Genomic DNA, 72,089 nt, shown 5'->3' with positions numbered 1-72,089 from the left:
GAGGAAAATCAAAAGAAGTAAAGAGTTGGATGATATTTAAGATGTACGCCTTTTACTTTGATCTAAGTATAAACTTAGAAAGAAACAGAAATAAGTCAAATCATGCCCTGCATATATGTATCTTGCTATAAAACATAGAAAAGAAATCAAAGTTGTAATCTGAATGCCCAGCGATACACGAAACGAAGACATTGGAGGTTAGTGTATGTTGAACAGGGAATGTAGGAAAAGGAAACATGGATATGAGTGAATAAGACGTATAGTGTAAAGATCGAAGTATGTTTGATTTTGGGTGCCAACTCAAACTCCCAGGTGAGTTTCACAAGTACTTTAATAATGACTTTTTTTTCTAGGATATACAGGTCGTCACTATGCTCATATCTATGTTGTGCCTGGCTTAGTAAATGTACAAACTTTCTGAAATTTTTCTATGTAGTGTTTGATTTAAAAAGCTAGAACACTTTTAGAAAGCATAAGAAAATCAAAAAAATAGTACGGCTTGTGGTGGTAGAAGTAGTTCATTCACGTTCACAGAATCTGTAAATTTGCATATAAGCCAGTTTAATACGCAGCATGACACAAACTGAACAGAATGGGAGTCAGTTCCTGACCATGGCAAAAACAGGGACATGGCAAAAACAGAAACATAAATGAGTACAGCATGCATGTGTCTACAAATAGAAAGCCAAACTGTAAGACATCTCACAATTCAGTTAAATGGACATGAAGCAAACATCTTTACTCCTAATCTAACAAAAAAAAAAATGGAAAGCTAATTTCCTTCAACTGACACTTTGTACCTCACTACCTCTTCTTCTGCAAACTTTTAGTCATCCCTACTAACCCTACTAGCCTAGTTACAAACACAAAAGTATGACTGGGGATTTTAACACATAGATGCAAGTACAATCTTAGAATACTGACTTTCTATGTTACAAGAATATCTGGTGTTAACTGGATACCACGATTTAGAATATCCAGATATTGAGTATCCAGTGGTATGTTATCTGTGTACATAGAGAAAACTAAAGCCAACCTTAATAAAAACAAATAAGTTATTCATGATTCATACGTTGAAGACGCAAGGTAATTACACTACAATTTAAATTCTTGCTTTTAGTTTACTTAATATGCCCAAATTGGGCAGTTAGTCCAGACTATTAGGAAAATTATTTGCTTTGTTGCCTTGTTTTTCACAAAGAAGATAAGTGTTAAAGTTATTTTCTATCTCTGACTTTACTTCTACTTTTGCAAGCATTTAAAATGATTCCTTTCTACGTGAGAAAGGAACTGCCTTGTTTTCCTACTATGCATATTGCATCCCATTCTTATTTCCTCACACAACACTACTTTTACTAAAAAGAATTGATAATAATAACAATAATATATAAAAGTAATAGCTACAACAGTAACAACACTACTTTCTCAAAGAAAAGTAATTATGATAATGACAATCACTCAAATGAGATTTGTTAGCAACTAGCAGCATAACTCTAGTATGCATAACACCCTCTAGTAACATTGCATTAATTATATCAAGGAATTATCTTTTAATTTTCTGTTCTTTTAACATGTTTTCCATAAAAAGATTGAAATCTTTTGAATAAACTTATAAAATTAAAAATTTTAATAAGATGCTCAAAGACACCCTACACTACTTAATACCGTAACATATAAACCTAATTTAAAAACTAAATTTCTTCACAAGGTTTATGTAACAGAAATAAACTGTTAAAAGGGAGAAAACAATACACCCACGACCTAATCAGAAAGTCAAAGATGTGATCAGGTTTGCACTTTGCACCAACCAGGGTGCCTTACTCAACTCAAACATCGACCTTTGAACACGCAACTAGAACATGAGATGGAAAATAATGTTTGGCCATTGATCAAATGTCTAAGATAACCCTTAATTAAAACAAAAGTAACAGATCTTTGTAGAATAAAAATACAAGTTAGTAATTTCATGTAGTTATTTTCAGTAGGAAAAAAAGTTGACAATATCTGAAAACGTACCAATAGGAAAACTTTACATTCCGCATAAAAAGAAAATGTTGCATATTTCCAAAATAGATCTAAGAGGTTTATAAGGTATCTAAATATACAATGCTCGAAGCACATACCTGTATGAAAGGAGCAGGTGTCTGATGATAGTCATAACTTTTTGGCAATCTGCGCTCTGCAACTTGTTTGAGAATGTTCACAAAGCTTGCAACTAAATCCTTGTATGGATTTACATCTATCGTTATGAGGTCATGTAGAGGGCAAAGTGTAGCACCCATCACACCAGGGTCATTATCAGAGAGTTTCTGCAAAATAGAAAATGCACACGTGATCAGAAAGTCATGTGATCATCATAACACAGGTTCTCAAGATTAAAAGGAAGATGAAAAATGTGCATAACAGTATAACACTTCACATAAATCATTTAAATGGATTGACAGACATCCGTCATACTCATTTCTATATGAAAATAAATCATCAACAAAGGTCACACATTTGATAACGTATGAGCTAAGATACGATGACCGTACTTCCTAAAATGCTCAACACTATTTTTACAGAAACAAAGTGACAGATATAACAGCCTGCATGGTATGCAGATACCTCCCAAAATTCTTACAATTTGGTTTCCTCAATTGATTTATTTAATGACCAAGGATGTGATATGGTAAAGCGGTTACAGTGTCCCGTTGATATTTTAAAGTTATTTAAATAGTTGTAGTTCGGTATTTGCAAAATCAAGACAATTCTCATTTTGTTTTTTACCTCCACAAATAATTTCAATTGTTAATGCTAACTGCATTCCCCTCTCCAAGCAAGCCTGCTTCATTTTTTGAAACAAACTGACCATAAAACGACAAACTAACTAATTAATGTGTGGCATATAATAAAGAGCCGTGTTTTTAAAAGTATTCCGCTTATAACGTTTATTATAGGGTGTTGCATACTTTCAAATCATTTTATAAGCATACTTAATTTTCAATTCATTGATACTGTATGTATCAGCTAATTTATATTTTTGCTAGCGTAACAGCCATATAAGTTCCCACGCCATCAAAACTGAAACCACATCCCTGACTCACATATACAAGTCGATATAAATTAATAGTTTGATACACAAAACATAACAAGTTCGCCGTATAAGATTACTCAATTATCAAAACATAACAAGTTGGATAAACTCGAAAACACTTCGCCCTATAACATTACTCAATTATCAAAAGATCTTCCCTAACACGAAAATCTTTAACATACATATCCTACTTTGAAAATTATGCACACAATACCAAATTAATTCAAAATCTCGAAACATACTAGAGATTTTCGCAACCTACTCTACAAACAACAATGCAGGTAAAATCATCATACAGCAAAAAAGGTAGCTGAAAAAAGCACAAACCTTGCGAAAATGCGACAAAAGATGATTAACGGACGACGGAGACTTGTGATAAAAGCTATGCAAAACCATAACAGCCTTTTTCCTAACACCCTCTTTAGGATGACCCAACAAGTCAACAACTTGATTAATAACAGCAGGAATAGTCTCTTCATTAATCAACTTACAACACGCATTCAAAGCGGCACAAACCACTAAATAATTATCCGATTTCAAATCTTTTTGAATGGTATTAACAATCAAGATAATCAAGTCATGATCTTCATTCAAGAAAAGAGTAACAGCCAAATACCCAGTTCGTTTAAGGAGCAAAGAATCATCATGGGTCATTTTAACAGCATGAATGTACCCGAAAGACGAGTCGTGGCCCAACATTTCGATGTAGACTAAACGAATGATGTATTCTTTGAGTTTGCGTTTTGGGATGTCGGGTTGGTTGATGTTTTTTTTTAAGGTTTGGATTTCGTGGGTTATGATCCGGTCTTCTTCGGATTTGGATCGGGCTTCGCCGATTGATTTGATAAGGTCGAGAAATTCTTTGGATTGATGGAATCCGCCTTGCGAACTCATTGCTAGCTCCCGCCCGATTGTTTTTAATTGCTCCATTTTTTATTTTTTTTTTGATATTTTGATGGATTTGAAATGTTTTAGGGGATTAGGGTTTTGATGATTTTTGGATCAAAGATAAAGAGTGAAAATTGGGTGAGATTTTTGGTGGATTGTGATTTGGGATGATGATTGTTGAAGAGGAAGATGGGTGTTGAAGTTCGAGAGACACGTGTGCGGCACGTGGATTGTGTGTGTAAAATACTAAAATTGTGTTTTGCTGTGATTTTGGGTTTTTTTTTTTTACTTTTACATCAACCACAGTAACATAAAAAGGTTCGATTTTTCTTATTATACTTTAGGTATTATTAACCAGTTTTAGGTAGAAGTAACGTTATTTACATTTTTAACTTTTTTCACAAACCATCTTCATTTTTGTTGAAGTATAGTATGCAAACTTGGTATCTGAAGTATGTTGTAAGAGTTTTGTAAAGTGTGTTGTGAAAGTTTTACACGTGTATAAATATATCAAGAAATCACTCATTACACTTGTCCTAAATTACAAATATACACTATAGTTAGTGAAATAAAGGAGGGGTGCTTTCTTGTCCATATAAGAAAGTCTAAGTCTTAGTTTAACGGTGTACAAATTGGGCATTGATTGATCGGTTGCGGTGAACCACGCAAGCCGGTTAAATGCGTGGGAGTGTTTGTTTGGGGCAGTAGGCTTAAAGATTAGTCTATGTGATTGTAACGATTTTTCATATAATGGAATTTTTTTTCTTTGTAATTCTGTGGTTTTTCTTCAACTTTGGAGTTTCCACGTCAAAATTTGTGTTCATATTTCTTTATTGTATTTATCTACTTTTGTCTTTTGGTACGTGATTATGGGGAACCTATGAGACCCGGATTTTTTTTCCCAACATATTATATAGATCTACAGTATATATTACGAGTATCTCTTTATACCAATTGTTTGATTAAATAAACCGACAACTCACATACAGGTTATTCGTTCCTTAATAACATGATTATGAATTGTTGATAAACTCTTGGCCCAATCCAACTGGCGCTATACAATAATTTAATATTCATTCGTCTTTAAATTCTCTCCCATTCTCCTTTGGCCCATGTATCCAATTATATTGAGAAAACCGGCCCAATCAAGTGAATGAAATGCTTATTGACTTTTCATGTAAATTGTAAAGCTGTAAAAACGAACTAGTAAGTATCACTATTTATTATAAGGCTCTTTTTCTATAAAAAATTTCATCCCTTCCTTCATCATTTTATCACATCAGGGTCATGTCATCAATTATAGACTCACTACTAGTTAACTGACATACTAGCTAATATACTTCTGCTAAAACATCTCATCACTGCCTTTATGAATGTTGTCACATTTACCACTATGTCAATGCTTATAATATAAAACACTAAGTGACAAACTCTTGCGAACAACATCTTAACTAGGGCACAGGGTAACACCACCAGACAAAAGTCAATCCCACTAGGGCATTAGCGGTGACGTCGCCTCTAATACTCTGACACTGACAGGGGGGCTGCTGATTTTTTTGCCAGATTTACCATTATAGACATGGGTGCCCGCAGTATTAGTGGCGATGTCGCCGCTAATACTCTTTCTAGTGGTGTTACCCTTTTTGACCTGGTGGTGTTACACTTTTCGAACTTTTATTTGGTTCCATCCATTTTTTCCAGCTAAGTTGTTAATAACACCAAAATACATTCATTTTATTCACTAGTTTAAACATCTTTACTTGAAATACCTATAATATTTCCTTAAAATAATTAATTTATAACATTTATTCTTAACTCCTAAAACAACTACACTACCATTTTTACATCGATTACCTACACTACTTACCGCCGCCACCTCCAACAATCGCCAACGCCAACGCCACCATGCATCAGTCACCACTATCACCGTCACCATCACTACACCGTCACGCCTTGCGGACATATGACCGGTTTATATATATATATAAAATAGACATTACAAAAAGTCATTATAATCATTGGGTTTGACATTTGGGACCCTAGCCCTCATTACTCGCATGTCACTTCACCTAAGCAACTTGAACTAATGCGCTAACTAATGAGGTTGTGTCAACTGTCAAGGGCATCAGTTTGACGAGCCAGCTAATTAAGGATATATCCACCCGATGCACGTCGTTGGCAACTGTCTAACCAGCTATAATCTCAACTTTAAACTTAGGAAAACGTTTAATACTGATTCGTTTTGCTCGTATCTCGAAAATAACTACATTGATTAATTTATAATCTTTGGAGACAGTGCCGGCTTGATAATAATGTTGGATAAGGCACGGGCCTTAGGCCCATCAACTACTAAGAGGCCTCCAAAACTTCGAACAGTTGCCCTATATCTATACGGATGTTTTTTTAGAAAGGTAATAAATTAATACTCCTAAGTTAATCTAAAAAAATTAGCCACCTTTGATATTTGTGAACATTTACCTCACTCTTTTGAAACTTAAAGTTCCATTACTCATCTAGAGTAATTCAAAATGTGGCTATCAGTTTATCATAATTGTAACATTCAATTTTATATCTCCTGCTTCTCTAAGGTTTTAGCTCCCTCATCTCTCAACTCTTCAAAATTTATAAAAAAGTATTGTGATTATACATTTTTATTCAAGCAACAACTACTTCCACACTATTTTTATACATTCGCGATGAGGCATGTAACTTTCTTTTTCGCTTTGTTTGTTTACGTTTATTTTTAGTTAGACCCCTAAAATTGATCTCGCTTAAGTCGGCACTGTTTGGAGAGGAACCTTTTAATGAACAATAATTGTTATTGTGAAATAATTTCTAATATTGCATAATATACAAATATTTAAAAACATCTACAAGTAGGAACTCAACTTCCTAAACCATATTCCACATTAAAAAAGTACCCAATTATAAAATGACAATTTGATTCTCAAACTTCATAACATTGCATGGAAACCCTTGAATCAATCCGCTAGAAATATTACGTACGTCGAAATCAAATCACTACTTGTCACTTTTCAAAAATAACTGAAATATGTAACACCAATAACTAGCTAGAATTTTTTTCTCATATTATTCCCAAACTATCCTCAAGGTTGAGTATTTGATAAAAACACATATATATTGATCTAGCAATGGTCAGGTGGGGTTTTATGGCCAACCCCGGGGCTTGGTCCCGGACATGTTGGCCTGAAAGCGTGTGGCAAGTATTTTTGGTAGCGGGCAGAGTTTTGCTCATTTGTGGAGGGAGGATTAGGATAGACCATAGATAGCACTGCTGGAGGAAACACTTTGTGTGTTCGCGAAGCTTCAATCGTGTAGAAGCCTTGGAAGAAAATCAAAATAAGCAAATAGTATAAAGATAGCATGGTCATGATATGATGATGGGGCTATATATAATACCTAGGTTCACACCTCTTATTTATACATAGAAGGATGAATCTAGCTAATGGTGTTACATGAACTTTGGTAAGTAAATTAAAGGATGATCCTAGCAATAAAATTAACATATAGGCTACCATTTATAAGCTTTGTGAAAGAGTGCCACTACATGGCTTCATAATATTTAAATTGTTCATATACTAAGCAAAGAATGTACGATTATAAAAAGATAATTTTAATAATTAATGGAGGAATGATCCTCAACTTGAAATGATATAATATTTATATACAAGTGATTAATATTTTATGGATCACACTTATGTTTGGTGCATGTTTACATCTTTAAGCCTGTATGAAGAACTATTTAAAGTTTCCTTAAGTAGTAAACTAGAAGGTGTGTGTAGTACTACTCTGCCTCACAAGGAGGATATAGAGAAAAAAAAAAAAAAAACTCATCCAAGCCGGAGCTAGAAGTATTAAAATTGTCGAGATGGTTCATTACTAGAATTAAAGGATTCATATATACACAAATTAATTTATATAAAATTATACAAGAATTGTGTAAAAAAATTTGTTCAATGGGTTCTAGTGTTCTGTGTTCTACAGGTTTATGTAACTGCTCCCACACCCATAGGATATCATGCATTATATATCGACGTCACGTAAATTAGTGGGAAAGCGTTATGGTCTATAAAGTATGATCATGACGACCATATCTGAGGTAAAAATGTGTTTGACTTATTATTTTCAAAACGTTATGATCAAGTATCATGAAGACACCATGTATATGTTAAAATGTGTTTGACTTTTTTCTTTTTTAATTTCAAAGTATTTACCGATGGTATATATGCTAGTGATTAGGGCAACTTTAAGATCGAATAACATTAATGAAATCTTTTTTTTTTTTGCACTTGAAAACTCCTTGAAGCTTCAATCGTCCCGACAAAATGTTTACACGTCAAAAAATCAAAATGTTATATTCAAAAAATTTATAGGAAATGATATGATTTACAAACTGATTTGTCATATATGAGCTTCGCAAACTGATTTGTTAAGTTTTCATCAATTAAATCCAACTCTTTTTTCTCTTTCATGTATCACATAATTTCGTATTACACATAAGTTTATAAACATCAGTAACCAATATGAAAACCGTCTACATACAAATGTTATGTTTTTGTAAGCATATATAGAAAACATTTATTTCAGATTTTATATTATTAATGGGACGAATAGTTTCTCACCATCCTAATGATGCTACTATTATGTTTTGTTTGCATCACTTTTGACCACAATATAAATATCTTTCTTGGCCAATGTTGGAACTAGCTTTATTAAGATGAACTATAATTTTGAAAGAGATACACTTTCAACACTAGATGTAATTGTGTTGTCCTTATTAAATCATGCTTTAGATGGAAGGATTGTTATGTAATTATTATGTACTTGTTTGTAAAATTAAAAAAATCATACTTGACAAATATCCCATGTCCATATCACACATCCAAATTTTTAGATTTTATTATAGCATTTTTGTTTTACATTGATATCAATAATCTACCAAACATGTTGTCTTCGTCAAGCTCGATCGAAAGTGACAGGCATTTCTTCCCATCTTTTAAAAATTCATGTATATATATATATATATATAAGACTATCAGAAAATATTCACGTGGCATTCTCTGAGCCCGCCACGTCAGCATTTTCTTACGTGGCGTCACCATATCGATCCTAGAGACATGTCAGCATCCACGTAGTAACCTATTTTGCTTAGTGAGCCGTTACACAAGTATTTTTGAGTTATAGTCATAATTTATGAAAAGTTGTTTAAAAATATTAGAGGTGGAAATAGAACCCATATATATATATATATATATATATATATATATATATATTATATATAAGGCTATCAGAAAATGTTCACGTGGCACTCTCTGAGCCTACCACGTCAACATTTTCTTACGTAGCGTCACAATATCGATCCTAGAGACATGTCAGCATCCACGTAGTAACCTATTTTGCTTAGTCAGCCGTCACACAAGTATTTTTGAGTTATAGTCATAATTTATGAAAATTTGTTTAAAAATATTAAAGGTGGAAATAGAACCCACAACCTCTAAGTTGGGAGGTAGGCTTATTTACCACTTGAACAACATGATGTTTTTGTATAATTTTTTAGATCCATAATTAATAAAAAACTTTATCTCCTGTAATGCATTATGAAATTAATAAATAGTGTTTGGATCCACACGTAAATAATTTTACTCTTATTTTATGAAAAATAACTCACAATAAATATAATCCGTAGGTTTCTTCTTTATTTAATATTTGTTAGCTTTTATTAAAATTAATAGTTGAGAATATTATTCCGTTAATACATATAAAAAATAAAATTGATAGTTTAATTATGATTTGTGTATCATAACTACTATAAAACTGTTCACACTTAATAACTACTATAAAACTATAAGATTGTTAGTTTTAAAAAAATTTAAGCCTTGGTTGCTTAATACACCATTCATCTTTATAGTTTTATCATTTCAAAACTCATTTGTATGTGATGAATTTATTCATAATTTTCTATTTACACGATTGTGCATATAATGAGATATATACATTCTTCGTTGATCATTGAATATTTAACTTTAATATTAATTCATCATATTCTTACCTTATAAGCGTTAACAGTAGCACTAAGTTTTCTTTTATTAGTATCTAATATTATTTTGTCAAAACAAAAACGAGGGGTATAACCTAGCATTAAACTTACTTCGTCGGATAGAAAAATACCTTTTTGGATTCAAAGAAACCAATTTCCGGATTTGTTTGTTTTGCAATGACTATCTACAAAAGTCAATGATAGAGTTTGCCCAAATTGGTTTTTACTTGAGAAATCTCATATTTAGTTATAGTCAGTTTTATATTATCGTTTCAAGAGTAAAAAAAAATGCAAGAATTGAATGTTTTGATTTTTGACAATAATGACAAAACTACAAATTCCCCAAAAATATGTTATTTTCAAAGATGTTTTTTTTTTTTAATCTATAATTTATTTTATATTTAATCTTTTTTTAATTTAAATTAACTAAGCAACACTTTCTTTGTAATAAATATTAAGTACCTTCCCTATATTGGTTACTCATCATGAGATCCGAATTTTATACTTTATGTTTTTTTAATTGCACATTTTATGAGTTTCACATGAAGACATATTTATAAATTCTACAAATTAGTTTTATAATATCAATTTAATGGCTTTTTCTAAAAGAAAGCCATATGAGATGAGACATATCTAAACCTGTTTTGTTGACTCACTTGTGAGATTTTTGGTTTTGGTTCAACTTTTCCATGAGAATTGTGACTAAATAGTAATAAGATCAAGGAGTTATCAGCGATCAAGTGTTTGAAGGGTGATTTTTATATCAACCAGTTGATCGCTTTAAACATCCTAACATAGTTGAGTGTTCATATAATGTGGTGGTATTTTTATAATGGGTGATTCACTATGTCTATTTGGAATAGGTTTTACTTAGTGTACATGTGTATGTGTCCAATATGTTCAAGCATGTAGGCATATAAATACGGTATGGAAAAGGTTAGGCATATTACGAGGTTGTGTTCATAAAATCATTAAAAAAAATAGATTTATTGTTTGTTTCAACTATAATTTGCTTTCAACAAAGGCCTATATGTGTTTAAACGAGGTAGTGTTTTGTGAAAAGGGACACTTATCTTAACATATACATTTAATTGTAATGCAATTTCATATTTTTCTATAAGTAAAAAAAAAACTTAATATTTTAATATCGTGTAGCTAGGTCACTCTAATTCATATTTGATGCAAATTATCTTTGCAATGAGTCAACGAATTAGTTATTGTCTTCATTTATCGTGTTACTTATGGATTAATGATATGTTAGTTATTGGAACCATATTAAATAATGATGTATACACATGGGAACTGAAATGCAAAATTTTTTTATGGATACACAACTACTTTGACAAGAAACTTTTAGCAAAACCTAAAGACATCATTTTTTCAATTTATTCTAAAACTAATAGTAAGTGGAAAAAGTTAGTCTAAGACGAACCTCATTAGATTTACTTCATTACTTGATATGGACCTGAATAACCGGATAACTATATATAGCCTTGAATAGCCTTGAAGCAAGTGTTGGTTAGTGTACGGGTGCTAAGTATTTATACGTGTCCAATATGTAGAGGCATGTAGGCATATAAATACGAGCTAAAAATGTTAGCCAAATGACGAGTTATGTTTATAAAATAATAATAAAAAAAAAGATTAAAAGATGTAGTGTTTTATAAAAAGGGGCAAACATCTTATCATATACAATGTAGTTTTGATTGTAGTTTAATTTATTATGTTTCTATATGTCAAGAAATATCAATATTTAAATATCTTGTAGCTTGTCACTCTGATTCATATTTGATTATCTTCGCGATGAGGCGACGATTTAGTTATTGTCTTCAATTATTTGTGTTACTTATGGATTATCGATATCTTAGTTATTAGATCCATGTCATATGATGTATATGCGTAAGAACTGAAGTGCAAAAAGTGTTCATGGATATACAACTATTTTGACAATACTTTTTGCAAAACCTAAAGACATCATTTTCTCCCTTTATTCTAAAAAGTTAGTATGGTGCAAAAACATCATTTAGTAATGAAAATCAAAGACTATTCAAGGCTATATGTTTATTCAGTAATTCATGTCAATATCAAGTAATGAAGATAGATCTAATGAGGATCGTTTTTTAATTCTTAACAGCAGAGACGGAGCCAGAAAATTTTTCGTGAGGGGACAACTTTAAAAGTTATTTGTCATACTTATAAGAGTCGTATTTGATAATGTAAAAAACCTTAATCCTCAAAAGAATTTCGTTCTCGCACCGGGTATAACACTCATATTTTAAAATGCAAGTTTATTTTGAAAAAAAAAGGCCGCACGCGTCGGACGAGGTCTTGTTGAATGAAATTAAACATATTCTATCATAATGCAAAAAGTCGAAAATATATCTAATATTTAATAATTAGCTTGTGTATACATCTTTCTTACATGACTATATATTATCATTGTTATAATTAGTTGTTCGTAATAAATATATATAATAATTAGAAAGAAAATATTTTTTTCACAAACGACGTACTACACATTTACGTAATCAAACAAAGAAAACTTTTTCTTTAACCTTTCTTCATTCTTTCGATTAAAAATCAAAACAATTCAAGTTTTTTATTCTGTCTATGGAGAGATTTATCTCAACATTAATGCTTCGATGACCTATGACTTTCAAATAATAAGCTTATAACAACGGATGTAACATTTGTATGTATATCCTACTATTTAATTTTTCTTATTTTTAGAAGAAAAAGTTATAAACATGTCATTTTAAATTTTAAAAAATTACATTTTACCAAAATTGGAGTGGGGACAGCTGCCCCCAAAGTAGCTCCGTCCATGCTTAACAGTCTCTTATCTAAAAATGCATTGAAATTTAACACCTTTAGTTTTGTTGATATTTTATTGTTGATTTCGTATAAATGTGTATTTTATTATGTGCATAACTTTTTACTTGAAGTTTATATTTCTTTATTGCATGTCATTTACGATAAATTATGTAGAAAATAAAATAACACGGTGCAACGCACGGGTTTCACATAGTAATATATATTAGTCCTTTGAAGCGACCGACGATGAAGCACAAAGCTTCAGTGCTCTATATATGAAGACAAAGTTCATATATAGACATGCATACGACTATATGCTAATTAATTGATAAACATGATAAAGTTCATGGTTTTCACATATACTCGACAACACTGATTATATAGAGTGGGGGTGGAAAAACTGATGTTTCGTGACAATTAAGGTCAATATTATAGTAGATGATCATAGTACTTCCACAATAATATATACTGGTAGCTAGAAGAGAAGTCATTGCATTATACGATCTCTAAATTTGACATGCATTTTTCGATATTGTAGGTGCTAATTGATTTTAATTCTATATTTAACAATGTCATTAAAATGATATACTGCGTTTTAAAGTATCCGTTTGAGGTTAATGGAGTAAACTACGTACTAAAAATAACACATTGTACAATATAAACGTCACTATAACAAAAGTGGCGCATGGGTTTAATGGGAATATTTCCATTTTGGGATAACACAAACATTTATCGAGTTATTCCAAATTGGTAATCCGTCTCAAGGCACCACTAATGGGATTTTGATTGGACATCACTTGGAACATTTTTGCTTTGCATTTTAGTTTAGTACTTTAAAAGATCTTGAGGTTTTCAACAAGATACATCGTACTATTTTATATGTTATCATGAAAATGCTTTCATCCACTAGACTAAACTAATGATTCGAGATGAAAATATGTGTAGCGTGGTTAGTGGTGGGGGTAGAGAAAGTGTGCTCATGTGGTCGGGTTCGCATACAAATACATCGAAAGCGAAATATTTCCTGGAAATTAAAGGTACAATAAGCAAAGGAAACATGGAGCATTTGCAATTTGGCATAATACAAATTGATACGAAAAAGAATGTAAATAATGTAGGATCAGGCCCCAATTCTTGCACTCACAAACAATATATATATGTGTATGGAAAATATGAATATGCAGAGAATAAGAGAGTATGGGAAAAAGACTTTCTTACTGATTAAAATGTTACACGACATACTACTACTACTATGCTATTTATAATAGCAAAAACCAAACTGCTTTTTAACACTAGACCCACGTTCAACACTCTGAAGTAACTGCCCATTACTCCATTTTACTCGATCAACACACTACTACATGGCCTTTTACCTCATGACTCACTAGACACATATATATACCTCTACTAATAACACTAATAAACATGCTAAAAAAACTGACAACGAACTTAATTAAACTCCGACTTGTTGACCCGAAATCAAAATTAACCCAACAAATAATGATGACAAATCGGTTTATTATATGGGAAATGATAAACATTTACTTAAAGATGTTATTACAAGTATTGAATGTTGTAATTCGAATTTCGATATCGAAATTCGATCTATAGAATGTAGATCGATCTATAGAATGTCTAAAAATTGTATGCTTTGATCAATTGTAGTGGTATGTGATGTTAATGACGTGGAAGTAGGACTTCAACCACACCATAATGTGGTAACCATTGCAACGTTGGTGTCCTTTTGGTGTGGAATGCTCAATTAAAGTTGAAGATTCAACCTTGACAAATTCTCGTGTTCTTCACTTTTTCTATTTCTTTTTATATATAATTGGTTTTGTTTCATATTGGTTGGTGGATATTACAAAGTTAATTTAATGCAAGTTCTATATATATATGTGTAGTAGTATTTAGTAGTATATCTGTATATATGTCGTAAATCAAATTTCTTTTAACTTTCAAAATATGTCTGATCAGTTACTATCAGCATGAGTGCGGACGAAAAAATAAATACACTTTGCGATGTTATTTTAAAATTCGTCGAACTAGTACCTGCTCTTACTGCGGGAGAAGAAAGAGGACGACAACGTGAAGACGAACCCGAAAGTTCAATGAAGTTTGTTCTATTTTCAAAGTGTTGTAATATTCATCACTATTTTAATGAAATTTTATTTTAGTTATCTAAATTTGTTATGTTTTTATTAATAAATGAAAAGTGTTATATTTTGATATAAAAATATGGTGTGGTATGGTTAGTTACGGAAGTGGTGTTGTTGTTGGGTGGTATTGTATGGTGTTGATGTGATGCTAATGTCACACCACCTGGTGTGATGCAATTGCTCTTAAATTAAAAAAGAAATGTAAAGGATTTCAAATTTTCAATTCTTTTAAGATAAACTGTTGATATAACGCATGGCTACGTCGATGTGTAAGGGACTGAGACAAGGCTACAAAACCAGGATTTCAAGTTAAAATTAAGAGATTATATATGAGAAATGATATACATTTAACAGATCGATTATATTTGGCCATGAAAACTTTTTTAAAAATAAGAAGGAAAATACTACATAAATAAATTAATTTTGTTGTTTAATCAACTCACAAAAAAACTTTCATGAAAACAAACAACAACAAGCTATATCATTTCGAGCGTTATTAAAAGTTTTTTCAGAACATATGCAATTTTAGTTTGAACAAAACTGGAAAAAAAGATTTTTTTAAAAATAAAATTATACTATTATTATTATATATATACCGAGGGATTAGGGATGAAAATTTGCGTCGGTAAAACTATATCCGTCGGAAATAATTAATATGCATTCCATCGGAAATCGATCGCAAGTTTGTCCGATCCGTCGGTAAAAAAACCGTTATTAATCCGTCGTTAAATGTTTCATCGTTAATCTGACGTTAAAATAATGGCCGTCCCAAAATCCGTCACTAAAATTTACCGAGGCCCTTTTTAGGGTCGGACGAAATCCGTCGCAAATCTGTCGGTAAACACGTTTAAGGACGGATTTTGGACAGATATTGGCTGTCGGTAATTTTGAATTTTCTAGTAGTGGTATGGTAATTATTTTTTTTTAATTAATTATCAATTCCTTAATTCCCCAAAATCTTTCTTCTTTCACATAATCATGTAAATACAACCTTTTTTTGCAACAATATATGAACGACCATATTTTTTTAAAATATCTTTTTATTGTTTTGATAGTCTGACAATAATTACCATAAACAAAATACACATTATTTTATGATGTAGCGTAATTAATTGTCCACGTCTACGTTTTTTGGTAATCGCGACATGAGAAGCCTGAACCATGGTATCCGCCGCAACGCGCGGGTATCATGCTAGTTAAAAACAAAATCATTTTTACAGATCAATTTAGTTCTAAACAAAATAAAATAAAGATACCCGAGTCAAATAGATATCAGCAAATTAACTTTATAGATGGATACGTGAAGATAATAAGTTGGATACCTTAAAAACCCCATCCTATTTGTGTTTTTTTTTTCTTTTTTTTTTTGAAGATAAGAAAAAACGAACTTCTTTTTAATCAAATCAAAGTAATTCAAAACCCTATACATAATTTAATTAACATGTTTTTAAAGGTTCATATAAAAAAAATAAGATGGATAAATTATAAACATCATTGATATTAAAATATAAAAACCATACCGAACAATAAATTTCAGTTAACTAACAAAATATAGATTAAAAAAATGCATAGACTAAAAGTAATTCGATCTAGCCAATTGGTGAGCTCTTATACTTTAAAGAAAATTCAATATGATTTGAATCTTATATGTTACATTTATAGAGATGCATTATTATGAGGGGGGTGTGTTTTCGAATGTTAATTATTAATTCTCTGTTAAAAAAAAACAACAACTTTATCTAAGTACTAATTTTTATTTCTTTTACAGCTTAATTACACTAGAACAAAATCTTTTGACCACGCATGTTTTCAGATACATAAATGAACTACTCATATATAACATGTGTTTTAGAACTATTACTAGTAGAAAAATTCTTATGATCAAGACAAATAAATTCTAATACTCCGTATGAAACAACATTGCGGCATTGCCTACACTTGATAATAGTCTCTGTAAAAATTTACAAGTAGGGATGTTATACGGTACCATCCTTAAGATTTATGCAATACACGTATTTTTATGAACCCAAGATATTAAATTTAAAATTGACAAATACGATATTAACTATGTACAAGATTAACCAAGTCCTTTTAGGTGGGTTCGCCTGGGGTGTTTTTTAAATCTACTATGTGGGTTCCGAAGATGAGTTTTTCCAAGATCTTGGGTTTGAGTCTTGATTTTCTCATCTTAAGGTATTTTTCATGAGAAGGGGGTTGGAGGTCTAAGAAATCGCTGGTTAAAATTGTTTCCAATACGTCTGAATCTAAACTAACTTTAAAAAAAAAACCTATGTACAAGATTAAACCACCAAAATTTTAATATTCCAAACATTAGTTTCATAAAAAAAAAAAAAAAAGGTTTGAATGGTTAATCATGAAATTAAAGGAACTTGAAGGGAAAAAAAAAACTAAAAGTAAAAACCTTATCATTAACCATTTTTTCTTTTAAAAAACCTTTCACGATTTCCTTCTAAACTATACATTCCCGGCGACAGTTTCCGGCCATCATAGTTTCCCTCCGATTATGCCACGTCATCAACCATGGCTCTGTAAGTTTTCACTTGAACTATCAGTCCCTGACTTTTAGGGTTTTATTAATTGCTTCTCATTTTACTGATCATACATATAATATAGTTGTATATATTCTTTATATATACATAATTATATATATATATATATATATAGCTTGGCTTTAGGGTTATAAAGATATGGAAACTGTAGAAAAATATGCTCAAAATCAACAAAAATTTGAGAAAAAACCCACAAAAAGATTTCCATCATATGTGGATGCAATCGATATATCGCCGAAAGCAAAAACCGTATGCGAAATGCTAGCTAGGGTTTATCCGGGTGACGTAGAAACCTCGTTAACTACGTTGGGAGTGAGTCTTGAGCCTGAGGTTGTAGAGGAAGTGCTTAAGTATTCGTATGGGTCGGCTAAATGTGCATTTGTGTTTTTTAAGTTTGTCGGTTTTAAACAAAAGCATTCGGCTTCTGGGTGGAATTTGTTAGTCGATATGCTTGGGAAGAATGAGATGTTTGACTCGATGTGGGATGTTATTAAGTCTATGAGGGAAGAGGGCGTGTTGTCGTTGACTACTTTTGTGTTGGTTTTTAGGAGTTATTGTGAAGCGAGGAGGTTGAATGACGCCGTGATGACTTTTGATATGATGGGTAAGTATGGGGTTGAACCGGATGTGGTGGCTGTTAATGAACTTTTGAGTGCTATGTGTCGTGAGGAGGGTCAGAGTGTGAAAGCGTTTGAGTTTTTTGAGAGGGTTAAGACTAAGATAGCGTTAGATGGAAACTCATATGCTATTTTGTTGGATGTATGTGAGAAAGAAGGTAATGTAGCTAAGGCGAAATTGATGTTTGGGGAGTTGGTGATTCGTGTTGGATGGCTTCCAACAAATATGGTGGCTTATGATGCTTTTTTGAGTACGTTGATTAAAAGTTCTGAAACTGATGAAGCGCTCAAGTTTCTTCAGGTTTTAAAGGGGAAGAACTGTTTTCCGGGTTTGAAATTCTTTTCAAATGCTCTTGATATTCTTATCAAGCAGAATGATTCTGCTTATGTTCTGTCGTTATGGGATACGATGGTTGTTGGCGGAGTGACCCCGAATGTGATAATGTATAATGCAATGATCGGTTTGCTATGTAAGAACAATGATATTGCTAGTGCTTTTCAACTGCTTGATGCTATGCCATATGCTGGAGAATTTGCTGACCCGTTGACCTATAACATAATCTTCCAATGTCTGATTAAGAACAAGAAGGTGAAGGAAGCAGGAAAATTTTTCTTGGAGATGATTAAGAATGAACAGCCTCCAACTCCTGCAAATTGTGCTGATGCCATTTCAATGTTCTTTGATTGTGAGGATCCTGAGATGGCATATGAAATTTGGTTCTATATGAAGAAGGTCAGTGTTACTCCTCTAGAAGATGGTGCAAATGCTTTGATCATTGGGCTTGCTAGTATGGGTAGGCTATCAGAGATGCGGAGAAACGCAGAAAGGTTTATGACAGGCAAAATTAAAATCTATGAGTCTACAATGTCAAAGTTAAAGCTTGAATGCTTCAGGGAGGGTAGGAAAGGTCGTGAAATATATGAAGATCTTCATAAGAAATGGAAATCTTCATAGATGTCATTCACTGTTATTACTAGTTTTTTTTGTCAATATGTATGTTTTTAGTACATGGATGGAAGAACATCAATCATAAGCAGAAACTTCTTTTGAGGTTAACTGCTTATCGATTTATGAAACGGCTTATGCAATCTCTGTTTTTTTCCATGGAATTAGTCATTCTTTCATTTATTACTTCTCATGATCTACTCCTGTCTTTTCGGTTAGTTGCTTTTCATCTCAACGTTGCCTCAACACTTGGGTCTTTGATCTCCCCCAGAAAGTCACCTGGTTGTTGCTTGTCGGCTCAGAGGATCAAAGTAGAATACTCCTCTCATTTGACTTGCTTAGGTTATCCGGATCAAAATATAGATGTCGATTTGTACTTGAAGCTATAACTAGACAAGTACTCTTTGTGTTTTCTTTTAACTTTTGCAAAATGTGGTTAGATTTCATAGTTTCCTAGTTTGAGGTTGGGTTAATGGTCTTTACTGCCTAGGTAATAAGTGACTAGCTTAGTTATGGTGTGAGGCTTAGGGTCCCATTTTTTTACTTTTGCCCATTTAGGAGAATGTCTTTCTGTTGAGAGAGACAGTGTATCATTTGTTAAGCGATCTTTCTAATGGTGATTCATATACATATGGGAATAGGATTATTATAGTTAAACATGATTGAGTTGAACTAGTAGATTTGAGGGATAAGCTGATATGCAGGATAAAACAAGAATATTGTAATGAACTTTTTATTGGCAAAGCATTGACTGACTTGTGCTCGTGATTCATCATTTAGATGCAATGGGAGTGCGTTGTCCATTGAACTTAACTGTTCATGTTGTATCTAAGAAAATGATTCAGGGATTAAGGATTTCTTGTAACCATATTTCGTGATGAGAGACAATGCCTAGACTTGTCATTGAGGTCAATCTTGGGTAATACTCGACTTACTTTATCTGTTGGGCAACTCTCTTATTGGTATTTTTTTTTTTTTTTTTTGAACAGCACTCTTATTGGTATGTGACTATGTGTAGCAATTTGTACGCATGTTTTTAACATTGTGAGTGCGACAAGTTTCTTAACAACCTATGTACTGCATTCTTCCTTTGTTTGGTGTCGTTAGCCATTATACTCTAAGCACTCATAAGTTAACATCATGAGATTGAGGAGTAAACATTCAAGTTATATGGTTTAGATTTGATAGTGTAGTACGGGTAAGAGCAATCTTTGACTAATCTGTTGACTTTACTCTAAAACTGTTGAGCTATTTGTCAACGCTGATATGTTCACGGAGCACCAAAGAGATGGTCTTCATGCATCTATCTGGCATGTTGTGGTGTCAGATGAATGATGGCTATAAGTTTGGGATTCATTATAGTTGGATGGAGCCTGATTTTCATTAACAGAAGTAAAAACTGGAATTAAATTCGTGGTGATTCGTTGATTTGTAATTCTGTATACATCTGGCGTACTTGATTAGTTGATTAATTGGATTGGCTCTGAACTTGTAAGCTCCGTATAGATTTTTTATGTATGGAAAATAGGTCTGTCAACAGATTTTACCATTTAGGCTAATCATTTTTTACCTTAAAAATGACACATCACTCAGAAGCAAGTTTTGAAAACAAGTTATTTGATTCAACCACTGTTTAAATCAAGAAACCGATGCTAGTTTTCGCCAACCTATATTGTGTGTGTGTATATATCGTCAGTTTGATGACAATCGGACAAGTTTATTGTAAACTTGTTACAAATGGAACTGCTGGTTCGATCAACACATGATCGAACAATGTTTGGTACATTTTTGGCTTTTCTTATGAATTGCGAAAAGAACTATCGTCTTCCATGGTTGCATAAAGCTAAAGAGAAACGATAATAAGTTTGTATACAACCGGACCATAAAACATGCGTTCCTTAGTTGCATACCACAACATCACTACTTTTTAGGTGCTTTTACGATTGTAGTAAGCAAACTACACTTTTTGAAAGAAAGAATAAAAGGTTATTGGATCTCCCAAAAATAATTAATTTACATTATTTCTCTATTTTCATTATTAATATTCATTCATTCAATAAATATCTACTTAGGTAAGTTATGAAATTTTTTTTAACTATAATGTCCGTTTAGATGTCATTGTTGGTACTTAGTCGTTAAAAACTAACCCGTCATTCCAAAAAAGCCAATATGGTCCAATCATTTTAAGGCTAAGAGCTTTCTGATTTACTTTCTTCTCAAAGAAAGTACCAAAGACCAACCCACGTACTGAAACGTATATAACAGGTTTGAAAGAAAAGCACGAGAGAAAACCAACCCCTGAGAGTATGTTCGAAGTAATCCCGTACATGGATTTTCTCAAACCCATTCCTTTGAAAATCGGCGTCACGATATTGTAGAAATACCCGATCTTAACATCATATACGTATAGTAGTTGATTTCAAATTAAGTTAGATTCTGACCAAATGTGATTTCAAATTAAGTTAGATTCTGACCAAATGTTACACATGTTCGATGTTTTCACACATACATAGTGTGTTAGACCACATTATATAGCTAGCAAGCAAATCATTCCCTTCCAAATTAATAAAAGATTGTTGTGTCAGTATGGAACAATGCCATAGAGTAACTTTACATATACCTTACCTTAACTTTTCCCTTCTCTGTCAAAATGGTATCTTCATATACCTTCCTTCCTTCTAAACCCATTCAAAAACCCTACCTACATCATAAACAATTCATCCCCTCCTCATATCCTCCCTAATGCAGGTCCCACTATTAAGTTCTTACAATGCTAAAACGATCTGCGCTAGACCGTCAACACAAAACCAATAGTCTCATCTGGTTATTGGCCTTCATTTGTGCCTTCATTGCAACCCTCATCATCGTTGCCGGTATCATTGTTTTTGTAGGATACCTTGCTATCCGTCCCAAAGTTCCTCGCCTCTACGTCCATTCAGCTCGTCTAGACAATTTTATCTACAGCCAAGCAGGCGTCCTTGCTGTTCGCTTAACTCTTATTGTAAAAGCGGAAAATCATAACATGAAAGCACATGTTAGTTTCTACGACACAAGACTAATACTTGGGTACCACGGGCTCAGCATTGCTGAGCTCGTGGCAGACCCTTTTGAAGTGAAGAAGAATTCGACCATGGAGTTGAGTTATGTTGTGGAATCGTCGCCTATACCGTTGGAGAAAGAGGAACAATACTTGACCGAGCAGTCGTTAGCAAGGAATAAAATGATGCCATTTTTCGTGAAAGGGACTTCGAGGGTCAGATGGAGAGTTGGCCCGTTGGGATCGGTTAAGTTCTGGGTTCATATCAAATGCTATTTATATCTGCCGATTAATGCTAGTGTTGTCTACCCACATTGTAGCACCAAATCACATTGACTGTTTATAGAAGGTGAGTTTGTTTATTATTACATGTACAAGTTATTGATAATAAGTTTTTTAGATTATATTTTTTGAGTTATAGATATATTTTGTGTAAGTTGCATAAACATACACTTGTTTATAAAAAATTATGCATCTGTTCAGCCAGTGCAAATAAATAATATAAGATGTATGTTTTGGCTCTAAGTGGTGTTTGTTTGTACGTAATAGATTTTTTCCTTTTTTTTTTTTTGTACTTACTATTTTTATTTCAGAGGTTATTCCATAGATTGTTGTGGATAAGTGGATTTGTGCTTGTTTAACCAATTTTTATTTTGTTTTTTAAACGATTAGTAATCGATGAGGACAAGAATTAAAAAGATTCATCAAGTTTTGGGACGCTGTTCCAAATCAAAAGGTTTTACTTTTTAATTTTTTAATTTCTTAGGTATAAGATTATGTTTTAATGTAGGTAGAGTTGTTAAAAAGATTCATCAAGTCGGAGGATTGAAAATTCTCAGATGTAACCCGGCCCATTAAAACTCTAAATAAAAAGTTTTGAGCTATTAAAAATTTCAAGTCAGATTTCTTAACCCTGACTCATGATTTGCTAACTTAAACCTGACCCACATGACTTGGGTAATGCATTGGTCAAGCGAGTTGGTTGTGTACTTTTGTGTAAAGTTATTTCAAAATATGAAACGAAAGTAGTGTAACAAATTTTTCTAAACAAAAAAGAATGGGATACGTAAGGAAGAAAAAGAATGTAGACAAGGTTGCTGTGGATGATATAATGAATAAACTTATATATTGATGGATTGAAATGTATTAAAAGAATTTATTAGATATTGATTTTTGAAATGGTTAGGTTGTCGGTTGACGGGTCGGTAGGTTGGCGAGTTGTATTGGGTTAGGTCGACTATTGTTAGCGTTAAGTTTAGGATATTTGCTGGAATTTTCCATAGTTCATTTTAATTAGGATATTTAAGGGATTAGTTTAGAGAAAGTTTTACAATATTTACATTGATATTTTTTCTAATTGATGTTCATCAAATTATGATATTGTAACTTTATGAACTTAATAGTGTTAATACTAATTAATAATTAGTATTAAACCCAACCCCTCTTTTAAGATCTAGATCTAGATTGAAAGCATGAGATTTTTGGAGATCGATATCGAGAACTTGAGATTGAGAGTTTGAAATCAAGAGTTTTTTTTCTTTTTGGTTTGGTCATCGGTAATTTTTCAAAGGTAAAACTCTAGGCCGAAGATTCTTCAGGAAGCAGTCTAGGTAGAACTAAAACTGTCTATATCATACTTCTCAAACTCCGCTTTTGTCTGAATTGAGTATCATTGTTGTAGTTGTTTTCAAAGTTGTTATAATGTGATGTGAAATTATGTAGTTTGCCATCTACTAATGCTATATCGGTGTAATGCTGCATTTGTATTAGTCTTAATTAGAGAGTTATTTGCGTAAAGTGTCAGTGATGGCGGCGGCGGCGGCGGTGGCGGTGTCGGTGTGGTTATTAATGTAAAAGTAATTGATATAAAAATGGGTAGTGTAGTTATTTTAAGAGTTAATGTATGTATATTGTATAAAAATTCATTAAAAGTATTACAGATATGTTATTGGATACGAGAACGGTACCCGTGCATTGCAACGGTGATGGAGGTGGCATCGGTGTTGGTGATGTGATGGCAGCGACGACGGTGGTGGTGAAAGATGGTGGCGGGGAGAGGAGCGGTGAAACAACCCGACTCGACTCGACCAAAAGATAGAAATTTTATTTTTTGTACTGGCCGTAAATTTATGGCTGAGCGCCGTAAATTTACAGCTTAATTACAATTGACCGTAAAAACCTAGTTATAAAATTATGGCTTAAATTATAACTAGCCGTAAAAATGAGCCGTAATTTGCTCCTAGAATTTTTTCTTCTCTGAAATAAAGTAACTCAAAAATACAAGGGCCGTAAATTTACGGTCAGGTCTGCACAAAATCATTTTGACTCAAATTGGATTCAACCTATTTCCAAAGCTCAAATACTCGAACCAAAACACCAAAAAGGGTAAAATCACATATTACAACATAATGGATACATCCGAAACCTTAACCATTGAAATTTACATTTAAACGACCATACGGGTTACTCACCCGCATTTACCCAAACTGACGAAATGACCAATTTTACTCCAAAACAATTTATACTTCAATCCACCATAAGAGTCAAGACTTCAAAACTTAAAATACATCATACACAACATTTTCATCAAAAGACACATGTATCAAGATCCAAGAGTTTGAGAGGGGATTAACCAAAATGTCATTCTTCCACGGATGACCAAAATACCTTCAAGTCACTAGCACTTCAAGTCAACTTCAATCAACAATACCTAGTTCATTCTTCCGGAACCACCTATAAAATGGTAAACAACTAAAATGTAAGCGAATGCTTAGTGAATATACTTGCATACATTTATATACATGAAGGAAGGCAACACACAAAAGACTATTACATGTAGCCTATGGCACCCTCGTGCCATACCTACATGTTTACCTTTGCACTTTAACGCTATACATGGATCCATATAAGCAAAACAACACAAACAATATCACATATTTGGGATTCTTAAGCCCCATTCACAAGTGGTTCTTAGGCCTCAATTATCACATTGGCCCACTTGGGCTTTAACGCCAAATCGATTTCCACACATGAAATCCATCATCATATGGAAAATCGACCCAACATATACATAAAGGTATGTAAATATACTCACCTCCTTCGCGACTCGAACAACAACTCGATATAAAGGCAATGCACAAATACAAGCTTTCAACCTATCATCACATCATAATATGCATATAAGCTAACATTCACAATCTTGACTAACTCAATTTAGTCATTCTTGACTAACATTTCACTAGCATTCCTAACCCAAAATCATCACACTTTTATCATTGAGTTGCTTTTTATACTTGTATATTCTTAGTTAAATACATAGAGCAACTCAATAATAAACTTAAATGAACAAGAAGTTTGGGGAAATCTATACAAAACTCAATTTCTAGCAAAATCTCTAATTTTTAATGTCTCAAGAATCCTAAAATCAATAAAATAGATTTAAACTAGGTTAAGGAAATCGATACCTTTAAAATGGAAAATAAAAGATTATGGTTTCCAATTACAATTCTTTCCCCTTTTGTTCTTACTAAATTTCGGCCACCACCACAACCCTACTCTCAATTTTTCCGAATTCAATTCTTCACTAATATGGATTGTTATTATTAATTCACTTGGAGAATTCTCGATAGATTAAGGGAATGGATTTTTGAGTGGAGTGGAATTCACAAAAAGATTCAAGAAAAGAGAAATTTAGTCTAGGAAGATGGTTGGCAAATTATGGGGTTGCCATGCCCCTTTTTAAATTTTTTGTGGGTAAAATACCCACTATGCATTAAGGTGACAACTAAATTAATCTCATATCCAAAAATAAACTATTAGAAAACTATTTAAATGTCAAATTATAAAAAGGAGTTAATTTCTTTACCTTAAAAAGTTTGGGGTGTTACAAACGGCGGTGGTGGTGGCGAGTAGTGTAGATTATTGATGTAATGTGATTTATATATATTGTACATCATGCCTTAACATGTATACATTGTTGAAAGTTGAATGTTAGAAAATTGAAAACCCTAATTACTTTATAATATAGTATAGATAAAAATATAGATATTTACCTTAATGAAAAAAGGGGAAGGTAGATAGGGGTTGGAAATATTTTGAGAGTATTTTTAGTCAATGTAATGTATTAGTTGAGAAAGTGTTGATTGTGGGGAATATGAGTTGTATGTGGCTATGTGTAAAGAACATGGAATTACTCTTGTTAAGAAATTAAAAATGTTTTAGGTTTTTTAAGATAGATATTAAGAAAAAAGAAGATATAGTTTATATTGTAAAAAAGTAAAGATAAATTTGATCACTATTTCATTTCATACGGGTATAATTTAGTACTCTATTAAAATATTCAGTGACGCGTAGGTTTGACCAAGGAGGATTAAAAGATGTTAATTTTATTAGATTTTTTTTGTGGTCATTTTCTGCTTTCCAACATGGACTTTTGAAATGGTATGCATTTTTTAAGGAATCAAAGTGTATATATATTGTAAACTGAAGATTAATTAAACATACGACAAGGAAATCAAAAAACTGACAGAAAAAGATTAGACATGATACGTAACCCACATAAGATCCCATAATAATCATGTACTCGTATGTGGCACTAATGAAAGCAAATTACTGTAACTTGTTAATGACTGATTACTCATTAATCAAAAAGGGAATAAATTCTATAAAAGAATATCTTAAATAATTTCCTTAATTTCAAAAAATGACATGTAAAAAAATCAAATGATAAAATTAAAAAAAGGATGTAGTCGAATTCACAGTATCACATGTTATTGTCTCATAAGCAACATGGTTGGATCAGTGGTAAACACCCTTGCCTCTAGAGACTGAGGTCATGGGTTCGATCCTCATCTCATGCAAAGGTTGGAGGACATTTTCTACCATTTAAGTAGAAACTGGAAGCAGCCTCTCTACTTAGGTAGAGGTAAGGTCTGCCTACATCTTAACCTCCCTCATACACAGTCGAAGTATTGAGGCTCAAAACCCACGAAAGACGGCACTGAGCAGTTACTTACTTACTTACATGTTATTGTCTCATGTTTAGGCTAATTTTTATAAATATTTTTTCATTTCGGAACCATAAAACTGAGAGCCACAAAATTTTTAAATGTACATTGCCCATGTTTTGTTTTCTTTCATTTTTAGATTCGTACCCTAATACTGACATTTAAGATGAACAGTATGTTGAAAGTTGAAACCCGCATATCCCTGTAGAACAGGAGTGCTAATTCTCTCAAAAACATATAACAATATTCAAAACTTGACAGAAATTACATTACATCTTGGTTTTTTCTCATGTTTACCTTCCCTTTTAACAAATGAATGGCCAAAGGAAAAGATTTATTATTTGAAAAAAATCAAACATCTAGCTAGTATTATTATTTTATATTATTATTATTACTTTTTCAAACAAAATAATTTTGTTAAATATAACTGATTAGTTGAAAAAGAATCAACCAGTTTTTGAATAATAATTATTTAAAGAGAAAACTGTTTTCGTTCCATTCATTCTAAAAAAGACAAATTTATTTACGTCTATTTGAGTAAAAAAAGGGGGGGAAATAGCATAGCAAAATATGCTCCTTTTTTTTTCTTCTTCGAGTAAAATATTGCTTCATTTCTATCCTTCCAAATAAACCACCACGTGCAGAAAATAACCACCTTTATAACCTTTTTCTTGGCACATGTGGCATTTATTTATGTATACGATGTTATTGGTTGTCTTTTAGCTATTTAGGTAGTAGGTTTGAATCCGAGTCTCATATGAGATCTTCTAACTAATAAATATGGTCTACCAAATATATTTTTAATGAATTAATTAATAACATATATTTATTTATCTCATAGAAAATCTATACTATCTCCTTATATATCAATATCATACACTATTCACCGCCGTTAAAATAAGACCAAGGTTTGAAAGTTAAAATCACAATAAACAACCAAACAAAACGGAAAAGGCTAATGGAATTTGCGTCTCCATTTGAAGTTCGAAATCCAAGTTCATACTCCTGAACTTTAATTTGCAAAGCGAAATACCTTATATTTATTTTCTTGTACTTTTGAGCTATCCCTTGCGGTGACGGAGCCAAAATTTTCATTATGGAGTCGTCGAACGGTTTTTATGGTACTAACAAGAATAAAACCAAATTACATATTTAAATTATGTTGCTAATTAACTTTAAAACTTAATAAATAATAAATTAATACTAAAAATATTAAATTTTATAAATATTGTGAGGTTTCGATGACCACTTTTAGCCACCACTTGATTTCTTGAAGTCGTGGTTGATTCCTTGACACCAAATGACTATATAACTTTAACATACATTTGGATAACCATATACCTAAGCTTATACTCCAAATTATAACCTTTTTGATTCACTACACCATCTCATTTAACAAGAAAATATATACACGACTTATATAAAAGGTCCCATTTTAACTTGAATAAAACCTATAAACATCTCTCCGTCTTAAGTAGTAGTAAGATTGTCTGTATCTTAACTTTCTTTTAATACCGTTGTATTGGAACCTATAATTTGTAAAAAGCAATATTAATTAGGATTTACTTTACAAGTTGAAATGTACATTAAAAAACAACCAGATTTTTCAGTTGGAAGTTATAAAAGCAAATGTCACAAGAAATAAACTAGCATCAAAAGTTCATATCCAAAGTTCTACCTTCTTACTATTTCTGTATAACTATAGACCCATAAAGCATGCAAATCAAATCAAGAATTCGAGTTGTCATCCAGCCTTGATGTCCATGTTCATTTGTCCATTGTCTCGTACATGACTTGAATATAGTATTAACACCCATATTCAAGGAGGTTATTTCCACTTCTTTTTTCTCAAATATATATACATTTCCATAGGGTACAGAAACAGTTATACACCGTACATAAATTATTGTACTGTGTATTCAAATCCACGTATAATTTTATATAAATATAGGATACAAGTCCTCAATTTGCAATCAACCACTATATGAATATAGTATAGTATTCCAGTCCATGACTTAACTTATACAGTTCCCACATTATTGTGTCTGCCTACACACATAGGAATCACATTTTATTTAAATCATCAATCTTGCAAATCTTGAACCATGACAACTTGATTATATGATTCTGTCCATTATCACATTAAATCATGAATTCATGATGTTTGAGTGTTTGACTATAAAAAGTCAACACCCATTTGCCTCTGTAATTTAATATATGCCAAACATAAATATAAAATGAAATGGTTAACTTATTACTCCTTATATAAAACTTTCTTGTTAACATGATGTCAATAACGTGACAAATTTGACCAAAAGAACTTTTTAAAGGATGATATCCACACGATATCCATTTTTCCAATGACGATTTATGCACATACATCCATTTTTTTTAAATGAATCATCATCATACGTCAAAAGATGTGTTTGTCATATTAACTAGCATTGCGTATATATGTATATTTTTTCAATGGTAGTGGAATCCAAATAAAACATCACTCTTAGCAAGACATCTGACATCTAAAATTTATTAAAGAAATTCAAAGACAGGGAGAAAGAATGTGAACTATAAAGGAATATCGCTCGATGTTTCTTTTTGAATTAATAAACAAAAATAACCGTTATTTAGTTGTATTTTACTTGCAGACATTTTTAATGCAATCAACAACTTAATATATCTTGTACTTAATGAAAAAAAAAGAAACGGGCTCTAAGTTTCTAAATGCAAACAACATCCAATGTTAGCATATATATATATATATATATATATATATATATATATATATATTTAACACTTCTAGACCAAACAAATTTATTTGTTTATAGTCATGGGTATGTGCTTGTCCAATATTGGAATTGGAATAGAAAATAATCCTAACTTCCATGTGTACGCAACAAATATATAAAAAAATTCTACATACATGTGCCAACTGCCAAGTTGCTTGAATTTTTGCAAATTGAGCTAAACCCGGATCCGATTCCTTGAACCGGTCACAATCTTTTTTCTAGAAAACAGAAGAAGAACAGCTCAAATTCCTTTTACCGTCCTTCACGTGAATTTACTGTTCCACCCTCACAATCACAGGCTCACAGCTACTGTTAGTTATTCTCCCCAACTGTGCTCCCAATAATTTCACCACTAATTTAGCCTTCTTTTACTCAAACATTATCTTCTATATTAAGACAAATGGATAGGAATTGTAGACTTCAAAACTTTTCATTTTTACAACAAAGTTTGAATTTTTTTAATCATAAAAATCAAACATCAAAGTTTTTTTTCTCACATTTTGCACAATAACACAAAATTTGGATTTCTTTATTTTAAACACCAAACTTCAAAAATTCTACTTTTTGAATCTTGGACACCAAAGTTTTTTATTTCAGAAAACGTATCCATAATAAAGTAATTTTAATTAGACAGTTGTAGATTAATGCAAGTGTAATATCATCAAAAAAACTGTATCAACACGACAACTGAGGCCACGCATCGCGGGGCATGGAACTTCCCAGTTCATGAAAAAGGGAAATGATAATTATAACTTAGATTTTCATTCATTTACCACATTGTACGAGCGACCGAGCGTTACAACAAAGTGAACAAACTGTACAAATTTTAAGCATAAATGTGATAAATCTATTAAAATATATGGTACTAGTATTATCTTCTTATGAAAAAGGTTTATGAAAAATTATAATAGTTACAAATTTTAATGCATAAAAAAATCTTATACAACAGTTTTAAGAGTACCATTAACAATACCTTAATTATATATAAAATAAGTTTCTACGATGACATGAGAAATATTTAAATGTATAGATATTTTCAAAGTTTAAGGTCTATTACATAATTATATTCGTAGTGTTTTAGTATAGGGAAATGATAAAAGTGTCACTACTTTTAATTCATCTATAACAATGTATAAATTTTAAAACTAACTATATAAATCAATTATGCATATTTATGGTAGATAAATCAAGTTTTATGATACAGATATCAACTCTTTTGAGTATAATGCATAGTGGTGTAGGTTTATTGACTTTATAGCTTTACAACTTGATGATATGTAAAGTTTAATAACTTGTAATAAACCTATAAATTAGATATTAAGATTTATATAATAACTTTTTTTCATAATATCTTTTATTGACCAAGTATATGATTTTAAAAAGACATTTAAACTAATATTTAGAAGAATTAATCATTTTCATAATAATAATATGCAAGCATGAGACAACAGTGGATTTTATAATATCAAAATAACTTACATAATCTTTGTATTAACCTTTTATACATATTTTCGTATATCATATCAATATCAAATATAACAATAATTAACATGATATTACAATAAATAGAAAGTAAATGAAAGCGTGATAATCATATACAACTATCCATGCAAAGCAAAAAGTGAGTGGCAATGGAACTAATGCAATCTGTATTATATTATCAATCCAAAATTTTTCAAAGTACCAATGCACGGGTGTGATGCTAATCTTTTGTCAATTTTTACCAAACCATGTCTATGGTATCACTCTCCCCTAAGAAAACCAAAAAACAGTAACTAAACATGCTTCCAAAGTTCACTTCAATCGACCACATGGTGCCGAGGTATTTGAAAAGTGTCAAAATGTGAGGCGTAGAGAAACCAATGTATCAAAATATACCGATAAAAAGAACCGATTACACCATTGACTTTAATATCCCAAAAAAACATACAAACAACCTAATTGACCTACACAACAATGCAACATATAGCCTGAGAGCTTCAATTCAATAAACAAAACACAGATCTTAAGTTTGACTCTCAAATATATCTCTCACTGTGTAAGAATTAGTTTACACTATCTATAAATTATTATGCATGCAAAAAAAAAATGGAAGTAGAACTATAGAAGCACGGATCATAATTGTATAATCATTAAGAACGAAGCTAATGAATAGTGTTACCACCACATGACACTGTTCTATTAGTTTACATACACTCCACGTTATTATTTGGATTTTGTCATATCGGATCCCATTCGAATTTTTTCTCTTTCGGTTTTTTTTTGGTTTTTGGCACAACCTTTTGCTTTTGTGTTCTCTTTTATTCATTCATTTATACCCCGCATCACTATTTGGATTTTGCCATATCAAACCCGTTTAGGGTTTTTTTTTGTTGGTTTTGGATTTTGTCATATCAGATCCCACGTGGCATTGTTCTATTAGTTTACCTACACTCCGCATTACTATTTAAATTTTGTCATATTGGATTCCATTCGAGTTTTTTCTTGGTTTTTTGCACAATTTTTTTTTGCTTTTGTGTTGTTTTCTATTGATTCATCTTATACCCCACATCACTATTTGGATTTGTCATATCAGATCCTGTTTGTGGTTTTTTCTTTTGGTTTCAGATTTTGTCATATCAAATCCCGTTCGTTTTTTTTTTTTTTATTTCGGTTTTGTTGGTTTCTTGAACAATTTTTTTGCTTTTGTATTCTCTTCTATTGGTTCATTTTATACCCCGCATCACTACTTGGATATTGTCGTATTAGATCCCGTTTGGGGTTTTCTTTTCCGGTTTTTTATTTTTTTTTTAGTGTTTTTTTTTGTGTTCTCACCACCGCCACGTTACACAGTTCTATTGGTCCACCTACACCGCGCGTTACTACTCGGATTTTACCATGGAAGGTCTCGTTGGTTTTTTTTCTTTCCGTTCTTCTTAGTTTCTTGCACAATACTTTTGCTTTTGTGTTAATATTTTTGCTTTTGTGTTCCCTTCTATCGATTCATCTTATACCCGACCTCACTATTTGTATTTGCCGATTGGATCTCGTTTAGGGTTTTTTCTTTCTATTTTCTCTTAGTTTTTTTCATAGTTTTTTGCTTTTGTATTATTAGTTAATATATTGTGAACTTTTACTTACATTTTGGTTTTTCTTCGTCTTTTATTTTTGATTTATTACACAAACTAAATGTATGTATTTGATATTACATGCTTTTTGATGCGGCTTTTTTAGTTTTTCCATACAAACATTTTATGTTTTCTTCTAGGTATAATTTCTTGATTTTTTTTTACAGTTTTTTTCATTTGGATTTTAAATAGGTTCAACGAAAACATAGAATCCAGATCAACACGATAATTAGAGTCTCGTAAAACGGGCCCAACCCTAATGAATATCAAAGAATATAGTCAGGAAAAATGGCGCAAACATGTGACGTGCGGGGTAGTTAAACCACGTTAACCTTGATTTGCAAGTATATTTTTGAAACAGACAGTTAAAATGTGGTTGTCCCATATGGCATTATTTTATTCACCTGCTTATCTTTATAAGTAACCGACTTCTTCTTATTCTTCTCAAAAAAAATAAAAAAATAATAATAATAAAATAAAAAAAATCTAAAATCTCTGTTTCTTATTCTCCCTTTCATTTATTTATTATCTCTCTCTCTCTCTCTCAAAAACCTGTTAAAATAGATAGATAGATAGGGCCCTGCTCTGCTTGTAAATTAATATGACATGCAGATCTATATCTATATATCTATACCTATAATACAATCTATATATATGATAATCGGGACCTGAAAATTCGGGATTGAGCTGAAGTGGAAGTTATCATGAGCTGTATCACAGTTGTTTTCTGATTCGCTTGGTACAGGTCGGGAACGGTGGATTCTTTCCGTTTTTGGCGGTGGAATATCGAGTCCCGCCATGTATCAAGTGAATCAGAAATCCATCTGTGAATTCCTTTTTCCATCCATCCATCGATCTCTTCAAATTCATTCAAGTTTCTTTATTATATTCATTCCATATCCTCTTCTAATTATATACTGTATATATATATATATTTCATTAGATTAGATCTCTCTTATTAATAATTATAATAATAGATTTTTATTAACTTGGATTGATTGATATTATACAAATTTATAAATATTGATTGATAGTATACAAAGCAGATACAATTAGGTGACGTTTGTTTTACCACTTAATTTGATATTATTGAATTTGTGTATATGTAAAAGGCTGAATGTTTTTTGTTGATTACTGTATTTGGCTTGACATATTTGCACATCAAAAATGTGATTATGGATTCATTTATTTGATCCTAAAATGGATGTATAAATAATTGAACAAAGGTGCATAGATTGTTTGTACATTTACCATGAAAATCAGGGCACGACTTTTAATATGAAAGGTACAAAGTTTTTTTTACGCACGTTAAATACAACCTTCTTCCCAAACATATTAATACTCCATTTGTCCCAGAATTATTATCACTATTTTAAATTATCCCAAAATAACTTTACGATACTAAAAATGGCTAGCTAATATTCCCATTTATAACCATATAATATTTGGTTGATTATGTAAGGATTCTTCTTGGTTTAGTTTAGGTATGGTAATGAATTTGTATATAAAGTGATCCCGAGGATCATCGTATGTGCCTGTTTAGTGGAGACGTTACTTGTCTTTTTATTCATTTACGGGTTAAGGTTGTGCACTTGTGCTCGTATATCATTTTCGACGATCTTGTTTAGTAACTAGGAAGCTTTTTGTGATGTACTTTGTAAGTCTTACCATTTCAGGATGAAATGCTTGATAAGGAAATCTGGTGGATCAAATTTGGCTTGGCATCTGATTTGAATTTATCTGCAATATGGAATATGGTTAATTTTTGTACGATACATTTAGGAACGACTGAGAATGACAATGTGTTTCCTTGACATAGTTAAAGTTTAGCATCTTTAGCGATAGTTGTAGTCAAATGTTTTAGACTTTAAATTAACTTTCACCGGTCATTTAGAATAGTTTAATATCGGTTTGTCGGGTCAATAGTTTGATATCTCATTGTGTTGGAGGAATTAGATAAATTGTTCCAATCCATTACAATCATTTCCCTTTTCAGTTAATATGACAATAAACTACAACAATGTTTCTGCTCAATAAATCCACTATCAATTCTGTATACCTGCTCATCATTATCATGTTCTTACCTACGATTGGTTTAGCTTTCATTGTCATATCTTTCTTCTTCATTAGTGATTTTCTGGCTTTGATTGCCAGAACATTATTGCAGTAGTTTGTTAATCTAATATGAAGTTATCAGCCAGAATTGTTGTTTAATGAAGTAACCATGCCGGTCTATATCATCTTCTCTCGGATTATGGATGTTTAACTGCTATGGTGAGATAAGGTTATCTCAGATTCCCATGGATCTGCAACGCTGTAAAGGTTGGTGGATGCCAATGCAACACGGACTAATAATAATTTGATAAGAAAGGAGTTAAGGTAGCTCTGTCATTCACCAGTTTTATGTAAAGCTTTTAATTCATTTTAGAAAATTTATGCTAGCCTTCAAACTTAGAAAATTTCCTTAACTATTGCATATTATACAGCTGATGGCCATTCTGTAGCTTTCCAATTTACTGTATCTACCTGCATATTGCAAAGTATTATTATTATTATATGTATTTATCGATAAAATTGGAAAAGGTAATAATCTCTGTCTATGTCATCGGTCTATCTGCTAATCTGTATTGCAGCCTTCAAACGAGCTCTGTATCATCTGAGTGTATCTAATGGCATTTGTCCTTCTTATCTCTGTACAAACGATACAAACATGGGTATGTAAAGATGTGTAATTGTGAATTTGTGATCCATCCAGCAAATTGCATAGAACTGGAGATGTTTGGTGCAAACATGCATCTTTGTTTGCAGTATACTGAAAGGTGATGATAATTCTTCACCTGTTCTTTTGGTTTATTTCACTACAGTATCAAAATGGAGTGGAATGGTCCACTGCGTTGGAATGAATAAGCTCCTCTTTGTTTTGCCATTGAACAATTGAGAAGAGACTGAAGTCCCTTAATGAGGGAGGTATCATGTGGTGCTACAGTAAGTTTACCGTACGCTAATTCTAGCTGCCTTTGTATGCTTTGTTTTTGTTACTCTTAAGCTAGTTCAGACTTTTTAGGTGGTTGTAGTTGTTTTCTCTCTTTGGTGTTTTCATTGTCTAGCGTCTCGTTAGTTTTTTAATAAGATTTTCATTAAAATAACAATACTGTATCTCTCTTGGTCTTCACATGTGGTCTTCATTTCCTGGTGACCCGACCTATGGTGTTTTTTGGTCAATTATTCATTTACAGAGTTAAATCCCCTTGATTGTCTTTTATATTTGTTTGAGGATCCTTCATCCTTGAGATTGTACCTCACCTATTAGTGTCGTTGCTGTTTGATCCAAACTCGGCATACAAGGGCTTTTTACATCAGTAGAACTAAAGGAAGTTAGTCATCTTTACTCTATCTTAACAGGATTTATAGACGGGGTAGGACTATTTGATGAGACTCTCATGGTGATCTGGGTCTTCAAAAATATTTTGAGCGTCTTCATTCTTGCAATTTTGAATTTTAATCTGTAGAGTTGGCTCAAGGGGTCAAACCACTTTAATACCCAGCGTGACGGCATCTTTGTACTTGGTATACATTACAATACAGAACATATGGACTAATCATCTATTCATCTTTCAGTAACATAATTAGGTCTGTAATTATTACCATAATATCCATCTGCCTTAGATGTGTATCACTTTTTCCATATATTGTCACATTTAGATGAAGTTTCTAGAGACCTGAGGAGTTCTCAATTCAGGAAAATGTATACATAATTTTCATAATTTTCATAGTTGAAGTTGTCTGTTTCTGGCTCACATTTTCAAAGCCAGGAAAAAAAGACTGTCTTTATGTGGTTCACATTTTACACAGCAAGCTGAATTGGACTTTTAAATCTTCAGTTCACATTCTTTAATCGTCATGCCATGTGAATTCAGGCCAAAAGATTTGCATGTTTCTATGTATATGTGGTCACAATTATCTTATGTTGTTATGCCATCCAGATCTTGGCCTACATAATTGTTCCTGTTTTAGTAGGTAAGCAGTTCAATTTGTAAATGTGGACTGATGTTTACCCATTACTTGCTTATCACTGTGGTCTCCGACTTGCTTGTTACAGCTCGAGAACGGTTCCACCCATGATTGTGCATGTACAGAACTCCTATCCGAAGACGTTCTTGTACATGATTTTCATGTTGGATGATTACTCGTTCCGAGCTCTACCAAGCATGTCTGAGATAACAGTGAAAAAAAATAATGCTCACCACATCACATAAAAGGTTTAGGACTACTTATATTCTATCCAATTAAGATTAGTTTCTTTTTTATCGGTCTTTTATCTCTACTTCCTTATAAAGAGTATTGAATTTCTTAAAATTCAACACTTTTTTTTTCTTTCAAAAATATCCCTACTTAAATATAAAACTATTATATATCCCCTTTTCCCTCATTCTCTCTAATCATTAATTACACACTCTCATCAATCTTCAATCACCTTCCGTCGCTGCTCTCCTTCTCCATCGCCTCGCTCAATCTCCACCACCGCTTCCCTTTTATATTGCCATCACCTATTAGCCGCAGCAACGCGCGGACACTATGTTTTCTCATCACCTTTTATATTGTCATCACCTTCTTTTTTATCGGTCTTTTATTTCTATATATGTTGATGAAAGTTTATGCATAGATAACGTCATTAGTATCTTACATTTCTCACAGATGATTGATGCCATTTGCTCCCGAAATCGTTGCTTTGCTTCATTTATGTATTGTTTGGTGGAAACCTTTCGTGCAGCCACCATTCAAATGTTGACGGTTAAAACTAGTAGCGTCTTATAGAGTCAATCGATGATGTATGGAAACAATGGTGGTTCATTTACCTTTTTCATCATCGCAGCTCGTGTCCCGTTCTATTAAAGTATTATGTTCATCGGGATGGTTTAGTTGATTTCAGTCACTCTATATTTAATGAATTTTTCATGGCTTCTTCATTGTATTCTTGTGTTTTATCATGAGATACGATGAAATCACTCATGATTACCTTGAAGTGAATATCGCCTTCAAGGCTTCAATACGATTTTCTCAGAAAATTTGATGATATTCTCACCTTAACCTGATGACATCATTGATCAGGATTTTTCGATTCACCAAGAGATTTGACCAATGTCTCTCGAATCACAAACAAAAGTATCTCGTTCACAATACACAAAGATTTGATCAAAGTCTCACATTTAATCAAAAATTATATGTCTGTCCTTGATTAATCCTTTTTCGTGTTATTTGAGAATGCGAGGGGTCAAGGGTGTTATGCGGAACTTGAATCACGCATGTTTGAAACTTAACTAGCCAATATTGTTTGTTTAAAAATTAAAAGAGATGTACATCCAACTTTAGATGCACAAAGTAAAATATGAGAAAACATCATTATTTTTGATTTGTGGTACGAATTACGGTCGCAAATGAAGCTAGCTATGCATCCCTGGTTTTTCCCACCATTATACGCTGAGGTGTTATCTGAAGTATGAATTACGGTTTATCACGTATAATTTAAACTTATGTGTTAGTGTTCTAATAATTTTTTTGCTATCCCTCACAAAACCCATGTGTGTCTCTCCATATTTCTTCCGAAGTTTTGAAGATCGATTTTCGCAAACGTTAATGGTTAATGTAGAACGTAACATTTCTTGAATTTATTTGTATGTGTGTACGTGGTTCATATTTTGTATGGATATATAGGAGTACAGAGTACTTATAGTTTGCATTCTGATTTTTTCACTTGTCATCATTTCATGGTTAAGAAGATTATTAGGCTACTTACTTAGTATTATTAATTATTTCCTTTTCTTAATTAACTTTGTAATAGACTTACTTTTTTTTAGCTTAATTGTTATGATAAGTTAAACTCATAGAAAATGCATACATGCCACTAGTTGATCGAGATCAAAATTTTTGGGTCACGGATACACCATCATTGCGCTAAAGACCCACTAAGCTAGCATTCTTTCATCACTTAAAAAGCTTATCAGATATGCGCCTGCGACTCATCACGCATCCTCTAGCCGCACATCCCTCCTCACCCAGGCGGCCAGCCCATTAAGAAGTGACCCTCGCGCTTAGAGCATAGGGCCTTACTCGAGCCTTAGTCGCAAGCTTGTATGTGTTGCAACTCTAAAACCTCTTAAAGAAATGATAGCATGTGGGTTTAACCTTCCGTCACATATTCACATGTAAAACTCTTTTTCTATGTAAAATATACAACCTTAGAGTCATTGGTAAACAAAATTGACTATCGCCGACTTGATTACGCTCATGGGCTAGGACAATCCATAGTACCTAGGTTTTATTCGATTTTGTAGACAAGCTCTATGAGTATTCAAACTTTGAAATTATTTCAAAGTTTACATGTTGAATTCCACTTGACATAATGATGGCTATTTTGTGAATTTTTTGGTAGCAGAAAGCAGGACACACGAAATTGTATGTTGGCATAGTGTTTGGTGCACAAAACCACTTGATGCCACCGTCACCAACACCACATCTAGAGATAAACAAACCCATACGGCCATACTTTATAATCTTTTCGAGTAATGCATGGTAATATGTATACTCTGCTATATGTTTCAAGAAGATAAATATCTATGGAACAAAAATAATAGGAGTTCTTTTATAGTTTAAGAAAACATAATGTGATTAGCATTTAGTGTTTATTCAAATTACTCATTCATCCTTCCAAATTTATTTAGATAATGAACATCTAAAGTTGAAAGACAATTTGAATTATCAAGTTATGATTTTGTAAGAGAATAAAAAGTATTAAAATAATAAATCGCACTAAAGACCTCACATATGTTTTATACTCGTATAAATCACAGCTTGAACATTTACATTGGATGAAGAAAATATTAAAAAAAAAAAAAAGAAGAAGCGATAAACCAAACTATTTAGTGGTAGAAAACCAACTTAAAATAAAGTAAGAGCCAGCTTAATCTGGACACCCCGCAATATTTCCTTCACACTAGTAGAACAAGTTGATATTCATAATATTCCCCATGTTTCTAGCTATAAATATTCCTCTAAAATCCACCACGCACCTTCCTTAGGGATAAAGTATCTGTGTATGTATGTAACTTATAAGAAACTTTAGTCATGTTCATTGTATGTAAGTAACTTGCTAAAACTGAACGAATCGTGTAAGAAATCAACGTGGCACCACCAGACATCTGATACATGGCCCGATAAAAGACCTCTATATCAACTTGTTTAAACGATTCATTCAATTTAAACAGGTTATTTACATACAATAAACCCAACTAAAGTTTATTTCATAGTTACATAAACACACATCTACTTTTTCCCTTCCTTAATTCAAATGCCTTTAGTTTTGACATTGCAAACGAGACAAATGAAGGAATGTTAGAGGAGACAAAATGATGTGGGTACGACTTTGGTTCTGGCAAAATATATACTATAATATATATATATATATATATATATTTGTGGGGGTGCCCCGAAGACAAAACACTAGTGGTAGTACTACACCCAACGATAAAACTCGGCACTTTTGTTAGCCACTCACACTCGCTTAATGTCTACACATATTATAAGTTCATAACATACTATATATGTGTTTCAAGATCAAATTAAGCTTTAGATTTCTATTTCATTTTATAGCTTTGTACGTCTATATATAAATCCAAGCTAGTTTGCTTTTGAACCAAAAATGAGACCAACTCAACACTTGAGTGTCTATTTCTTTTACCTTTTAGATGATCAGTTATAAGAGACTTTAACACAAAAGGTTAATTAAGTTTTAGTACAATCGAGTTGTAAGTATGTCCATGAAGCTCATATCACCAGCTGGGTGAATCACACATGCTTCCGGCTAATATATTAGACCATTCACAACAAGGATATCCATAGGTAGGACTGTAAACGAACCAAACAAACATGAACAAAAGATGAATGAGAGCTTGTTCATGTTCGTTCGTTCAACTTAACGAACGGTTAACGAACGGATACACGAACATAATGTTGTGTTCATGAACAGATAACGAACATAATGGCTTGTTTATGTTCGTTCATTTGTGTTCGTGAACATTCACTAATGAGAAACGTGTGTTGTTATGGAAGTTGCACCTGGTCTTAAAATGAGAAATGGGGTATTATTTATTCTGTTTTGGATGATCAGGTTATGTTCTATTTTATGTCAAAGAATAGTAGTGCCATAGAGAATATAAAAAGATTTTTGATTGTTGGAACTTACTTTGTAGTTCTCAATCTTTAACATGCTTTATGAGTGTTTAAGTTGTTGGAGGATGAGAGCAACCCTTTTGAGTTCAAGAGTTAGATGACTTTCTTGAAGTTCTTGTGTTTTTTTTAATTGGTTTTTAATGTGTTTTAGAAATTCAAGTAGTAGAATAAATACAAGTACAATCCACTAAAAAATAATATCAAATAAGTATTTCATAACAAAATATAAGTTTTAAAGTTTACAAATAACAAAACATAACATTAAAGTATCAAAAAATAATTTTAAAAAAAATTCAAAAAAAAAATAAATCAAAATACCGGTATTACCATACCGGAAAATACCGGAAATATCGGACGGTATTGAATAGTGAAAATATCGGACAAAATACCAGGATAGTTGTACCGGGGTACCACTCGGTACCCGATATTCCGGGTAATGCTGGCCGATAGGTACCGGTATTTACAACACTGCGCCAAATGGTTCATTAACTGTTCGGTTTATTTACAAGCCTATCCATAAGAGATTTATGGTGATATGGAAGATGTTTGTGGAAAATGTATTGATGTGGGTGGCGACATGGATGATGTTCATCCTGAACTGATACAAATAGTTTTAGGAGGTGTTTGTGATTGAGTTTTGAGCTGATTATCTGATTATTGCGTTTGTATAACGCAAATAATCGAAAAATGTGTTTGGCAAAATAAGTGATTATCTGCGTTTAATTAGAGAAAAAAAAAACAGTTTTGAAAAAGCAGGTAGGGACATGCTTTTTCAAAACGCAGTTTTTAAACGCATAATCTATTTTAGAAATGCAAACACAAACACCCCCTTAATTTATTTTGATGCATTTTACACGACTACCTTATGGATCATATACTCTTTCATCTTTCATGAAAACGTTTGACACATTTTACCTTCGTAAGAACCTCCAACAATTGAGGGGTGTTCCATTGAAGTCATACACTCGTACCAATTTAAAGATAACAATAAAAGCTACTTTTAGCATTATTGTGTGAATTAGCTACAACTTGGTGATAGGAATATCACGTCAAAAGATATATGTCTTCACATATTTGGCAACATATACACCCAATAGAAAAATATATCACATTTACATAAATCTTATTGAGTGATACTGTTAACGAACTTATTTTACAACCTGTATATATTTGTCGCTAACAAGTTTTGTATGTATTTGATCATTATTTCATAATATATAATGAAAACAAAAAAGACTAATGAGCTATAAGTTGGTTGAGACACATGAGGCAGTCCCTAGCCCACCGGCGCCGTTTAAGCGCCTTAAATTATGGACGTGGCTCCCCTCTTCCTATCTCCACTTTTCATTTTGATTCTTGAGTATATTTCATTAATTGTTTTTTAACAATCTATTTCCATGTTATAAACCTGTTAATATTGTGTAAAAGTAGAATTATGCATAAATCTACTTAGTGAGCATGTGTCACCAAAATTCAAATGTTTAATTTCGTTCGGACTTCTTACTAGAACATAGCCCAATAGTCTTTAAGATAGTCAATATCACAACCTTGACATTTATAATAAGAAAGTTTACGATATATCTTATGGTAACATCTACAATCATATGGTGTAATTAAATAAACTTCGTGCAACCTTATGTTTTAAGAGAATAAATAAACACAGTTTGATGACTTGATGTGGCAGCAAAACTTGAACATCATTATAAAGGGGTTAATTTTTTTAATTTTTATTTTGGCATAACATATGCTTCTACATATTATGTTTTCTAATTTTTTTAAGAGATATATATATATATATATATATATATATATATATTGAGGTTGGGTATTCTGAAACAAGTATTATAGTAAAACAAATAAGACAAGATCTTGACTCTTAGATCATGGTGAAATTGATGAACGAAGATTCACGTAGCAATTGATGTACGGTGATTTTAATTGTGCAAAACATATATATAAATTGTTATTTTACTTTCAAATATTGAATGATTTCTTGTTACAATCTAATTAAAGTTCTGGAAGGACCAAGACCCTCTTCCAGTCCTGTGGATGTTCTGCCGCTCACTTGATGCCTTGATGAAAGGTGCTTTAGTAAAAGATAATTTACTCTTATTTGATTATAGTTTCGTACGTGTTTATATTTTATTCATGATAATCGACCAGTCGCACTTTAATTTACAGTTTCCTTTGTTACTTTAATAGTTGTCAAACTCGTACGAGTCACGAGTCAAATCAAAACAAAGTAAAAACGAGCCGACTCGGTTGTTGACTCGGATTTGCTCCAGACTCGTAACATGACTCTTTTTTTTAATGCGAGTCGGTCCGAGTCGTGTTCCGAGTCACGAGTTGAGTCATGAATCACAAAATAATTTATTATTTTTTTAATATTTTTATTAAATTTTTTTTTTTAACTTAATATATAATTATAAAAATATATTATCAAATATCTTGACTCTTGCTATTCGAATCACAAGTCAAAAATAACGAGTCAACAACGATGCTTTATAGTGATCCTATAGTCTGGTCTATGATGTTAACAAAATGTTCAAACAAAATTATTAAAATAGTAACAATTAGAGTAGGCTTAATTTTGTCTAATGGGCTTTTTGGTGTCAATGTGATCTCGCCCTTAAACAGTAGCTAGGCTCTATAGCCTTTCACTGCAAAAGTTTAGCAGATTTATTTATAAATAAAATAACAACACTAGATTACATAGAATTTATTCTAATGTTTCGTATTTACTTTACAGGAAAATGAAAATACTTTCTTTTTAATCTCTTAAAAACCTTTGAAAATTTTAGTAACACTTTTTAATTCCAAATTTGAAAAATAGGAGGAATATATTTTTTTTTCCAAAATGGAAAATATATATTTAGAAAAATGAGTTTTTCAATACATAATAAGTATAAGTTGAAAAAATCACATTTAAATGTGTTTTCAGTTTTTTATGTTTATTTTTCTAATACATAATAAGTATAAGTTGGAAAGATATCTTAAACAACTTATCATTATTTTGTTATAAATAAATTGAAAGTGATATTTGTACTATCATCTTCAATTAATGTATCACAATGTATAAATTGTATAGTTAACTGTATAAGTTAATAATATAAATTGTATAAATATAAATTGTATAGTTAACTGTATAAGTTAATAATGCACAGCTGCGATACATCTAAAAAAATATATACTAAAATCACTTCTCTAATTAAATGCATCATTAGCGAGTTATATAGCGTTCTAACTTCCAAGTTAAAGAGACTATAAATCTCAAAGTAAGTTGGAGAAGAGCTTAACCAAAACTTTTATCGTACCCTCGCATACTGACACATACACTCCCACTCACACACACACAGTTAACAGTATGTAAAAAGCATGTCTTGAGGGATTGAAATTCAATATAATACAACTACCCATTTTGACTTTCATTCATTTCTACACTTTCACTCACACACACACATACAACATTCTCCATCAATATCGGTGGTGCATACATTAGTCCAAATATATTCAACAAGTAAAGAAATCAGTTCTCAAATCATTAATCAAGGTATGATTAATTTACACCTAGCTCTTTTATTTCATGTATCACTCTATATATATATACGTCATACAATTCATATATAAATAGTAACTCCTAATTAGAGTAGTTATCCAGCCTTAGGTAAGATAAACGGTCTACATTTCACTTCTTCATATCTCGCTCATGTTGTTGTCACGTATTTGCATAACTATTTTTTTCATTTTTTCATCACTTTGGTTTGAACATGAGTTTGGTAATGAATATAGGTTTAAAAGAATGGGAATATGAGAAATATGTTGGGATTTAAATAAAACTGATGCATTATGAGTATTATTTTAATATAGGAAATGTGAATAATGAGATATGTCCAATAATGTCACATTGGATTTTCTTAAAAAGGTTACTTCATTATAATAATATTATATTATTTATTGTATGAATGAATGAAATAGTAAACGAGGAAGATAGTCATTAGTTACTGAGAACGCAAATCGTTTTTCATGCATTTATTAGTTAGAGTTATAAAATTTGGTAAGAAAATGAAAAGTAACTTTTAATGATTTTTATTTGATACACTTTATTACACCTTTATAACAATATCTATTCACATTTATAGATATATAAAATATAAACTATTGAGGGTGATGTATTATCTCTAAGGAATAATCTATCCATTTGATGGGTGAAAATTGACAGAAATCTTTTTTTTTTTTTTTTAAATCAAGTACATTGCAACAAATAAATGTTTCTATATTCTAGTTATATATGTATATGAATATGTTACTCGTCTAAGGTTTGATCAACGTCGACACAAGTTTTATGTTTGTTTATTTGCCAAATTAACTATGAATCGAATATATTATTGACGTTTAGTACATGAATGCAGATATCGTTTCATCGACTTGTGCCATATTTGGAATTTCTGTGGCAGAGTGAAATCCAAGTAGCAAATTAATTAGTAGTAACATTTATTTGAAGATGGTGTTATTAAGGAGAAGATTAAATTGTTGTACATGGAACAGGGGAATCACTAATAGCGTGGACTTTGATCAACCACCCGATAGTACGTTTCCTTCTAATTTCCTTATCTCTCAAACTTGTGAAATTGTAGTTAAACTTTAGAGTAAATTATATAGATTGTCTTTTTGTTTTTTAAAAAATAACACGTAAGTTGGTTAAATTTCTTTTAAAGTTGCACTGGTCGTCGTATTTTAATAAGACGTGGCGTAATTTTCATGTATTTAGATAAACAAAAATAGAAGACGACCAATGTAAGTTAACCTCATTAATATTAAAAGAGTATATCTTTGTTTTTTTTGTGTTTTTTTTTTTTTTTTTTATTGTTATAATCATTTAGTTTTATTTTGATAGATGGGATAGACCTTTTTCAAACCTCAAATGTAATTTAAGATAATACACTTTACATTTTTTTTTTCATATATATCTAAATCTAAAAGTATCACTCAAAAGTGTGATAAATCGAATAAGTGCTACGAGGAAAAAAATAAAAAAAGAGTTAGTTGTGGAAATGAAAGGCAAAGAAAAACCAAAAATAAAAGTGATGGTGAAATGTCAGAATTCCACGGAAAATGTCAGAGTTTTCTGTTTAAAAATTGAAAATTTGACTAGAAATGTGACATATATGTATAGGGCCTTTAATTGCGTTACGGTATATTGCGTGACATAGTCGTACCAGACATCCCCAACCCGATTTCATTAATAATAGTGGGGGCACAAAAGTTATGGGTAGCTTTTATATGAGGGAATATATAAAAATAAATAATGAAAGGAATTTAAAAAAAAAAACTCCCTAATAATCTTTACAAAAAACATTTTTACCATATCTAAAGATATATATATATATATGTATGTATGTATCATATAACTATGTACAACCATACATGCTTGGATTTTTGTGTTTGATAAAGCTATCTTATGTAAGAATCACCTTATTTTATAAAATACTATATACTAACGTTCTTTTTAATTAATTGATATGACCTTTTAAGGAAAAATATTTTAAGCTACCTCCGGGCTACATGTATGTACGGATTATTTGTAAAAAGAATACATATACATGCTTTACAATTTTCTTCTTACATATATGTATATACATTTTTTGGTAAATTACATCAATGAACCTGCATTTTATATTAAAATTATTTAATAAATATATTAATTAGTTATGATCAAGTGTTCCTTTTCAAAATAAAAAAGAAGTTATGATCTAGTGTCATTTGTTAAGATAAAATATATATTAGAGTTTAGAAAAAAAAACAGCTACTAGGGAAATATTTTAGTGCCAATTATGCCACTAAATAGTCAGAAACATATAATTGTTCACCCTCCTGTTCATCAGTACTTGAGATCCAAGATTTTAACAGATAACATGCATTTATACAGATCTCTAACCACTCCAGATCCAACACTTTAATGATACACATACTAACTACTATATTATATTAACTTATGATTAGGTTTATTGTGACTATCTGACTACAAATTATTATGTAAATTATATGAATCATCTTCATATAATAGCTGTGTTGCATTGTAATTCCATGTTTGAAAAAAATGTACATAATTACTACCAGTAGTTTATATAAAATTTATGACAAATTGTATCTAAGCTTCCAAGAAGAGAAGTGATTTGTACACCAAAAAAATCACATGCAACACAACTAATGTTGTAAATATTCAGTATGACATAGTTCATCCACCCAAAAAAATAGCTTTTAAGGATAAGGCTTTATCCAGTAAATATTCATTAGCCAAAAATTGAACTAGTATATACTGGTTATATATATTCACAAATGTCAAAGTTATAGGATAGTAAACCAAGTTGGAAATGTTCAGGAATTATGACTTACAACGGGCTTGAGAGCTGCATTTTAAATGCCACCTCTTATGAGGATGAAAGTGTTACAAGTAAAGGAGACGGATGCTCAACCGACTCACCTTCCAGCAGTTGTTCTAGCAACAATCCGTCTGGATCATTCTTTTCTCAGTGGAGCGTGAAGAAAAGAGATGAACACGGACTGGACGAATGGAATTACTCAGAAAGCCCACAACGGCTTTCCAACAAAGAAACACCGCCATATATAGTTGCTTACTCAGATGTGGAGGAAATAAAAGAAAAATTTGGAAAACTTTTGTTAGGCGAAGATACTACAGGAGGGCGCAATGGAGTCACCCCTGCTTTGGCTTTGTCAAATGCCATAACTAATCTAGCAGGTACTTTTTAAGTTACTTTACTATGGCGAACTTGCATTATTTATTAAGAACTGCAGACACTTTTATGGTAAACGTTGTGATAGTTATAGGCACGTACGGTGTAAACATCTCATTCGAAATCTGTGTATGGATAGGGACCGTTTTTGGTGAGCTATGGAAACTTGAGCCTCTCCCAGAAGAGAAAAAGAACAAATGGAGAAGAGAGATGGATTGGTTGCTTTCTCCTACAAACTATATGATTCAGTTAATTCCTGCTAAGCAATGCAATTCAGACGGCAGAATGTTAGAGGTATCTTCTTTTTTGACTAGTTTCTCTTCATTTTTACATTTTATCTTAAAACTAGTGTTACCCTTCGTTTCACAGATAATGACACCAAAAGCTCGTGGGGATGTTCATTTGAACCTTCCAGCACTACGAAAGTTAGACTCCATGCTTATTGTAGGTGGTCTCTTCACTCTTTCTAGAACTGAATAGAATCAATGTCGCTGAGTTATCAAGTAAACCTACTGACAGGAAGCATTGGATGTAATGACCGAGACAGAATTTTGGTATGAGGAGGGTGGTAGCAGAGCTGAAGGAAGAAATAAGAATCTAAAGCAAAGCAAAAGATGGTGGCTTCCAATGCCACAAGTGCCCATAGGCGGTCTCTCAGATGGTGAAAGGAAAAAGTTGCTTACTCAGGCAAAATTGGTTCATCAAATTTTCAAAGCTGCTAAAACAATTAATGAAACTATTCTGCTTGAAATGCCAATACCTAAGATAATTGAAGACGCACTTCCCAAGGTAATGCATTTTTCTCACTCAGATTAATCCATTATTATTTGTCTAACTATTATCAAATTATCTTGCAACATAGAAATGCATACAAGATCAGAATATGATTTAATTGTGCATTAAATATAAAGTGATGTGTACGCATTTTACAAAAGGAGATGCATTTCTATATATATACATACGATCACATCTGGGTATCTGCTAAAGATATGGCAAAACGGGTGGGTTAAGTAGGTTCACTGCCGGGTCAAAAACAGATAAGTTATAAGTATGGTTGGGTTGCCACAAACATGGCTGTGTCTATTTTTAAAGCTATCGAGTATGTATGATCATGTCTATGCATCTGATCAAGAGATAGCAAAATGGGTAGGTTAACCAGATATTCAGTAAGTCAGTAACTGGTCAGAAACAGAGAAGTTATATGTAGGATCAAATTGCCACAAATACTTTTCTGTCGGGTTTTCATAAATAAGAGTTACAATTGATTAGAAAGTTATGTTACGGCAAAACTAATCTAAAACTTCGCATAAAAAGATTTAGGAGGGTGTATGAATTAAGAATAGGTAACTTTTAATATGCTTGACCAGTTCCTCTAGTTCTGTTCTTTGATTTAAGCCATCTAAGATATGACATAACCAAAACTGACCCATTGATAAGTAAACGAGCCAAGTTGTTGCCTCTAATCCAGATTGTATTACACCAGTTTCTAGTATCAAATGTTTGATAAAGACTTGTGAATCTTTCAACAGTCTGGAAAGGCCAGCCTTGGCGAGGATCTATATAGGATACTAAACAAAGTCTCCTCCCCGTCCTCCAGTATGCTCAAGTCGCTGAATTTAAGATCAGAAAACAGCGCCCTCGATGCCATTAACAGATTGGAAGCAGCAATACATGCATGGAAAGACAAGATTGAGGAACATGACAGTGGTAAATCTCCAGCCAGAACTTCCTGGTCATTTAAGGATCCTATTTCTGAACTTGACAAAATGGAGTTGTTAATAAACCGTGCTGAAGAGCTTTCACGAGAAATCAAAATGCAGTATCCTAACCTCCCTCAGAAGTTTCTCGATGTCATGAAAATTCAATACGGCAAGGTGAGTAAACCTCTGACATGCTACTCCAACTTTTGCTTCGTACATTTCGAAACATAGTTTGGGCTGACACTTTCTATCACCATCGTATGATGATTCTTGTAGTTGAAAGAGGTTAAAAATAGAGTTACAGATTAGAAAACTTTTTTCCCAATTATAAATATAACTAGTTCATAAATTCTGTACTCCATAGATCTTTCAACTCTATTACTGCATCTAGTCAAGCAAAAAGCTAGTGGACTCAATAGCTCAGGAAGTGACAAGTTTACATGAGCACATAGAAGCGATTCATGTCATCTATTTGACTATTTCCTCTTTGTTCAGTTGCAATATGCATGTATAACACAAGCATATACAAAGCTCTTATGACCTGAACAATGACTCAAGTAGATCCTCAACTGTTAACAGCTTTCCAGAATATATATAACAAGAAATCAAATCAGCTTATTAATCCTTTTGTTATTTCAGGATGTTGCACATGCGATCATAGAAGCTTATTCTCGTGTTCTTGGAAACTTGGCATTCAGCATACTAACAAGAATTGGAGACGTCTCTCAAGAAGATATACTAAGCAATCCTGATTCACCAATGGCAACAAACAGCCTCCCAGGGGTGATTCTTCCAGGAACTTCAGGTGGATCTAGTTCGAGTATACCGGAAAAACACACACTAACTGATAGAATAGATAACATAGAAGGGAAGCTGATTATGATAGAACCAGAAGAGGCTTCTGATACAGCATTGTTAAGTGATAAACAGAAGATCGGTGACAGCAACACCTAATAGAGGCTCTGGATGTTATCTTGGACACGAGGCTTATTTTAACATTCCCTGCAGCCACCTCTTGATCTCCATAACATCAAAGTAGTCGCAGTCATATTCTGTAAATGTTATTATATGCTTTTAATGAATTTCAGATTATGTTCTGATTAAACCGGATATCGGGTTAATCAGAAAACTAGAGCCATAGATGTAAATGACCTGAATTAAAGACGCACCAATTGACTTAAGTTCAGTTATGAAAAATATTAACTTTTGTATACAAAGATGAACATTTTAGTACGAGTAGAATGTATGATCTCAGAGAAAAATACGAACTCAAAATGGTTGGACTTTTAAAATGGTCCTCCATATTAATTTTGACTCACTTGTAAAATGATTGCTTTATGCGAGAAAAGGAAAAGAATCAAGGGGGTCAACAAGCTGAAAATCGTTCTAGGCGTACTTTTAATCTCCAAAATCATATCATTCAAAAAAAAAATAATAATAAAAAACACCATTAGTGTAAATATTAAAGTATTTGTGGTCTTTCAAGCTAAGAAAGCCTGCATTAGTTTAGGGCACGCCTCAAGCAAGGACGAGCTGAGAAAGGTAGTTTATGAGTAGTGCTTAAGTAATTTTATAAGGTGGTTTGTGCAATCATGGCAATTGGTAAATAGAAAGTGACAATGAAAGATTCACTGTTGATGAATATACTTAATCTGAACAAGTGAACTGAAAAGTTTGATTAATGAGTCAAAATTCATAGCATTGGTTGTTTCAGGTTAAATGAGAACGATCTTGGAGTATAGGTGATAATCTGGATTCGATTATATAAAGATGACAAGATTTCATCTGCACTGTGTTTAACTAAAAGGGGTATGAGACGAACGGGTCAAAAGTCGATATCCATAATGTTCCAGTAAAATGCATAAAACCTAATATATCACTTTGTTCTATGAAAGATTATAAAATACAGTGGCATTAAAATTATTGCTATTGTATATGTACTCATCGCAGACAAGACTAGTGTTTCTTTAGTAAAATATACAACATAAAATCAAAAATTCACAACAAAAAGCTCCACCAATTTGGTTGAACCAAGTTTAGTATGAACATTCTGAATCTGGCAACTTACTTTGTCAGTTGATGTTGTTAAACCAGTCTGAAATGGTTCTGGCAAGAATTTTAGTCTCGTATAGCGAAAGAGCCTTGAGTCGTTGTGCAATCGCATCGGCTGGAGTGTATACATCACCTGCTTGCAGTTTTGGTTCCTGATCATATACAGTGACAAACAAATGCACATTATAAGAGTGGTACCTCAAGAACAGAGAAGTTGCATACGAGAACGGGTGTCAAACTGCAATTCATTACTTTTATAGTAATTACTAGATTTGGTAATTTCGACCCATCTACTCATGATCAAAAACCGGTAAAGTATACTATATAAAGCTGCCATTCAAAAGAAAAGTATACTATATAAAGCTAAAAGAGATATAGGTCCAAAGAGTTGAAAAGTCACCGAAAATGTATTCTTTAAGCTTACCACCTCCTAAATCTATGTACCTAGTTCCTACTAAAAGACCAGAAAGTCATTATAATAACAAAGTTCTTGTAATCATATCTACCTTATTTAACTATTTACACAAAAAAAACATTTGCAGGCCAACCCAACTTGGCGCCTCTGACCCGACCCGCCAACTAAAGCTCATATTTCACGAAATTTACTTTGATGATCATAGAATATTAAGTAAATATCGCTAGAGATTTGGAAGAATTTTACCACATCTGTCACATGCAACAAACATATCATTCAAAAACAATGTGCAGAGTTTGCTTACCTGGATGCATGGTGTGATATGATTACCACTCAATGACACTTTCTCCAGTGTTCCACCTATAGCTTCCACACGAGGCCTCAAAGAATCCTCAAGGAGATCTGTCTCATCGATGGCATCAGTATTAAATTTCACCTGAAACAAAAAAAGTAAAAATAAAATATAAATTATATAATATCAGTTGAGTAGATACTCATAAAATCTTTCAGCTTAACTAACACATAAGTACCAGGAGTGTTTTCTGGACATTATATGAGTTCTTGCAACATTCTCGGTTCTCATTTGGTGTTGGCTTGAATTCTGATATTCCTTGAGCAACCTGAAAGATTCAAGGTCCTTCTAGCGATCAGTAACCTCTAGCATTTATAGTTCAACTAAAAGTAAAAAGAACAAGAGCTGGATAAAAACATTAACTTGAACTCAGCTACCCTGACTAAAGGCTAGAGGTGGCAATTTCCACCCATTTACTGGTTCTCTTGTAAGTGGGTTGATGTCGGTTAGGTTGTATCTCTAATGTGTGATGCGTCATACGGAAAAGATAATAAAGCTAACATGGAAACTTTTAAACAAGTCAAATGGGTTGAGAGTGGTTCAGAGTGTATATGTAATGCTGGGTCAAACCAAGCCGCCCTGTCGACATGTACTAGAAACCTGACATTTTAATCCAGCCTGTTAAGACTTGGCCACCTCTGCAGTCTGCTTAAGTCTACTATGTTGATTACTTATGTGGGCTGTAATGTTAAAAAGGAGAAGCGAAGGCAATTAGGGATGCAATTAGGTACCACAATACCTGACCAAAAACTGAAGGCAACTGATCAACAAATTTGTCCAAAGAAACCCTAGCTTCGTGATCGTAATCAGGTACCACTGCTTCAGCTGTATCAAGAAGAGCTTTCCATGCATCTGCATAGAATTGTACAGAAAGGGTATAAGAACATTAGAGACAAATATATTATGTGATGCCCTAGTAACCCACTGAAACGGTGTAAAACATACTTTGACAGGGAGCTATGTAGAAAGTCAACATATTTATGCTCAGGTAGAGTCAACAAGAATTAAATGTTAACAAGGAAAGAAAAACTCAATTTGGAAAGCAAATTTCTCATATATGAGAGTTGCAAACAAACCAAAAGCAGATTTGTGTGTTGATTTATATGACTGCAATTAGAAAAATGACACTGTAACATATAAAGAAACAAAATTATATAAAACAAGAGCCAAATTCAGAAAGTGCCTACCTGCAGCACTCTTAGCCACAGAAGAAACAGGAGATGCTTCCACAACAGGCATCAACTGGCTTACTAAAGGACCTAACTGCAGAAGCAGAAAAACTAATGCTAAGGTCTTAAATTGTAGCAGTACTTAACAATTATCAATTATGAGAAAACATTATATAAGATAACTTATTTACTCTCATCTTCTGATAAATATATCAAAAATCCAAAACCTGTTGTAGTTTTGAGAAAAATGCTAAATTTAAAGAGTCATTAAAGTGATGGCCTAGAACGGTGATTCTGGCATTTTGTGGCCAAATTTTGTGATGAGTTTTGACACCGTACAATAAAAAATTTCTCACAACTTCTGTTGAAGTTATAGCCCATTTCTAAATCTAGTCGCAACTTACTTGATGCTAGTAGAGTTACAGAGATTTGGGATCTTTTCTAAGATAAACCTAGAAGGTCCTTGGTTGATCTTGTATCTAGAATGTTCTATGAAGGTCAAGTCCACTATAAATTGATGGTGAACCCGTCATTTATAGGCCAAGAAAGTCTCCAAGTAATACAAACAAGTCAATTTTTATTAGAAGTAAAAAAAAATGATGATCAAGAAAAAAACAGAACAATGTGTGATAGATAATACAACAACCAATGAACCAATCATATTACCTGCTCGAAATAGGGTACTGCCTCTGTTGCTGGCCTGTTATTGTATGATATTATGGCATTGGCCTTCCAAAAGACAGAAAATATTACATCAATTTCCAACAAAAGTTATCTATTTCGAAAGAAAATGCCTTAAGGTGAACATCATGTCATGTTATAGAGCTGATGGCATTGGACCTGTAACCAATTAGCTAGATCTCATATCTCGTAAAAACACATGGACTAAACCAACCTTTGGTATCTTCTCCAAGAAATAGCTTCCAGTGAGTACTTGGAGTAAGGCACCATTACTGCATATCGTTACATATGTGGAAAATAACGGTAAGAAAATGCGGGATGTGTCTGGCCGAAGCCCACGGTTAAAGGGTAAATGGGTGGGAACCCTGTGGTCCCATGTACCGTATTGATACCCAGAGCGCACATAGTTCCGCCTAAAATACTAAGATCGAGTTGATAGAGAAGTAATTTCTTAACAGCAACATAGAACACCGTTTAAATTTTTAAGTAAAACTTTGTTCAATCCAGCATATGATGCATCAATACTCAGAAATAGTCATACAAACTAATAAGTCATGTAACCATGTCACAGATATTGAAACCAGATTTTAGAGCATCTAGAACCTCCTAAGCTAACCTCTAAATGTAGCAGAACTTATCAGAATAGATTGTGCTCACCTATGACCAACAGAATAAAGAGGGAGATCAGCAAGTTCAGCTGCTAGTATCTCGTCATTGGGCAGTCCATATGTCAACAACGAACTCAAGCAAGAATTAAATCTCTCAAAAACTTCTCTAGTAGCTTGTGAGTGATCAAAAGTCACATTATATGGTACCGAGATAATAAGATAGCCTTCGTTTGCCAATAGCCCAAGAAGATAGCTGCATACAAGTATCAAAGTTTCACATAATTCAAGTCGGGAACAGATCCTTTTAAAATATAACCAAAAACTTGTCATTCCTTTTTAAAAGGTAAAACATGCAGAAGTGCTCAGCCTGTCGGTTTTTGGGAACAAAAAAATTAATGGCTTTTCTAGGATTTAATACGTAGATCCGTAGGTCGTACGATATACGAAACTCTAACGTTTACCTATAATTTACTTATTATAAAGCATAACGACAATGGAAGCAATGCCGATATGGGAAACAAACGACTAACCTATAGGTAACTTCAGGAATTGCTCCTATAAAGGCACCACCAAGGAACTTGATGATTGCTTTCGGCTTCTTTCCTTTGGGCGGAGGAATGACCAAACAAGAGTCAAGCCTCCTATATATCTTATCATCATAACTATCCTTCTTCACCCTGTAAGTACCTCTCCCGACATAACCATTCGAAATCATCCTCAACGACCGTCCTGAAGCGTCTACATTACGTTTCTTGTATCCAAACCAACGTTGCGGCCGCGACTGGAAACTCAAACTCTCGAGATGAACACAGTCACGTCGGGTAGGAAAGGCAGCAGCTAGTTCCATTGCACCACAAGTAGTGGGTCCCGTAGATAATATAGCCATTTTATTTTTTTACTGCGGTTGAAGATACATATTTTTAAGTTATCATCATTTAAAATACATATTATTATCATTTTTATTTTTATTTTTAGTTTTGTTAATTAAAAAAGGAGCTATATATATAGCCTCCCTGCCTAACAAAAACTAAGGATTAATGGGATCGATTAAGCAGAAAAATAAGCAATCCTAAACATTCCCACTGATGTTACACAAAAATATGAGACTGAGTATCAATAATTCTGTTATTAATATTAGGGTGATTCTTGTTACATAATTTTAAGAAAATTGGGAGAAATAAAATTATACCTGTGAGTGGTGCTGTGTGTTTGTGTGTGGAACTTGAATACCTCAAAGAGACACGAGGGCAGCGTCAAAGTGAGTGACTGAGTGAGTGTGATTCAGCGCGGGAGGTCAACTTAATTGCCTATTTTTATTGCTCATTTTTCTACATTTTGTATTTTTGTTATATTAAATTCAAATACTAAGATCGACCATAACACTTTTAAAGATGGATGGATTAAAAATTCTTAAAAGTTTATCCAACTTTATAAGTAAAATTTGATAACTTTAATTATTGGATTGATCAATATTAAAATTTGATGTTTCAATTTTGACTATTGAATGTAATTCAATGATTAAAGTTGATTCAACTTCATAAGAATTTCAATCAATAACGATAATTATATTAAGCAATAATGATATTAAGCTTGCTAATAACATGTTATAAATATTTTTGATCTTGGATCAATAATGATGGAGAAAAAAGGAATAGAAAGAGACAGAAATAAACAATTGTATTATGACCCTAATAAGAGTAAAGTAGTCAATACATATTATATATTTGTACGAATTGTAGTTTTAGAGCATATTTAACAGAAATAAACAATTGTATTATGACCCTAATAATAAGGGTAAAGTAGTCAATACATATTAAATAAACAACAAAATCATGTGACATCAAATTGTAGTTTTAGAGCATATTTTAACGGGATTTATCATTTTCCTTCCTTTTAATAGACGCTTGTAATTTACACTCGGACGGGATCAACTGGTTGGGTGTACCATGTACTCACCTAGTTACTTGTACAAATAATTCAACGGACTAGCCTTAATAATGTTTTAGGAAGCATGCATTCTAACCTACAATCCCACATGTGTTACTTAATCACCAGAGAATGACCTTCCGATTCAATCACCATGAAAATGGTACAAAGAGACTGAAAGAAAAATTATCGACCTGCAATCCTTTCTAATCTTTGGTTCAAAATAGGCTCGACACCAAGCTTTATAAGCCGACATAGCTTTTCAAGTACTATATTAGATACATATACAAAGACAGTGATATCAATATCACAACTTTTTCTCAAATGCAAGAATGCACCCTTAGACACTGAACATATGCTTTATAGTTCATATACAACCTACTTATCAATATGATACAAAGTTTAAGCATCATCTACTCGAAACAATGTACACTATCAAATTTAAGAACAAACTAAGTACATGGAATCAACAAGGAGTGATATCAACAAGAGGAAAACTAGTTTGTAATTGTACACTTTATTCAATGGACTCGCCTTAATGGTTTGTTAAGGGAGCCTGCTTTCTAACTAACAATACCACACGTGTATCGTGTTAGTTGATCATCGGAAAATAACCTTGCAGGCTTCACTCACCATGAAAATGGTACAAAGGGATAGAAGAAAGACTTTCCGTGTACAAGCCTTTCTAATCTTTGATTCAAGATAGGCTTGACAACAAGCCGTGCAAGCCTACAAAGCTTTATAAGTACTAAACGAGATACATATACAAAGACGTGCTATATCAACATTGTAACTTCTTCTCAAGTGCAAAAATGCACTCTTTACAATTGAACATATGCTTCATATACAACCTACTTATCAATACGATACAAAGTTTAAGCATCATCTACTCGAAACAGCATACACAATACGCTATCAAATTTAAGAACAAACAAGTACTTGGAACAACAAAGAATGACACTATAAGGATTGCTATAACAAACATGTTCTTGGGATTAGCTCATCAGCAAAGAATGACATTAAGCTAAAACATAGTACGATAACATATTCTATCAACATTACAAGAAACATTCAGTCTAATCCAACCTAAACGAAGGAACAACTAAAAAAAAGCTCGGATTGAACCTTAAGTTAATGGTTCTTTTGCCTTAAACAAGTTTTTCAAAACACAAAATCAAACTACATTTACTCCCCTGATACGCCAAACGCTATAAAAACAACAACATCAAATCGTTAAAAACCCAACACTCGATCAACGTAAGCTATAACTCAACGACGACCTTCCATCATTATCACTACCAACAACAGAAACCAAACCGCCTTCAACGGCATCAACTTCATCCAAAAACAAATCATCAGGACACCTAAAACCCGAATGCAACCCAACGACAACGACCACGACAACCAACGCAACGAAAACATTCATTCCAACGCTAGTAAACGCTAACGCGAAAACAGTCAACAAACTCAAACAAACAAACACAACTCTATCGTCAACCACACGGTTAAAAACCATAACAGGCGTATCGCGATAAAAGTAACAAAAAACCCACAATACAAATACTACTAAAAATATGATCATAGAAACAGGATGATAAATTAAGCTAAGGAAAATAATAAGTAACATAATCATGGAATAATTGACTTGAAAATAATTAAGGTTTTGTTTGATACGAGAAATAGCGTCTTGGTAGGTAAGTGGGAGAGAAAAGGCGGTGTGATCGAAGAAGAGTGGCCATGGGCGGCGTTTGGCGATGAAGTTAACGGTGTGGGAATGAGCTTGAGTTATGAAAGACGGCGGAGATGTGGTGGTTGGGATGCCGGAATAAGAGATTTTAGACATTGTTTGGATTTTTTGAGAGATTTGGGAATGGGGGTTATTGTAACCCTAGATTTTTGGGGTTGGGATTTTGGAATGAGATCTGGGAAGATGGTTTGTGGGAAGAGAAAGAGTGCCACGTGTTTTTTCTTTTGTTAAGTTCAAAGGATGTAGATGCTAATGACTTGTTTTTGTTTTTAAAAAAAGAAAAAGAGAAGATTGGATAGGAGAAGAAAGGATAAAAAATTATATTTATAAATTGCATTCTTGAGTTTTATCATTTAAAAGAAACAAAAGTGAATAAAAGGATTTAAAGACATTCTTGAGTTAAAAGAGAAGGATAAGAAAGGATAAAAATATGTAATATTACATTTATAGCTCCATGGTTATTATAGTTCATATAAAGGTTTAAAGGGTATATTGATAAATTTATAACTTTTCCTTTCAAATCATGCCAAATATGGAAGGAAAGTTTTTAGCTTTAAAACCCCTCACCTTTCCTTTCCATCACTTTCTTTTCTTTTAATCAAAAAACTTAAGAATGCAAAAATATAAGTTTTCCTTTCCTTCCCTTTCTTATCCCATAAAATTAAAACTCAAGAATGCACCCGTTCACAATGTATACACCAAAATGATGATAGTATAAGTTACAACTTACTTTTAATATTCACATAATATTGAAATTATACCAATTTAATTAACTAATGTTTTTCTTTTTTATATTTCTATACCAACTAATGTTTTTCTTTTTTATATTTCTATACCATAAAAGGATAAGGACCTAATATTTTACATAATCTTCTTTATCATTATAATGAGCTCGTGAATCTCCTCTCATTTATTAATTTTCAAATACACTAACATGCCACTACGATTATACCTATGAGGATCTTTCTTTTCTTCCAATTCCAACATTCTCATGTATCTCGACCCAGTCTTTGACCGTGAAGATGAAAAATGAGGTCGCCTTACACCAATTACTAACAAAGCCTAAACAAATTTTACAATTATCTAATTACAAGCATGCCACGGTTAAAACCTTGGATGAGAGTGAATAGCCTCTGTCAAGTTTACTTGACTAACTCATTATTTTATTTTATAGTTTTATTTGAAGTTAGTATTAAACCTTGCGGCGTTACGGGGTTTAAGTGAATGTGTTTGTGTTTGTTATCAATACAGTTTCATAATCGGGAAAAAGATTTAGGAAAAAAAAATCAAACAATCAGGAAAAATCCAAGACAACACCAAAAACACTATATCATAGATATGTTTTTTAAAAAGTTTGTCATATCGAATGTATATCTATGAAAGAGCAATATCACAATTACACTGAAAATGAAATATATATATATATATAGTTTCTTTATTTTGAGAACCATTTTTTTAAAAAACCATGAGAACTTTTAAAAAATATATTTGTTCACATGTTTTTTTTTATTCATTCACATTTAAAATGATATAAAAACGTATGTTGTAAAAGAAACTTTTTTATAAACCTTCAAAATAGCCTTTTGTGAACTTGTGAATGAATTTGTTCACGTTTTTTGGTTCACATGTGACAAACGACTATATATAAGGTTTCGAAAAAAATTTTCTTTTGCAACATATGTTTTTATAACGTTTCACATGTGAATGAACAAAAAAACATGTGTTCTATTATGAAATTTAAGAGTTCTCACGGTTCTTACAAAATAGAGGGTTCTCAAACGTAGAGCTTAGAATGGAGGTATTGTACCGACATCATATAGCTTATTCGGGGTGAGTTAATGTGTATCCAATTGTAGTAGGGGGTTGGGTTCCCCATTAACATTTTTCCCAGGTAGGGTCGAACCCAAATTAACCATGTTGCCGAGGTATATATGTAATCAAACACGAATTATATAAGGAATTACTCTCTATTGATCAACAATAATTGTATACATCCACTATATATTTTGTTACAAAGTTGGATACGAAACTGAAACGAAATCACTTATATTTATACTAATATCTTCTAGCTAGGTGTTATTCTTTAACCATCACGACTTCTTGAATGAGCGTATCCTCTCTGAACAATTACATGGGTTGGCTGTGAGAGGCTTATAACGGTGGTCCTTTTTCTCAAGAGATGTGACGTTTCTTTTATTCCTATTAATACTTTAAACACCTTGAGTCTTAAACTAATTATAAATCCAACAAACCACAACACTTAAAAGATCGACAACAAAGAAAGCACACTATATTCGCAGACACTCGAGACATAAACAGTAAGTGCAGTTTCCAGTCCGACACTCAAGGAATAAAAAACCATTAATGTCACCATTACAACCAAAGCATACCTCTTTTGGCGGTTTCTTTCTTCTAACGTATGTTAACGGATGGTGATGATGATCGGGAACACTTACATCGGTTCCCTCCTCCAACCAGTTTTCATACACATAATCTCTACTAAGGCAACGAACGTGAAAGGAGTTTTTGCATGTGCCACAATAATAGAGTGGGATTAAGGGGTGCATTTCTTCCTCACAGATGTCGCAATAGAAATCATCAGGATGATCGTCGATAGGGGGACACATCAACGGGACTTCATGTCCCCCTTTGCAATACCGATGAGGAAGTGAGCGTGGCGATTTAAGTGCACAATGCAAGTCTAGTCGAAAGTTACAATTAGCATCATCACATTTATAGCCAACCCGACCATTGAAGTTTAGATCACATATTGTACATCGACTAATCCAGCTAGGGCCAATATGCTGGACGAGATGATGCCGCTTGTGGAAGTAGTCATGCTTGATGATTTTTGGTAAGAATGCACAGTTGACATCAATGCGAAAATCACAGGTTTCACATTTGTACAAAAATGCGTTGCATCTTTTGTTACAAGCTTTACATGTAAAATAAGTTGACTGTGTGTTAAGGTTTATTACCAACTGAAGGGAATGATCCTCCCGGTGTAGTGGATGTTGTTGAAACGTGCGTGGTAACTCAGCACAATATTTGTGGAGGCTGAATGAACACCCATCCTGCTGCTTGCTGCAACTATAGTATGGAGACGAGGACAGTAGGGGTCGCACACAACAATGGCATACCGTTATCATCGGATTATCGGTACTACTACTGCCATCAGTAGGCATCATGTTATTCTTATCTGCTGCTGTAAGGGATAATGGATGATGATGACTCCAGTGGTTAATAATTTCTTGTGATTGTTTGTCATCATCACCACCACCACCTGCTGCTGCTATAGTAGTATTATTATTATTTGCCGAATGAAACCGCAGTTTCAGTGGATCCGTGAATGCGTGTGACATGGGAACATGGAGAATGCCACTATCATTTGTCACTTCTTCAACAAGTCTGAAACCAAAAGAGACACGTACGTTGCATATATACTCAATAATTTCATCTCGCGATCGAGCTGAGGGTGAGTAGTAACAAATCAAAATGGAAAAAAGAAAAACAGTACTAGCTAGTATAGACAAACCAACCTTGGAGTGGATGGTAGTTGGTCTGGATTTGGGAGGCACTTAATGTGGATAAAATATCTACAGTTTGAACAATGATATGTCCATTCGGGTTGCATGACTCTTTTTTTGCACACGTCGCACATGTATTTGAAATTGTAGAACTTCTCTGGGAGTGAATAAACAAGTGAGAGAGGGTGACGATGGTAATGTGGTCGCTCGATTGCAGTTGATAACGTAGCACACGACATGTGGATCAAAAAGTCGTCACAGTGATCACAATGATAAAACCAGTCTTTCTTTTCAGTTTGGCAGGCATTACAGAGGAAGGCAGCAGGTTTTGAATGGAAGAGTAAAGTGTGTTGTGGGTTGTGACCTTCATGTGTGAACTTGCTTATCGACTCTTCCTTGAGTGCGGATGCAGCTTTATCCCTAGCTCTCTCCGCGTCAGCACACTCACTGCAAATAGTGAACTTACATGGCTCGCACCGATAAGCGTCATCAAATACAAGTTGTCGGTCACATGAATCACAATACAAAACAGAGTAATAACTCCATTTTATAGCTGACAAGGGATGAAATGGATGGAGAGGGTGGTAAAACATGTTTTTTTTGCATCAGAAATAACATTAATAGTGGAAAATGGTACCGTAAAAAAAGTAAGATGACCCGGCCACTCAATATATATTATTGTAATTGATATGGGTTCTCTACACAACTTACAATCTATGACTCCTCCTAAGTTCTAATTGCTTCACGCCATCACAAACTTCAATCCGCTTCAGTGGATGCGAATGGATAAATTGATCCACTTGATCATCTTCTTAATTAGTACTATTATCTTTTATTGGATATAATAATATTGACAAAATTAATCAAATGACTGGAAAATAACATACGATACATACATTATTAATATTCTCTGAACTTTAAATAGACGGACCAATATTAATTATCATCCCTAAAAGTTGACTTACTAAACGAGTAAAGCATAACAATTATATGACTTATCGTATATTATCAACTTCGCATATGCATATATATAATATTTAAAAGGGTAGCAGCTCCCATATATCTTTAGTGATACATTTTTTCCTATGCTTATTAACTTGTAATGAACTATTTATTATGCATAAATTTCATATAAACATTTACAATGAAATTTATCTTAATGTAGGGTTAATGATTAAGAAAGAGACAATCGATTAGCTAGATTTTTTTAATTAAAAGTTAATTAGAAAAAAAAGGAAACTTACGTGCATGCCCAAAAAAGAAGGGTGGGTAATTTCATTTTTAAACAACGAAAAGTGTAATTGATTTAAGTCGATCCAGCCAGTGGTGTATGACTTTTTTTAACATGTGTTTACAAAACATGTTATACTGAATTAAAGTACAAACTCATTATATAAACTACAAACTCATTATAAAATGGTAAAAATTATATAAACTGGATATTACTTAAAGTACAAAACTACAAACTCATTATAAAATGGTAAAAATTATATTCTATTAATTTTCATTTTTAGGATCTTTAGCTATATATATATATATATGATACCTAAATATTTACTCTATATTTCACACTTCAAAATCATTAGACCAAAGCAGCTCGTGTCTTTCATGTCATGAAACAACAGGCCAGCAAAGCCCCTCGATCGGCTAAAGGTGTATACTATTTGCTACAAAATAAAAAAAAATAAAATCTTTTTTAAGTGTTTATTTAATTAGTCACTTTTCATTTGTAAGTGGAGACGAAATAATTAAAAATAATTTCATTCAAGACGTAACAAAACTAATATACCTTTTATCATGTCACTTTATAATGTATGTTTATTTTTCCAATTGTTAATCGAAGTAACACATAATTATTTGATTAAAAAACAGTGTTAATAAACAAGCTTTTAAACCATAAAGTGTTTTTATTGCTTAAACAGTGGTACAATATGCATAAATTAATGTATTTAGCGGTAGACATATCAAAAACTATGATACCCATATCACTACCTATAACTACCTATATCTTATTGAGCGACAATTGAGGCACTTGAATTGTCGTTTTCTTCAACTATGGGCGAAGTTACTATTTTTCTTCTTTTCAAATAGGACAAAACTAACAATTTTTATCATGTAATTTCACAGTGTATTGTTCATTATTCCAGTTATTTATCAAAGTAACACATGCTTTGAATAAAGAACCTAGTGTAGTACAAACAGGTTTTTAAACCATAAAAGTGTTTTTGATCCTTAAATCCGTAGCCAAGAGGCACTTTTACAAGCACAAAAAAAGCAAAGTATTTTCTTTAGAGCATTCTAATTTCAAGTAAGTTATAAGGTGCGTTCTGTCATTCTGAAAAGAATAAAAAAAAATTACAAGCTACGTAATTGCGTATGTTCCTTTTAACAAAAAGGAACTATCCTTTTCTTTATGGGTGGTGTCTCTAATATTTCTTCCAGCTAATAATAATAGTAATTTACTTTCTGAAGAGAAAAAAGATTTGTTAAGACATTTATGAAGATTTGAGGTAAACACAAACAATAACGAAAGATCTGATAGTAGTATTCATATAAATTAAAAGAGGTTTTAATACAAAGCATAAATCTGGAAACAATCAACCAGATTGTGAGAAGAACAAATTAAAGGATCTACATCTTGAATATCTTGAAGAAATTTCTAAAAAGAAAAAGTTGTCCCTATTGATCTGCTTTTGTGTTTTTTTTTTAACAGGGATAAAAAGGTATCCGTTATTGAAGATCCAGTACACTAACGGGTATAATAAGTTATAACTCATACTACTTTGACCCCTCATCTTCATGCAAAATACGCTTCAGCCCTTCAACTTGATTATACCAATAACACATGCTATCTCGTACACTTAGGAAATGAGCTTAGCTAAGATTGAAGAAAACACCATCACCTTCACAACCCCCCCCCCCCACAATCTTAGCGGTAGTTACTTCCTTCACCCAGTAGAACAGAAATTATGAGTTAAAAGAACGGACCGAGATAAGAATGTAACCAGGGGGTAAGATCTCTAGTGAAATACAAAATGGTCACAAGGCCGGAACACTCAGTCACACCGAAGGTCTTTTACCCCAAGTGCACTGAGTGTGGGCAAACCAATAGTCAACAATTGAGAAGGTGAATATTTGAAAGATAATCGCTTATCTTATTTATTTGTTTATTTAAAAAAAAATGTATTGCTGACGAAGAGGTGCTGATGGGTCAGCAAAGTTCATAGACTAAGGAGAGGTCGCTGATGAAGCAGATCTGCTACAAACTTAAGCAACTCATCTGCAGTAAAAAAGACTCAGCAACCGCCACAACACCGACCAAACTAGACTGGAGTTGTTCACAGAAAATGTCAACTGGTGGAAGACAGACTCATGACTGAAGTGACTCACTGGAGTATTCAAGTAACCACTGGTGGACTGATATGATTCATCACTGGTCGTTGATAATGAAATGCTGAAAAGATTCACTGCCATGTTGCTGAAGGCTTCATCAATGATGGATATTTGCTGAGAAAACTCACTGATGCAACTGCTCGCTGAAGTGTTTCTTGCTGATCTAAGTAACGGTTGGTCACATCTGGTGCTGACCAGTTCTACTTCACTAACCGTACTCCGCTGAAGTTGTGGCAGCAAGTGTAGTCGTTGATAATTACTCGTTACCAGCGAGTTAAGTGAGGCTTGTCTGGGGTGTTTAGCTTCGGTGAAGACATCTTCGTGTCAAGTTTAGCACAATAACATGATGGTCTAAGTAAACGGAGCATTTCACTGGTCACTGGTAGAAAATTGTCGATACAAGGCTCACTGAAGTAACTTGCTGGCTTAAACACTTGCTTGTCACACTTGATGCTCGGTGGAAGAGCATTGACCAGTTTGCTTTAAGGAAGCAAGGCATAACTTTTTAAGCTACCACAATCCATGTAAAAACAAACATCTTCAACAAATAAGCAGTAATCTTTTCTTTGTTCCAGCTAGCCCAAACTCTGCAAAAAAGACAACAAACCAACAGAGAGCCAAAAATATAATAAAAACTAAGGTATCTGACCAAACAAAAAAGAGTAAACGGAAAACAAGACTTTTAGTATTTAATACTCAAAGGTGTTCTAAAAGTCAAAGATTTTTAAGATTTAAAGCTTTTGGAATTCAAAGACACAAAATTTGATGATTCAAAAACATTTTCTTGTATTTTAACTAGCTCAACTTTACCAACAAGGTTTTTTAGAACACTCCCCGCTCAACATTAGATACCCTTAGAAACTCATATCCTCCCCTCAATCTTGCAGTTAGATACCAAAAAATATGGTAACTAATTGATCACAACTAATAGAATAAATATCAAAAAAGTATCTAGCGGTAAGATTGAAGAGAGAAACCACAAACCATAATTAAAATAGTGAAAGATATAAGAAACTTTCCCTGAGCACCAACAATGTAAATTTTGTAGCATAAATGCAAAGAAACAACTCAGAACAAGTCATAAACATTACTATCAAAAATAAAAGACCTCCCAACAAGGAATAGAACACAACCATAACACCATAAGAGAAATGTCTACATCAGACATATAAACATAAGATATAATCATCATAAAAGAGGTGTCTGGAACAACATCAGACAACCAATCAACCATAAGTGTGAGGAATATAAAGACTAATCCAACTTAACCAAAAAATTTTACAACTTCACAAGTAAAGGAAACAACTAAACATGCAAAGAACATAAAGACTAATTTGAGTTAAGGGAAACTTTTATGACCTCATCACAAAAAATAGGGACAATTTTAGCCCTAAAACAAACATCCAACACCTTGCAAACATGAAACAGATAAACAAGAACCGGTTTTCTTATAAGTAAAAAACCACCTTACTAAGTGTGAACTTTGTATTCACACTCAAATAAGAAAAAAACTCCAATCATTGCCTGCAGCAATCTGCACTATAGTCTCATGGTCAAGACATATATCATTTACCAACCAATACAAGGTAAAAAAAAACCCTCAAACAACCATCATATAACCACAATCCAAACAACAATGGTCATACAGATCAACAAATAAGAAAGGCCGTCATGAAGACTAAGAATGCCCAACATAGATAAAAGGGGCTGCCATAATCGGCTAAGAATGCCCAAAACACATAAGACAACACATAAGGATCATAAGACAACTTTCAAAGGGAAGATGAAATGAAACGGTGATAATAATTTCGATGGTTAAAGACTTGTGTCACAAAAAAAATGGTGAAATGGAATGTTTTAAAGGTTAAAGATTAAAGGTTGATGGTGATAAGGTGGTAAAAAAAGGTTAAGGTTATTAGGTTAAGATTTAAAGGTTAATGGTGTTTAAAACCTTTGGTTATATAGTTTGTTTGGTTTTGAAAGGGTATAGCTGGATATTTGTGGTATAAACTTGAAGGTGGAAGATCCACAAATAACACAATGATCATATAAAGTATACAAATAATCAGAGAATCATAACAAGCATGCCGCATACACACAACTAAGAAGTACCACAAGGCTGCAAATCCACAATATTCTAAATAACTCAAAGAAATCATACCAAGATAGAAAAGTCCACACTAAAATAAAAAAGAGGTTGTCATATAGACCAACTTGCCTGAGACAAAGAAGGGCAAAAATGCCATAATGATCGAAGATCAACAAATGCCAAGCAACACATAACAATCATAAGACCCATATATTATAAATTGGTCAAACAAACAATCAAGAATCAAGACAACTATGAAGGATAATAATAAAAAAAGACAATAGTAGAAGGTTGCAATCAACAAAAGTACGACAACATATCGTGATATCGAACATATTCTCTAAAGCAATAACATACCAAGACATATATAGCAACACTATAGTGAAAGCAAAGTCATCAACCAGATTTACATTAAAAATATTCACCATGTGAAAATACAAAACATCTTGCAAATTGCAACATCAAATCAACCAAGAGCATATCAAACTAAATCAAAAAAGGCATGTCATTAAAGACAAGATCAAAATTTCCTTTTAGATTCAACAAGCATAATCAACCAATATAGACAAGCAAATAACCTTACCGCCGAGCATAAACAGTTAACATCGAATAGATAGTATCAAGTGAGTACCAAAAAAGCTAAGCTCAGAAGAACTGGGTAACTACTTAGTAACAAACCATCAAGCATATGAACAGGTACCGAACTTAAAATTTCCATCCTCCTTTTAGTTTATTATTTATTATTATTTTCCTTCACAAACAACCTTCAATTATCAAGTTTAGAGTTTACTAGCATACGAACATGATTCCAACAGAGCATAGCCAAATACATCTAGCATTCATATTCCTAAAAATATTAAATTGTCCAAAACGAGGTGAATGATAGTCAGGTAAACAACTCCAAGCATTTACCAAACACAAAACTAAAAACAATCAAATAGTTAAGACAGGGCCACCTGAATAACATATTCTACACTAGAACAGATCCCTTTAGATGCAAAGCTAGCATGAAATGACGAAAGAACTACATTCATAAACTTAGCAAACACAACCAGTAAGATATAGTTGCCAATACGTGCAAGAAAATGACACGCACACAAGAAATACATCATCAAGCAACATAAATCAATCAAGAACAACTAAAAAAGCCCTTGTCTATAGGCCAAGTATTTGAGCAACGGGCAGTTTACCCTTGTCCGACACAAGAGCTCGTTGATGAAGGAACTTGCTACAGAATCAAGGTGAGAAGAGAAATCCTTACAGTGGGAACTTGGAAGATTAACAAACCAATTACTCTAGAACTTATGAGAAGTAGTGGAAGAACTTTAACCCCCAATAACCAGGACCCCGGTAGACAGCCTTCGGTTAATGAAGACACAAATCGTCAAGAGTAGAATCGCAGCGGAGCAGAAGAATAAATATCCAGACTGGAATCAACCAACATAATACAAATCCTAACAGGAGGTACCCAAATCGAGACAATAATACTAAACAATGTATAATCATATAGAGATTAAAAACCTTAAACAAGGTATAACCCAAATCGGCAATGACTATATCGAAATCAATAACAAAAAAAAAACTTAATTAACCAACATATAAAAGGAGACAATATACTGCATCAAATGTCTGAAAAAAAAAGGTATTGAAGGTTCAGCCTCAAACACGAGCAGGAAGAACCAATCAATCAATATTTAAATCCTATGATAAGTAGTAAATATAGATTGAGAAGACAAAGATAATATGAGAATTAATCAATTGAGTATGAACCTTATAAGGAAATACCCAATCGAGATAATGATGATAATGATGTATAATCGATCGATGGAGACTCAAAACCTAACAAAAGGCTTAAGCCAAATTCGAGAAAAGAGTAAAAAATGTAATAATCAACCAATTTGAATCCAATCACTCAAAAGAAGGGAAATCAAACCAGGATAACAACATATATAAAGCCCCAATCTGAGAAAAGAACTAAGTAAAAGAAAAACAGCCACCGTTGAAAAATTATCTTAAACTATCTAAGAACTCCAATCTTAGTATTCAATAAGAATCCAAGAAGGATATATAAGAATCAATTGATTTTGGACTCAAAACCCTAAACAGGATAAAAGCCCCAAACCAAGATAACATATCAAAATCAATCGAAGATAACTCAAACCCTAGAAAAGAGTTGAGCTACCATCGAGATAAATAGAACCTGACTCTGATACCATGAAGAGAAAAGAGATTTGTTAAGACATTTATGAAGATTTGAGGTAAACACAAACAATAACGAAAGATCTGATAGTAGTATTCATATAAATTAAAAGAGGTTTTAATACAAAGCACAAATCTGGAAACAATCAGCCAGATTGTGAGAAGAACAAATTAAAGGATCTACATCTTGAATATCTTGAAGAAATTTCTAAAACGAAAAAGTTGTCCCTATTGATCTGCTTTTGTGTTTTTTTTTTAACAGGGATAAAAAGGTATCCGTTATTGAAGATCCAGTACACTAACGGGTATAATAAGTTATAACTCATACTACTTTGACCCCTCATCTTCATGCAAAATACGCTTCAGCCCTTTAACTTGATTATACCAATAACACATGCTATCTCGTACACTTAGGAAATGAGCTTAGCTAAGATTGAAGAAAACACCATCACCTTCTCAACACTTTCTTATATTTACTTGAAAACAAAAAAAAGTTACAAAATGTGCATCTTTAAAAGTAAACGCCTCTTTAATAAAATAATACTTCTCTTTTCTTTACAGGTGGTGGAATCTAACATTAATTCCTTCCATCTGTCTAATAGTTGTAGTTTTACATTTTTCTAATCTATACCTACTTATAAAAATTATAGCCCCTTTTAATTTTAGAAATGTTTGAAAGTTACATTAGGCGATATGACAGAAATACCCTTCTTTTTATTTTAATCACCCTTTTTTATCCACTAATTTAATTATCACTATCAATATACCTAAAACACCTTTAATGGAATAAATTACACCACCAATCCTTAAACTTTTAAAATAACTACACTAAACATAATTATATCAATTAAATTTACATGAACAGCTTATACTACTCGTCGTTACCATCACCAGTCGTCACCACCCATCACCACCGCATTGTCGTTGTCACCGCCGCATTGCGCGGACACCATGCTAGTTACTTTAAATGCGAAAAGAAAAGAATTACCCAACATATTTATGATGTTATTGAGATAATATCCTAGTGGTTAGAGAGTTTTCCGATTTGTGATTCGAGTCAATGGTTCAAATCCTAAACACATGTTTAAAAAATAATGTTTCTGAAGCCCTTGAACTGCAAACTGAATAATTAGGCCCGCTGTCCCAAACATCGATCGTCACTGGCAATTACAAAAGGGGTAACCTACTAACCTGCTACTATTCCACATCCAGCTCTTACAAAATGAGATCATATCTAAACAACCGTTTGATAATATTGATGCATTTTTATACAAAGGTTAAACCATGATATTGATAGTTATTCATATTATTCCACAAGGTATTGAATTACTTGTATTGATATAAGAACCCTGTTTCAAAATAAAATGAAGCTCTGAACATGGTTTGACAAACGTAGCATTTACTAACGACTGCTTAGAAACTTTACTAATTTGGACTAAACAAACATATTATTATTATTACGAATAAAGCAAAAAATCCATGAAAAAATTTTACAAAAGCAGGACATAATTAAAAAAACAACTTAATTTACTTACAAATAGAATTACACAGAAGATCAAATATTTAAGCGCTGAGTACATTTGGTAAAATCTGTATGAACTACACATCACACATAATTAAGCGTTGTCGAGATTGCCAACAGAAGAGAGTGCAAGGTGGTCACTACTTAACAGATATACTTTGGGTTGACCTATAAAGAGAAGAGTAGTTGCATTCATGGATGAAGTTCTTAATGCTCACCTACTACAGATAAAGATCACTACCACAAGGTCGATAACAAGGAATGTATTTTTCCCTAATTAAATACTAAAGTTTTACTCCGTATTTTATTGGTGTGTAGTGTTTATACATGCATGCACCTAAAAACAAAAACCCTTAATTTGGTTTTTTCAAATGCCAGAAGCCCAAAACCATAAAACCAGTTTTTTACTTATGTGGTTTTTTTAATGCTGGTTTTTCGGTTTGGTTTTGTTCACCGCAATTTTAGCCATTTTTTAACCCAAAACCAAAGCACGAAATCGTATTAACACGATAATTAATGTCCTGCATCGCAGAGCTAGAACCCCACTAGTAATCACAATTACATGTTTATACGTGTTATTCCCCTTAAAAAACTAATAGCAATTCCTACAATGAGGGTATATTTATATGCTTTGGGTTGTTTGCGAGATTGTTCATTATTTTACGTG

The 72,089-nt window shown here is 32.6% G+C and overlaps 7 protein-coding genes across 7 annotated transcripts in view; 3 read left to right on the top strand and 4 right to left on the bottom strand.

Annotated features, from left to right (window-relative positions):
• LOC122599648 (AP-4 complex subunit epsilon) overlaps positions 1-4,139 on the bottom strand; it is an 8,341-nt gene extending 4,202 nt beyond the window's left edge. Inside the window, exons 1-2 of the mRNA XM_043772189.1 lie at positions 3,404-4,139; positions 2,124-2,309 (exon numbers count right to left, since the gene is read on the bottom strand). Of these exons, the coding sequence (XP_043628124.1) occupies positions 2,124-2,309; positions 3,404-4,006 (789 nt within the window). The 5' untranslated portion in view covers positions 4,007-4,139. The remainder of the gene's footprint in view (positions 1-2,123; positions 2,310-3,403) is intronic.
• Positions 4,140-17,647: 13,508 nt separating this feature from the next.
• On the top strand, positions 17,648-19,292 carry LOC122600460 (pentatricopeptide repeat-containing protein At1g71060, mitochondrial-like). Its single transcript, XM_043773174.1, has one exon. The coding sequence runs from the start codon at positions 17,704-17,706 to the stop codon at positions 19,135-19,137; it is 1,434 nt and encodes a 477-aa protein (XP_043629109.1). The 5' UTR covers positions 17,648-17,703; the 3' UTR covers positions 19,138-19,292.
• A 2,558-nt stretch (positions 19,293-21,850) lies between these two features.
• Positions 21,851-22,621, top strand: LOC122602400 (NDR1/HIN1-like protein 12). Its single transcript, XM_043775089.1, has one exon. The coding sequence runs from the start codon at positions 21,899-21,901 to the stop codon at positions 22,499-22,501; it is 603 nt and encodes a 200-aa protein (XP_043631024.1). The 5' UTR covers positions 21,851-21,898; the 3' UTR covers positions 22,502-22,621.
• Positions 22,622-44,723: 22,102 nt separating this feature from the next.
• On the top strand, positions 44,724-50,975 carry LOC122600411 (rop guanine nucleotide exchange factor 14). The gene is made up of 8 exons (XM_043773123.1): positions 44,724-44,840; positions 45,700-45,876; positions 47,670-48,047; positions 48,182-48,336; positions 48,412-48,486; positions 48,562-48,831; positions 49,572-49,916; positions 50,382-50,975. Exons 2-8 carry the CDS (start codon positions 45,792-45,794, stop codon positions 50,694-50,696), a joined length of 1,623 nt encoding a protein of 540 aa, XP_043629058.1. The 5' UTR covers positions 44,724-44,840; positions 45,700-45,791; the 3' UTR covers positions 50,697-50,975.
• A 661-nt stretch (positions 50,976-51,636) lies between these two features.
• On the bottom strand, positions 51,637-56,290 carry LOC122599734. Its single transcript, XM_043772293.1, has 10 exons — positions 56,209-56,290; positions 55,550-55,917; positions 55,069-55,272; positions 54,626-54,683; positions 54,397-54,459; positions 53,749-53,824; positions 53,301-53,413; positions 52,740-52,829; positions 52,514-52,645; positions 51,637-51,946 (listed from the first exon to the last, which is right to left on the bottom strand). The coding sequence occupies exons 2-10, from the start codon at positions 55,903-55,905 to the stop codon at positions 51,815-51,817; spliced, it is 1,224 nt and encodes a 407-aa protein (XP_043628228.1). The 5' UTR covers positions 55,906-55,917; positions 56,209-56,290; the 3' UTR covers positions 51,637-51,814.
• A 1,675-nt stretch (positions 56,291-57,965) lies between these two features.
• On the bottom strand, positions 57,966-58,915 carry LOC122599735 (PRA1 family protein E-like). The gene has a single exon (XM_043772294.1). The coding sequence runs from the start codon at positions 58,786-58,788 to the stop codon at positions 58,198-58,200; it is 591 nt and encodes a 196-aa protein (XP_043628229.1). The 5' UTR covers positions 58,789-58,915; the 3' UTR covers positions 57,966-58,197.
• A 2,065-nt stretch (positions 58,916-60,980) lies between these two features.
• LOC122601727 lies at positions 60,981-62,812 on the bottom strand. The gene is made up of 2 exons (XM_043774465.1): positions 62,232-62,812; positions 60,981-62,100 (listed from the first exon to the last, which is right to left on the bottom strand). The coding sequence occupies exons 1-2, from the start codon at positions 62,810-62,812 to the stop codon at positions 60,981-60,983; spliced, it is 1,701 nt and encodes a 566-aa protein (XP_043630400.1).
• Between the last annotated feature and the right edge of the window lie 9,277 nt (positions 62,813-72,089).

The sequence above is a fragment of the Erigeron canadensis genome, chromosome 5, assembly GCF_010389155.1.
Source record: "Erigeron canadensis isolate Cc75 chromosome 5, C_canadensis_v1, whole genome shotgun sequence".
Lineage (NCBI taxonomy): Eukaryota > Viridiplantae > Streptophyta > Magnoliopsida > Asterales > Asteraceae > Erigeron > Erigeron canadensis.
This window is presented reverse-complemented; position numbering and strand designations above follow the sequence as displayed.

Coding starts and splice junctions, on each gene's coding strand:
- LOC122602400 (XM_043775089.1), top strand. CDS start 21,899: ATGCTAAAACGATCTGCGCTAGACCGTCAACACAAAACCAATAGTCTC.
- LOC122601727 (XM_043774465.1), bottom strand. CDS start 62,812: ATGTTTTACCACCCTCTCCATCCATTTCATCCCTTGTCAGCTATAAAA. Junction 62,101..62,231: donor CAACTACCATCCACTCCAAG/GTTGGTTTGTCT, acceptor TTTTGGTTTCAG/ACTTGTTGAAGAAGTGACAA.
- LOC122600460 (XM_043773174.1), top strand. CDS start 17,704: ATGGAAACTGTAGAAAAATATGCTCAAAATCAACAAAAATTTGAGAAA.
- LOC122599735 (XM_043772294.1), bottom strand. CDS start 58,788: ATGTCTAAAATCTCTTATTCCGGCATCCCAACCACCACATCTCCGCCG.
- LOC122600411 (XM_043773123.1), top strand. CDS start 45,792: ATGGTGTTATTAAGGAGAAGATTAAATTGTTGTACATGGAACAGGGGA. Junction 48,487..48,561: donor AGTTAGACTCCATGCTTATT/GTAGGTGGTCTC, acceptor ACCTACTGACAG/GAAGCATTGGATGTAATGAC. Junction 49,917..50,381: donor TGAAAATTCAATACGGCAAG/GTGAGTAAACCT, acceptor TTGTTATTTCAG/GATGTTGCACATGCGATCAT.
- LOC122599734 (XM_043772293.1), bottom strand. CDS start 55,905: ATGGCTATATTATCTACGGGACCCACTACTTGTGGTGCAATGGAACTA. Junction 55,273..55,549: donor ATTCCTGAAGTTACCTATAG/GTTAGTCGTTTG, acceptor ACTTGTATGCAG/CTATCTTCTTGGGCTATTGG. Junction 53,414..53,748: donor TGTGGCTAAGAGTGCTGCAG/GTAGGCACTTTC, acceptor AATTCTATGCAG/ATGCATGGAAAGCTCTTCTT.